The sequence below is a fragment of the Pagrus major genome, chromosome 4 (assembly GCF_040436345.1).
Source record: "Pagrus major chromosome 4, Pma_NU_1.0".
In the NCBI taxonomy this organism is placed as follows: Eukaryota; Metazoa; Chordata; class Actinopteri; order Spariformes; family Sparidae; genus Pagrus; species Pagrus major.
The window spans coordinates 24,616,454-24,677,401 of record NC_133218.1 but is presented as its reverse complement, the minus strand read 5'-3'; the positions used below and the strand labels follow the sequence as shown (position 1 = coordinate 24,677,401).

Here is a 60,948-nt window from a genome sequence, read left to right as displayed (position 1 = left end):
GTGGGTTTCAAAGTCAGAAATCTTCCCCAGGCAAACCAAAGGACAACATTATACAGGCCCTGCTGCCTTTCCTTAAGTATATATTCAAACTTTATTTTGCCTTCTCCATCTGAGGTCTTGTAGCCATGTCTCGTCACAGACCACCACTCATTCCACGCAGGAAACGGAGGCATGCTGTTTAGAGTTTCGAACATCATGCATAACTTGCTTGTTAAGTTGTGCTGCTGGCTTTGTAGTCATTTCTGCACAAATTGTGTGACATTTGTTGACATGCATATTTTCTTTCCCCCCCCTATTCAAGAATGTTGTGAGAGTTGGGACTTTGAATGGGACACCTTGAGCTTTCTGTTGTATAGTTTTATCTCAGTCTCTCATGGCTGGTCAGGAAATGTGCTGGTGAAAATGCTTCAATAATGTTTCTCTTTTCAGTATGTGCTCCTAACACTATTGTCTGCTGGGAATTGTTGGGATATCGACCTAAAAACAAAAAATCTATACTGTCTTTTAATTTTAAGCCTCCAGCATTCTATTTTGTTAATTGTTCAAATAAAGGATTGTGCAAAAAGCAGTTTGCTAATGAAGTGTAGTCAGAAGACTACTTGGCTTTCTTATAATACAGTAAATACTGGAAACATCTGCAGTCTCTACACTCTGGACTGGCCTACAGAACAATGTGCACAATAAACCAAAACAACAAAACGATCCACAGCGTCTTGGTCTACCACACACTGCTAATTGCTCTCTTGTTCCTGTATGTCAACATATACTATGTGTAGTATTTGTAGTATGTTGTATCTCCCCCTCCTGTGGTCGAGCTGGCGGCCTCGGTGCCCGCAGTGCTCTCTTTAGGGCCGAGGCCGAGCTCGCCTCTGTTTGCTTTAATGGGAAGCAGACCCATCATTGAAAAATTTGCCATGTAAGGTTTTTCTGCCCTTTAGTATTCCTTACTATTTATTCCCTCCTTTCTATAGCTCTGCCGTCCACTGAAATGTGGCTTTGCTCTCAAACTTACAATCAAGCGCAGTATTTTCCTTGTTAATGTCAGTGGCAATGGCAACTACAAGAACTTTTATTTTTTACAGCCCCGCAGCCTGAAGGCCAAATTACATGTTTGGACACCCACCAATAGACCACCTCTACTCACAAGTGTCTCCTTCAGCCTGCATGGATAATGGTGTGTGGACATATGTTGCTCCACATGGGCCTTTTTAAGGAGTGGAGTGGTTTGTTGAACATATTTTTCTAACACAAGCCAGTAATTTGGATGGTCGTAGTAATGCAGCGTCCTCTGGGTCGCACAACAAGGAGCAGAGGGATGGGGCGAGTGTACTACGTGTTCCTTTCCTGTAATATGAGCATGTTATTTTGCCATTAGATGATTAAAGTGCCACACATCAAAATAATTGTTCAGAGTGGAGATGAGTAACCAAAACTTGAATACTCTCTTTGGGCAACCAAGCAAAACCACATGCAGCAGCAGCAGCAGAAGAGAACAAGGGGATCTTGTCAGATGTGTATGCCCCATCTTCTTCAACAACATCTTATGGCTGTGTTGAGTCATGCTTCAACAGACAGGCGACCGACATTAAACCCTGCTCTTAACCAAGCAGCAACCACCACAGCTAATGTCTGAGAGAGAGGAGTGGTGGAGCCTTGAGAGCCAGCTCATCTGATGGATAATGGATGCAGAGTTCAAGTCGATTTTAGTATTTTTGGTAGCTTTTTTTCATTATTTTGTTGTTTTAGTGGTAACTTCAAAGTATTCTTGTTGCATTAAAGGTCTACTGTACAGGTTTTTAAAATTAATTTATTAATGTTTAGACCCAAAAGTCATCATTCTTAGTCACCACTAGAAGTCCGTAGCGGTGTCTGTATCTGCAGGGACCCTGCCCTCGACCAGCGTTTTCTTATTTTGCTGTGTCTGGGAAGTTTCTAGGCGTTCTGGTGAGAGATAATTGATTGTTGAGTTGTCAAATGACAACACTTGAGGTTGGTGGTTTGCCAACTCAAAGCATCAGAATGAGACTCAACCAATCAACTTTGAATGGAGTGTTTACAAACGGCAACCTACAAATCCTTCATTGTAGGCCTTTACAGAAGTGGTTGCACTCTGCAGCTCAGGACACCCAAACTGTCATGAGATGATGACGTTGATATAATTTACTTTTCCTATTTTGGGTGCTTCTAATTAAATCATTTATATGTTTATCTGTTCAACAATGTAGGAAGGAGCAAACCACTTCTTGGTGGGACTGAAGATAACTGGTTCCCAAACTCGGAGGTCTGTTTTATTTCAATGTGTAACACGCCTAAAATGGTCAGGGATGGCTGCATTAAGGAGATAAAAGCCCAAACTAGGCGTGTTTCTGGAGGCCTTGACGGCTACAAATTCAGATGCTTGCATTAAATGCAGGACAGGTCACAGAATGGTCTCGGTAGGGGCTGTCACAATGTGTTTTTCTTCCCTATTTTAAATAAATACTAATAAATAATTAAAATAAATTGCACTCAAAATATGAGTGTAGCAGGTGGAGAAAGAGTTTGTAACCATAACAGCAAAGAAGCATACAAAAAGAAAATTACACTCACTCACTAGTGAAAATGCAATGAGATGAACCCCATAAGCAAACGATGCACACAAGCTAAAATCTCCACTGGACTATTCACACGTTATGTGTATTGTCAACACACACTAGTTTGAGTATGAAAATGATTTGAATCATTTCAGTCTAACTGAGCACTTGCAGGAAATTTTGGCTCAGGGTCTCCACTACTGTCAGAACACCAAAAAATGATGGTACTGTATATCTCTTGGACGAAGTTCATTCCTCTAGAAGAACCTTTACAAAGGCATTTTATATTGTTTTTCCTTAAAGGTGCCATATGTAAGAATCGGTCGCCTGTCGAATTCCCACTCCAAATAAACAGGGGGCAGCACCACAGTAACTGCTAAGTTAGGCTTGCTTGAGCTGCCGTTAGCTAGATAGCTGAGTTAACCATGTATCTAGTGGTCCAGACTGGGAGTTAAGAGCACCAGGGGAGTGGAGGCTACGCAATACATGGACATCATAATGTAAAAACTGTCATTTCTTTACACTTTGTTTTCAATTAAATCTGAAGTTTCTCTGTGAACCTACCGGCCTTGAAGCTGGAATGCCTGGCATGTACTTCACTGGTGCCAGTCCTCTATTCAAGATGTCACAAACCATCACAGCTACAGTATATACAGGCCTCTCTATACAGCGCCCTCGTCCTGTGTGCTTACGTTCGACTAATCTGGACTTCCATCACCTCCTTATCCTCGTAGGAGTGATTCTTGTGCATTTCCTTTTCCACTGTAATCCACTGTGATGGTTTGTTTTTATAATCAGCCCCGCACACCATATGGTCTCTTCATTCAGTCTCCCCCAGTTTTTCCCCGACTCGTGCATCTCATTTTCATGCGTCTTGTTTAGACGTCCACCAGCACTCCACAGTTTCTAGGGAAAGTAAACAGTTTGAAGGACCTCCACAAGCCCCTGTCCAAATAAACCAGCGCTCAGTTTGGTGTAAGAAGAAAAGCCCTTCAGTGTGTACATGTGGTTCCTTTTGAGCTGCAACACAAAAAGGAAAACAAGGGTACCACCTGTTCCAGATTATATAACCTCAAAATGTAAACAAATGTTCGAATTGTGTAATCCTCTTGTCTTCAACTGAGGCTAATGCAGAGTTTACAGTTTCCGTTTGGCCTGGTTTGAATTATGTGTCTGGGTTGATACAGAGACATGAGACAACAATTCTGAGAAGAAAAAGCAAAATACAGTCATCGAGCCTGAGTTACATGCTGACTAAAGTTTGTCACGGGACTCCTCGGGACCGGGAAATCCAGACAAACAAAGTCACGGACTGCCTTTCAATACTATGCCATAAAATTGAAACAAGGTTAAGATGAACTCAACATCAGTAAAAGACAGGATGTTATACAGGTAAGTCATTAGGTTGAATGTCAAACACAGCACAGGTAACTGGTGTGTGGCATTCGGAAACGATTTGTTTTGTCAAATCCAGCTTCCAGGTAAATTCAGAGTCACAACCATTGAAGAAAAAGGAGGTGAGAGACTAAATAATCAAGGCACATCTTCACACAGATAGAAACCTGGACTGAACTGATTGAAACCCACTGTCGATGCACAAAAAGAGAACTTTGTGTTCACACTTTTTTTTTTTTTTTTTTGTCGATTTCCCAATCTGGGGTGATTTATGTTTGGATAATTGATCTGTAAAGGTAGCTGAAGCCATTTCAAAAACAGTCAGGATCTCATTGCATGGTGACGTCATCACTGAGGATAATGTCTCCAAGTTAATTCTAAATGACGCACCACAACTCACTTTCATAATATTGTTCTCATACTGTTGGAAGAAAATGTTCCTGTTCTGCTTTTAGTGGATTTTGGGTGGATTGGTAATATGATCCACTAGATCAAAATATCAACATTTATAGAATCTCTGGACTGGTACATCACAACCACTGCTTCTCTGTAATGTAATTGTCCGATATACAACGCAAGGGATGAGCAAAGTGTGGCCTTTTTCAGGACAGAGACTAAAAGAAGAGTATTTCCAGGCACTGTGCGTGATAGAAGGACCCCATGACGTCATCCTGTGCGAGCAGATGCATGATGGGCCAGACTTCCTGTTAAACATGTATTTTGACTGAGTGCAGAGCCCAAACTGGCACAGCCCTTGTGGGAAGAAAGTCTGTCTGAGGGTTCAATCTGCTGACATTCCTTCTGAGTGGCCGTGCTCTTGTAAATATCTGAGATGTTTCAGCTCACGATGGAATAAAATGTGAAATATTTGGGTCACAACGCAGCGAAGCCCTCTGCAGGGTCAGCGAGGAGATACAGTGACGCAACCTTTTTTTAAAAGCAGGAGATCCTTGTTGGTCCGTCTCTTAAAACCTGTGCTATTACTGTGTGAAGTGTTTTAAAGGATAAGTTCACAGAAAAATGAAAATTCATTCCGTCTTCTTCAGTTGTTTAGGAGAACGCTGCAACACTGTTTTTTATTGTGAAGCTCCAGAAATGTTTTGTTGACTACAAAACCTCACCTGATTTTCCATCAGCATGAGGGGTGACGGATCCTTACTGACTATTCATTTTTGTGTGAAATCATCCGTTAATACTGTATTTGCTGATAACCTAAACTCTCAGATGATGTAAATCCAAAGAACTTCATGGAAAGAGTAAAATAAGATGCATTCTGGTTTTATTTTTCACTCATATTTCCCAAATCTGGATGGGCTCATGTGTGGATAATGGATCTGTGACGGTAGCTGCAACCAACTCAAAAATCATCAGGATCTGATTGCATAGTTGTGGAACAAATTACAGGAAGAGCTGCGACTTGAGACAACGCTAACTACTGTTAAATTCAAGCTAAAGACCCTCCTGTTCACCGTTGTGAGTTTGTCTTATTGTTTTTATTCTGCGTGCTTTTGCTGCTTGCTTTTATTGTTTTTATATTTTCTTTCTTGTACTTTTGCCCGTGTAATCTGTAAAGCATTTAGGGCAGCCTTTGGTTTGAAATGTGCTATAGAAATAAATGTGCCTTGCTTTGCCTTGTGCTTGGTTTGAATGAAAGCTGGGATTCGGTCCCCTGTTTGACCTCTGACCCCCCTGGTTGGTTAGGGTCAGTTGAGCAGTGAATATTCAGTGTTGTTATATGTGTTATATTCTAGTTATAAGCATTTCAAAAGAGTAACTTCTTGGTTGCCAGACTGTGGAAACTCGCTTTGACTTTCAGACTCTTTTACCACATATTTACTTACACTTTATAATAACCAACATTAATAAATAGTACATTTATAGTAATTTAAACTTTTGTTAATAGTTATTTTACTCTTAACAAACAATAAAACTCTTTAAAATCCATTTATTAAGATTTTTAAAGGTGTATAAACATCAATTTTGACTTGAACTTCACCGTATTTATTACAAAATATTATAAACATCAATAGCAACTTTACAATAAACAGTTGCTTAAAAAATAGTTCATAAAATATCTCAACCAAATATATTTACCATTTATTAATGATGGTTATTATAAAGTTTTTAGAGAAGAGCTGTGGATGATCTGGAACAACAACAACAACAACACAAAAAACAATATTTGAAAACCCAACATTAACCTCCTCCTACTTAAAGGTGCACTATGTAGTTTTAGAGAAGACATTTTAATCAGAAGAGAAAGACCTTCACTGACCAATGTTTTATGCCTAAACAGGCTAAATAAACAAACTCTTTTCATTTTCATGACTGAATAAACTGAATAAGCAAAACATACCAAGGACAACACTTGCCTGCGGTGTGCAGTTGAGCATAAATCAAAAACACAAGTTAAAAATACAGACCAAGAGTATAACGGATCAAAAATATAGTCCATCCATCCATCCATTGTCTGTAACCACTTATCCTTTTCAGGGTGTGGCTGGAGCCGATCCCAGCTGACATTGGGCGAGCGACAAGGTACACCCTGGATAAGTTGCCAGTTCATCACAGGGCTGACATACAGGGACAAACAACCATTCACGCTCACATTCACACCCACGGACAATTGAGAATACCCGATTAACCAATTAAAAATATTGTTCAGAAATTTAATAAAAAAAAATAAAAACAAAAATGAAACTCAAGTCAAAAACATAAATCAAATATAAGTAAAACATAAATCACAAATTGGAATGTAAGTAAAATAAAAAACATAAAAAAATTAAAGGACGACACAATTTCATTTTGTTTTACTTTGTTTATATGTGGCGGACCCTGCCATCTCTCTAGCTTCATACAGTGTTCTGGGGACCTTATTTTCCTCCGAGAACAGCTTGTTTACTCAGATATAGAGTTTGTATTATTGCCTCATTAATATTGTAGATTTTAAAATTCTGAATTTCTTCTCCGAAACTACATAGCGCTCCTTTAACTACTTAATTATTAATAATAACCCTTAATTAATGACTTAATGACCTTTAAACTGAAAGGCTCATTAAATAGTGAAACTCAGCATTTCAAACTCAGCATTTCTCTCAAATGATGAATTCCAGCCAATGGATTTCCACAACCTGGCAACCCAAACATCATCATGGCTTATGAGTGATCTGTGAAGCATTAGAGCACAACTTCTAGTAGATAACTTAATTAAAGTGATTGTGCTTGTTGTGTTGGTGTCTCCCTGCTCACCGCTGTCTGTTTAGTCTGTGTGTTTGACGCGTGTCTGTATCTTATCGCGAAGATGCATATCTGGTTAGTAAGTGTCATCCCGACGTGATTCACAGATGATGATCTAGCTGCCTGCTGCTGACTCGTCTGACAGCTCGCTGATTTGCAGTATTTGTAGTTTTTTCTCTCTCCTGACATTAGGCGTGCGCACTCCGGCGCGCTCTCTGCCAGGAACACAACCTCCTTCAGTCAGGGAGGCTGGAGAGGTGGAGAGGGTGGGGGGAGTGAGGAGAGACAGTAATTTTTTCCTCTGGTCCTGAGGGGTCTCCTTCTCTATATAAGGCGCTCTGGAGCTGCTGAGGAGTTACACAGCTCCTATTTGCTTCAGGAACACGGCCAACAAGCAGCAGCAGCAGCAGCAGCAGCAGCAGGCTGGTCCTCTCACAAGGGAATAATACAGCTCTCTCTCTCTCCAGCGCGCAGAGGAAGCTATCCAAGCAGCTGGATACTAACTGAGAAAGATAGAGGTGAGTGAGCAAGATGAGACATTACACATGTATATTTTGTAGTGTGTTGAATGCTGTGGTGTATCCTGCAAAAATTAAGACCTTAAACTGTGCACCAGGTGGCAAAGGATACACCTCAGGAGTGATTTAATTGAGTGTAAATGAGCTAAATCTTAAAAAAAATATTTATTTTGTGCAATTAAATGTATGTATGGCAATATGAACTTATGGCACGGACAGCTCTGATAACTCAGCCATGCCAGTGTGAAAGAGGCTGTTGGCAGGACACTGCCATTCATTGTGAGTCTGCAGGGAATGTCAATGGGAGAGAACAGCTACCAATGATGGAAAATACTATAAATATATGTATATTTAATAAAATGAAAAGCCGTATTTCAACCCAAAAACTTTTAGAGTTTAAGGGGCAGATTAGTGTAAAAAAAAAGTATCTTTAAAGGGCTCCCTGGCTTGAAAAACTGAGCTAGCATCTCTCAAAAAATGAATATAAATCAGTCAGTTTATATAGTGATGTGAGCTGTGTTTACATTCAACCTCGTGGTGAGGTGGAGAGGAGGTCAGCCCCTCTTCAGATCAGACACGAGCCCACCTGTGGCACAGAGTTGCTGGATATGTACGTGTCTGTCACTCTGGTATAAAATTCGTGAGAGCCGTGAGAAGGGCCCGGGCAGAGAAGCTGGTAGAGGTTCAGTGTGAAAAGGGGGGCACAAGGAGAGAGAGAGCGAGAGGATAAGGGTGTGGCGCCTGAGCTGCCCGCTGGCTCACAGTGCCCAGAGCTGGCACAGCATGTTGACACAGAGCCGGTGCCAGACCTCAAGCCGCCTTTTCAGCCGAAGGGAGAGAGGTGAAGGGATTCAAGGATAAGAGCAGCCGGTGCAGGCTGGAGGCTGGGGTTTATTTTTTTTCTTCCTCCTTGTCTGATCACACTGGCTGAGAGCTCTTCCCTCTTTGTAAAAGTTTGTGATGTTTGTTTTAGCTCTAATCTTGGAGGACGTCCCTCTTGCTTGGTGCCTGCCAGAGGGAGGTCATTTGCGGGGTCAGTTACTGAGTATTGTCCCTGGACGTGCCAGGAATGCAGTGTTTTGCTCTAAGACGGTTCAGCCGGGGGAAAGCTTGTCAACCTGAACTCAGGTCTGCCTCCTCAGTGTCCCTCCATGCAGCTCAGTTTGGTTAGAAATTAACCAGAGAGATTCAGGAGAAGAGGAGAGGTAGACAGTATTTCTCAGGCAGGAAGGGTTAAATAATCTTCTCCTGATTGAGGAGGAGCAGTTGTTCTGGTATTTGGGTTGATGCAGAAGCTAACTGGTTGGTTAATTGTGGTGCAACTCGTGTTATTTTTTGTGTCAATGGGAAAATAGTTGAAGTTATTTAAAATAAGACAATGGCCTGTGAAATGTTGCACATAATGTAACAAGTCCCTAAACTCGTAGTTTGAGGGCAATTCATTTGCCAAAAAAGAGACAAAACACACAGTTAACAAAGCTAAAGATAGATTTGACTGCTAGTATTTTTCTTTTTCACATTCTAAAGCTATCGCCATAATATCGTTATTGTGAATAGGTTTGGATACGATAACCGGGTAGTGAAAATCTGACAACCCTAGTGACAATATGACGTCACAATATGTTGTATGAATATTAAAAATATGTACGTTTTTTCATGCACAATAAACACAATGTTGCTTTAAAAGTGTTTTGTCCATCCCATTTACATACACGAGGTGGACAGAATATTGGAAACACCTTTCAGTAATCTGTCCACATCTGTGACTCCAAAACAAAACCACCCACACAGAACGTGAAGAGTTAACACCTCAGTGTAAACAATAACTAGGCATCCAAAGCTTATTAGGGGTGGGACATCTCGCAGGGCAGTTGTAATGGATTGCATCAGATTCTGTTCGTGTACTTGACAAACTAGCAGCAGTTTTTATGCAACAGTTGTTCGACAGGAAGCAGAACAACTGAGAGTAAAAAGTCCAAAATTGAGGAATCAAAGAATAAAAAGAATAAAAAATGTAACATTTCCGTATTAATATTTTACCCCAGCTCAGTCAGGATAACAACACAGCAAGGCAGGTGATAGAAAGTGTTGCAGGGCCATTCTTTGTAATGTTCCAGACTTTGTAAAACTGCATGTTTCTACAAGTGTATGTATTTGTTTAGTGAACTGTACGCCCATATTTTGTAACCTGTACTCTGCTTTATTGACTCACACAGTGTGACAAGACCCATTAAACATTTCCTTCCTGCAGGTTGTGTCTGGGACTCTGAGGAGCGACGTTCAAACACAATCGGCTGTCTACTGTAGTCCGAAAGTCCGACCCAGACAGCTCAAGTGTCAGGATGACCTGTGCCGCCATGACCTGGCTCCTTGTCCTCTCCCTCCTGCTGTCGTGCGTCAGGGACTCGTCTTCCCTCTTCCTCCCTGACTCCAAAGAGCTCAGGCAGCTGCTGAGCCGCTACGAGGAGGGAGCAGATGAGAGCGGCACCAGCAACACATCTGGCAATAGGACCCGCCGATCCATCCGCTGGTCGGACCGTGAGGAGATCCTCCAGCTGCACAACAAGCTGAGGGGCGGCGTCTACCCTACTGCCTCGAACATGGAGCACATGGTGAGACATGTCCCATTGCCCCAATGACCTATTTCACTGTTATTATCAATCAACAAAGATAATTATCAACTTTTATCTTTGGCTTTGCATCACAAAGAACTTAATGTGAATGTGTCAGCAGCACCGAGGTCTGAAATGAGGCTGGTGATTAGGGTTTAAGGTTTTATTCCACCCAGAAAAAGTGGTAATAAAAACAAGCTTTTCTCTCTGCTGGAAACATGCAGTAATGATGCTGAGCTATTGCCAACCTGCTGTGCTGCTCTTTTACAAGGAGGATAATAAATGCTGACTCTGTCCTACCTGCAGGCGAGCGAAGGGAGTGCTGGGTCAAAGGAGGACAGAGAGAATAAGGGTTGAAAAAAAAGGGGGGGGAAATTATGGGACAACGTGGCACATCAATGGGTAAAGTGGGAGAGGGATTATTGTCGAGACGCACAGAAGGTTATTATAAACCACAAGTTCCATAAAGCTGAGAGAAGCAGTGGTGGCCTGTGTGTCTCTGGAGTGCGGTTATAGCCGGGGAGGAAAGCGTCTGAAGATTTTCTCTGCCCAGTGCTCTCTCAAATTCCAGCGAACAGGCCGTGTGTGTGTCTGTGTTAGTGTATGGGTGTTTGGGGTTACAGTGGTGTCTGTGTGTGCATGTTTCAGCGACCACCAAAAGGCTGGAAATTTACTGAGGAGATGTGCTTTGAGGGGCCATGCTGTACGCAGTCCTTCCCTACCTTCACAGCGCCCCCTCCACGGCCGGAGTCAGGTGTCTTCTCCTCTTTCCAGCCTCCTCTCCACTGCTGTAAAGAAACCCACTCAGGAAATGTGGATAATTCAGCTGTGATTGCTGGAGATTTGTAGTGGACCAGGGCCAGGCGCCAGCTGCTCTGCTCAAATGTCGCCGTCTAAGGTTAATGTTGTACTTGTATCCAGCTCAGTTTCAGCTCACTGGGAAGGAAGGAAGTGCAGGAGCGGAGGTCTTGAACAGGTTGCGGTCGAGTCAGAACAAGATGTGGTGGTTTTTATTATCGCAGACGCAGCAGGTGGAAGATGTGACGTCGCCCCATCAATGTTTAAGTGAGAATCTTTACTTCATGTGTGCAGGCTTGGGATGACGAGTTGGAGCGGTCTGCCACTCACTGGGCAGAGGAGTGTCAGTGGGACCATGGACCTCAGGACCTACTCATGTCTATTGGACAAAACCTGGCTGTTCACTGGGGAAGGTGAGACACAATAACACACAGAGTTGATACAGGAGAAAATAGTAAGTGAGATTGTAGGAATACCATCAGCAGTGCTAGGGCTGAGAATCATGTGCTGATATGAAAACATCATTATGAGGTATATTTTTGAGGTTTATTAATTGTAGCTTATAACTTTATTCCTGGTTTAGAAATCATTTACTAATACTTAAAGGTCCTATTTGTAAGAAAATTAGATTTTTGAGTGTCAGTTGCTTTGGGATGGTGGCCAACCCAACCTACAATCCCCAACCGTCAGTACTTGACGAGTTGGGATTGAGACTAAAAAAATCTACTTTCTTACAAAGAGCACAGTCCCTTGTACTGGTCCTTGTCCTTCCTATTTGATATGAATGGAGTTATAAATGTTGGAAATCCAATAATAAATGCTAAATAAGATGTTAATTAATAGATTCTGGTCGGGATCCTCTGCAGTCCTTTTGCAGAAAGTGATTTTGTTCAAATGCAAGCAGCAGTACAGAAACCAAATCAAAAAATACTTGATGTAATCATGATTTAGTTAAGGAAACACTGGATTTAAAAGTAGGTCAACAAGACTAGAAATCGGACCAGGCGTTGGATGCCATCATTATTAGCTGAGCTTTGAACTTTTTATGTACTTCTTTTTTTATGTAAGTATTTTCTGAGCTGTCAGTGTTGCAAAAGGGACTCACTTCCTCTTTTTCTGTAAACTGAGCACAAGCATGGGTAAAGCTAGTGAGTGCTAGCATATTGAGCTTGATGCTTGTGTGTGTGCGTCTGAGCAGACAGCAGACACAGTAGGCCTCTGTGTATGACAGTGTATGGCTATCACAGCAGGTGCCCTTCCAGGAATCTGCTCTCATTCTCACAGGCCTTTTCCTCTCTCCCTGTTCCCTTCTTTTCTTCCCGTGCCAGCAAACCCTGATGTTTTCCACTCCCCCTCTACTCTCCATTTATAAGCTCAGCACTTTTCAATACCGTAAAAAGAGATGTTTATAATAAGAGCTAGGAATGATTTGTTAGGCTGTGGAGCAATGTTTAGGTTTGCTTTGATTCTTTTTTTTCAACCTGATTTGATTTCCCCTGTTATGGAGGGGAACAGACTGCTGTTCTGTGTGCCAGGTCAAATTCAGGCTCATCATTCGAGGCCTTAAGGGCGGAGGGAGGGAGGAGGAGCAGGGAGGTTCATGCAGTGTTTCTCAAGTCTAGCCAAAGCACCTGGCAGCTCCCGCAGATATTTCCCTTTTGCCCCTGGTACCTGGATGGCCTGTGACTGAGCCTACTGTTTGTCTGTGTGTGTTTGTGTGTGTGTGCGTGCCCCACAGATACCGCTCTCCTGCCTTCCACGTCCAGGCCTGGTACGACGAGGTGAAAGACTACACCTATCCCTACCCCCATGAGTGCAATCCCTGGTGTCCAGACCGCTGCTCCGGGCCCATGTGCACCCATTACACCCAGGTGAGATGAATAAAAAGAAAAACAGGTGAAAGAGTTCAGGAGAACATTTTTAGACAGACGAAATCTAGGTTACTGGGGAACTCCACTTTTACACATCTGTTTGCAAGTCTTGAGGATCACGGCTGCATATGTGAAAAAACTTTTAATAAAATAAAACCTTTTGTGGCTGCAGACGGAGCAGCGTGAAGTCTGATAAATTGCCCCAAGTGATGTCACTTGACTTGAAGTTAGAAAATGAATAAAATATGGTGAGACGTGAGCTTACCAGACCTCTGCAGCATGCTCATCTCTGCTTGTGTTTAGAAGCTGTAGGCTACATTACACACACCTGAATCTCCCAAGCCCCCAGGAAGTTCTCCGAGCTTTGAAGCCAACTTCACATAATGGCCAAACTATGTCACGACAACTTTTCCCCATTAGTTTACATTGTGAAAGAAGTGGCAGTGAAACGGTGAATACATTTTTTTTTCTTCACAACCCCACAAAATGACTCGTTATGAATTCACCACTTCCTGATTGATCAGCAAGGGACATTGGGCCATATTTCGAGGTAAAACAACATATTTGTTAGCCTCCATTAGACAACAGCTAACATTAGCATTCAGCCACTTCCTAGCTAGCATTTCTGTATCCACGCACATCTAGGACATATTTATTTAAGCCTGGAACTGAAACGGGAAGTAATCAAATGGTAATGTTAGCTAGGAAGTGGTTGAATGCTAATGTTAGCTGTTGTACAATGTTTATCAAATATGTCATTTTACCTTGAAATATGGTCCAGTATGCCTCCAGATTTTCACCGTCCATCATCTTTTCAGTTGCTGATCAAGCAGGAAGAGGTGAAATTATGATAATTTTGGTTGATTTGCATTGTGGACAGTATAGGCACCAGATTTTGACATGTAAGAAGAACGCATGGAGTAAAAACATATCTATAGTTCTGCTACATGCAATGCTAAATTGGTGGCATACCCCTTTAACGAAGCACTTGGCTGTGAGTGACGAGCTCACTCTGAACCTGATCAGTTGTATCAAGAAACTGAAAAGTCTGGCACTGAGATTTTATTATATTTTTCAACTTCCTTTTGAACCATCTGCCATAATTCATGATAACAATCTGTTTAGTATCAGGTCATGTGCCTTCTTTTATCTATGATGTAGGACACGTCACTTGACAGGTGTTGCTGGGCAGTGTAGAAATACAACAGGTGGTGCACACCCTGTATGATATTTCACAGTATTTATGGGCATAGTTGTGGAGGGACTGAGGGATTAAATGACAGGCATGGATAGAGTAACTTGTAGACAGTGAAAACAAGGATGTTTGAAGGATAAATAGAAAATCAGATCCAAGTACTGGAACAGAGTGTGAGGACACAAAGGATGAGAAAATAAAGAAATCAATCAAAAGGAAACACAAATCAGTGAGCAGGCCTCCTCTTCCCCCAGACTTTACTCTGTAGCTGCTGGGATGAGTTTACAGAAACATCCAGACTCCTCCTTCTGCCTTCACCCTGAAACCTGATCACTGCCATCTGGAAGTCATTTCCAGACACAGCAGACACCCCTCGCGGCTTGACCTGGATTCTTTTGAAGATGCTGCAGAGAGGAGACGATGCCAAATCTGAGCATCATCACCTTGTCTCTGCCTTTCATTTGCTGCAGTGCAGCCACTCATACTCCATAGCTACCTGCGCAGAGAAACGCTCGACCCTTCTGGAGGTAGAGAGCACCTTATTGAGCTGAACCACCAGCACTCAGCACACATCAGTCTGTGTGCTGACTCACTGCTTCCAGTGGCCTCCAACTAAAAACCAGGAAAAAAGATGAACATTCCTGAGGAGGGAGAGCGCACATGTTGCATGAGTTTTGGGAGGAAAGTGAGGAGGAGTTATGGAACATGCTGTGTTGTATTTGCCGTCAAATGGCACATCATTCATCTGTAACACCACTGCAGCGGCTTTCCGTTTAATAAGGCGTTTTATTTTACCTTGGACAGTTTTGGGCCTTTGTTGACTTCAGTTAAGATCTTAAAAACTGCCCTTTTTTCCACCTCTGACTGGCAAACTGGGTTCACACGTGATGTGCATCTGACCGGGGCACAAGTCCCAGTGGCCCCATTAATCGTGACTGCCAATCCAGTCCTCTTGAATGACTGATTGAACCATTGGTAGTGAGAAAAGTGAGGCAGGAAATCTGGGCTACAAGCTCAATAGCTTACTCTGCTATGTGTCTGTAGATTCAGCAATTGCTTGTGCTAACTTTGGCCATTCTCTCTTTACAGCTGGTCTGGGCAACCACGAACCGAGTGGGCTGTGCTGTGCACGTGTGTCCGAGGATGAACGTGTGGGGGGAAGTATGGGAGAACGCCATTTACCTCGTCTGCAACTATTCCCCAAAGTAAGATCAACATTCCTCCATGTTTCCCTGTTCATGCACACCTCTGCTCTCTTGACTCTTGTTCACATTCTCCCCCCCTTACAATGCTGACGAATGCTACAGTGTATGTTCCCACTATAGCTGATAGTTGTCCAAGACGTTTGTATGACATATTGGGGCCATTAAAATTCCTCCAGAAGTCAGAAAAGAGAAATAATAATGAAGCACGGGGAAAGAAAAATAAGAGCGGGGCAGGCGCTTGTTTTCCAGACAGCCCACAGGATGTAATTACCTGAGAGACAACGAGGAGGGTTTTTATTAGTTTGTGGGAATAATGACGAATGATAAAGAGTGCTGCAGTAATTACAAGACCATGAGCCCAGTGACGCCTGACTGATGATGAATTTCCACCTTACTCAAGCTGTCCACTGTTCGCTTCTGCAGGGGCAACTGGATCGGCGAGGCTCCATTCCAGCATGGCCGCCCGTGTTCCCAGTGCCCTCCAAGCTACGGAGGAGGATGTAGGAATAACCAGTGCTACAAAGGTGAGCAAACCCTCATGCTTTTCATTCAAAGATGCTAACATGAATTGCCAACCTGAATCCTGTATGTCTGTCTGTCTGTAGACTCTGAGCGCTCAGAGACAGAGGACATGAACGAGGTGGAGAAGCCTCAGGTTCCACTGCCACCTCGCACCACCGCCAAACCTGCCCCCAAACCTAAACCGTCTGCTCCCAAGAAACCAGTGTCCAAGCCCTCCACTCCTAAGCCCACCACACCCAAGACTCCCTCTTCAAAGACTCCCGGCAGCACTTTTCTTGGTAGCTACAGAAATGATCAAAAATACCCTCAAACCTTCATGTTTTGTTGAGTTCATTACTAAATTTTTGTTTTCTTCCTGCAGCTCAGAACATTAAATGTGAGACTAGACTGCGAGATAAGTGTAGAGGCGCAACCTGCAACAGGTCAGGTTATCTTTTTGGATGTTTCTGTCTCATTCATTCTCATCTACCATAAAAATCCTCTCCAACATCAACTCACTCTTGTCTCCTACTTATTTCCTTCCTCTGCAGATATAAATGTCCTGCTAATTGTCTGAATAAGAAAGGGAAAGTTTGGGGAACTCTCTTTTACGATGTGGTGAGTTGGTCCAACATGAAACAAACATCTTGCATCATTTATGCTGAAAATGCATTTTTATAACTGCTTTTTTTTGTCTTATTTCAGCAATCAAGTATTTGCAGAGCTGCTATTCATTTTGGTGCCATTGACAACAACGGAGGAGTGGTCGACATCACGAGGATGGACAAGTTTCCATTCTTTGTCCGAGCCACAAAGAATGGCATCGAGTCCCTCAGGTAGATATTTGTACTCGGCCTAATTTTTCCCGTTAGGTTGAATCACATTTGCTGATGCAACACTTAAGAAACACATTTCCCTCCTTCGGTGATTCACATTTTGTGCAATGATGGGTTTTTCTGAGAACCATTTGCTTTCCTGATTTCTAAACACTGTGATGTCTTTTACAGTAAATATAAAGCCAGTAATGCCTTTGTGGTGGCCAAAGTGGAAGGTAAGTTAAACATGTTCTTAAGCAGAGCCTTGAGTCATGATTGCATGTATATATATGTTGTAAGTGTTTTTCTGTCCTCTCTCTGTGACAGAGATGACTGTTGACTGTTACACCACAGTAGCTGAAATCTGCCCCTTCAAAAAGCCCTCCACAAACTGTCCAAGGTAGCTCCTCACATCCGCCATCTTTTCATTCTCTTTTCTCTTTTTACATATATATTTATTTAACACCCCAGATATCTAAACATGTGGCACCTGTTTAACATTTTTAGGCAGCATATACACATTTAAAGATGCAATATGTAATAAATTTAATTGAAAACATTCAAAAAAGAACAAAATTATCAACAAAGTACGAAGAAACAACTGAGATATCTTCAAAAGGTAGCATGCTAACCAGCTGGCAACATCCTCTTCCAGTCCAGAATTCCAGTCGGGACCACTAGATGCACGGCTAATCAAGCTAACTAGCTAACAGCAACTACATTTAGCAAAAGTTAGCAGTAAGTCTGACGATATGCTGCCCACTGTTTGTTTTAAGTATAAATTCAACAGGTGGCCAATACTTACATATTGCACTTTTAATAAATGGTTAACAACACACCATAATAGAGCTATAAGCAGACATAAGTGTTTATGAATGTAGTTGTAAACAACTGTAACTCATCCCATGAATACCTGTAAGTGGTGGCTGATATATAAGCAGATAATGAATGACAATATAGTAAAACAAAGTTGTAAAATTATAAAATATGTATTCATAGAAGAAGTTATAATTAACCATTTTAATGTTGTTATATGGTGCTTATTCATGCCAAATAGGGGGTGTTAAAGTAAAGTTTAACCAATCCCTGAAAAAACAAACACTTCCCATGTATATGAACCTTATCTGCTGCTGCTAATGTCCAATTTGTTTCTCAGAATCCTCTGTCCATCCAACTGCAAGACTCAGCCGTCCTATTGGTCACCTGTGGTTGGAAACAACATTTACACGGATGTAAGTAACACACTGAACCGCCAGAGATCCAAGCACTCAATGTGTGTTATTTATGAGCTCTTAGTTTAGAAAGAGAGAAAATGACTCTGTATATGGATCTGCAGCACGGTTAAGTCTAAGTCAGAGTGGTTCACAGGCTTTGTGATGCGTGGTAGCTATGGAAAGCGATTGAATCACAGTATGAATATTGCTCATGGAGAATGGGAGTAACGGTGAGGCAAGCCTGAGCCTGCCAGGGATGTATTACCCAGAGTGGGGCCTGACCACTTATCCAGCCATTATCTCAGACTAAGTGTCCGTGTCTCATAGGTAGGAGGCACAGGGAGAAATGGTTTCATGAAGACTGGTTTACATCATCGCTCGATATTCACCTAAATCGTGTTCAGAGTAGATGAGTCATTGTAAAGTACCCTCCTGCAACAACTGATCAATTAGTTGTCAACTATTAAATGAATCGCCAACTATTTTGGTAATCAATTAATCAATTTGTTTAATAGTTTAAGAAAGAAAAAGTGAAAATTCTCTGATTTCCTTTCTCCTCTATAATATTAAACTGAATATTTTTGGGTTGTGGACCAACAAAAACATTTGAGGACGCCATCTTGAGCTTCATGGGTCAATGATTGACATTTTACAGCTTTTCTGACATTTTATAGACAATAGACTTTTATAGGCATCAACTAATGGATTAATCCATAAAATAATCAACAGTGAAAATAATCATTAGATGCGGTCCTGTTCCATACTAAACTTATCAGATATACATTATCATTGTGGCTCTTTTTGGAGCTGCGAAACTGACAGTCACATGAGGTCAATGTGATTTTTTATTGGTGTTTAATGGAGATAAAACTGCCCTCAGATGACGTCCATAAAGATGTTGAACTTTTATGTCTTACGTCAGTCAGTGGAAGTGGAAGCAGCAGAGTGGCTCATAGCAAACGTGCGCTAGAATGTTTTGCAATCTCAGACATCCAAAAATGTTTCTACAGTGGTGAAGAGGCTGGATGTTGGTCAAACGTGAGACATGAACCATCTGGTCAGAAATGCTGGAGGGGTGTGTGGACAGTGTTATCTGTGTTTGGTTTAGAAATGAACGATTCCACTCCAGACTGTTGATAAGAGCATTAGGTCTGTTGTGTTGGCTCAGGCTGTGAAACAAATGCTTGCTTGTGTGTGTGTGTGTGTGTGGTTGTTAACACGTGCGTCTGGGAATAACTGCAATATTTATTTTACTGTATTTGATGATGAAGGAATTACAAAGATTTAAGTGTTGTGAAAAAGCTGTTTCCCCTCTTGTAAAAACCTTTCTCCTCTATGTTTCACTTTCTCGTCACAGAGCTCCAGTATTTGTAAAGCAGCCATCCATGCAGGGGTAATCAGTGCGGACGGTGGTTTAGTGGACGTTCTGCCACTGGACAAGAGAAAGAACTACGTTGGAGTCCTGAAAAATGGCATCCAGTCTGAGAGGTACTACTCTCTCTTTTGTGGTCAGGATTATTGGATAATGACAAAAGGCCCAATGAAAGATGGATCTGGCACCATGTTAAATAGTTGTACCTTATCACAGGAACATTAGAGATAGTCTGAGTTCCAGAAACCTATATTTTTAGATTTGGCTCCCAGCAGTCTAGAGTATTTAGGAGACGCTTTGAGAATGAGAACAACCATTCATGTTCGGACACGGTGTGTGGCAGCTTGCACCAACAAGAAACCGTGTGGCAGCTGTGAAACCGCAGAGGCTCCTCGGTTGCAATGAATCAGTGAAGTATTAAAGCCTGAGGAAGTATGGGAATTTGTTTTCACGAGTAACACATGTACAAGCACTTTACAACTCAAACACAATCTGTGAAAGCCTCCCCATTCCCCATAGGATTCCTGAATAATGTTGTAATATTTTCCCAATCCACCGGCCGCATGGTGTTTGGAGTAAATGTAGCAAGTTCTGTCAACCAGAGGGGATTTAAAGACCCTGCAGATCCTCATGTGTTTTAAATTATTGTGGCTCATTAGAATAATGCTGGGATTTACGCAAAGGTCAGCAAACTGACGGCACTAACAAGCACGAGAAAGACGGACGGTGTCCCACCCTAACAGGTGCAACACAGCTGAAAGCCAATTAAGTCTGCACACAATTACAGTCATAAGCAGAGGTCTAACTAGGCAAGATTGAGAACACCTGTGTTGGTGGGCAGTTAGAGTGCAGGAGCCTCATAATCGGCTGAATTGACACTTTGTTTCATTCAGCATGACACTTTGTTCCTGTTAGCCGAGTTCCTCATTTGTAGATGACAAGGAAGCAATGGTAGAGGTTTCTGCGAGCAGTTAACATTTTTAACATTGATCAAAGAAATATGTTAATTTAAGATTTCTGTCGTGTCATTCTCGTCAATGCTTCTTGCTATTTGTCGGTCATTATTTTTTTTAATAATGTTAAATAGGCATAGAAATACACAGTCGCTGTCGTATTCTGGCTGGTGAAATGCATCTTTGCTGCTTCCATCTTGCTCGGGAGTTATGACCCGTTGAAATAGTAGAAAATGCTACAAAAGACTTTTGTGCTGCATTTGAGAAACTGCAAAACCAAGCAACAGTGAATAATATAACAACATTATTTTTTCATCATTTACAGGCAATTTGAATTTGATCGGTCACAAATTATAGACATGTATTAGGAGGTGCTGCTTCCCTGTACCAATATGGCGGACATGTTGACGCATCGCTCCAATGAGCCGCAGCCAATGCAGTATTTACATATATACATCTATGATAACTAGATAGCTAGCTAGCCATCCTAGCTATGTAGGAAGATGACGTCCCCATTCCTAATCCTGTGTACTAAGCTCTGATTGGTCAGGTGTTTCTCTAACTGGGGTAATCAGCACTGACCCTATTAAAATAGCTGAACAGATCTGAGATGTGGGCAGCAAATCAGAAACGTCTGCTAAGAGATTCTCCCCTACAATTGTTCCGTATTAAAGGTGAATTTTAAAAATAGAATCAATTTAAAGGCATATATGTTGGAGGTTATATAATGTGTAGATCCACAATAATATTTAACTTCCATACATTGCTCAGCTCAGGCTTTAATATTTGACCAATGGGAGTGTGGTAAAGAAAACCTTGAGATACAATTGAAATGAAAACACGCAGCTTGTAGTAAAATCAGACAAGTAAATTTGACAAGAGAATCTAAAATATGCCTGAGAAAAGGTGCTTTTATTCCTTGTACCCTACCTTGATTTATGTCTCCTGTAATACTGCATGTAGTGGGTTCCCTGCGTGCACGCCATGTTTCTCACATCACTCTCATTTCTGTGGCCAGCTCCAGTGGACCAAGCTGAGGCAAGGAAGCCCTTGTGGCCAGTTCTGCTGGCATGTGGGGTTGTAAGAGTAATGGTGTGGTTTGGTGTGTGGATGGGCCACACATGGGATCTTTGCTTACTTTACTCAGGCATTTCAATTGAGTGTGCAAAGTGCTGAATGGCCAAAAATAATCCAAGTCTGACTACTATGAAATCTAATGCAGAACAGTGAAAGCCCCGCTCAGGGCATTGGGATAGGAGGTCAATAAACGGCTGGGGGAGTCCGTGCCATGTGCCAACATCATGGCAGCGTGGGCAGCTTGGACTGGACTCTGCTGCTGGGGAAATAATCACAGCCTATCTGATTACTCGAGGATGGAAATGCTGTCAGCCACTTAGTCAGTGCTTTTCTATGCAACAATTATCTGTGATCTGATACCAATCGCACAGGCCCATCATGGTTATTGATCATGGCGCAGCCTCAAGGTCTCTCCGCTAATGAACTAATTACAAAGTCATCAAGTTTAACACATGCGGTAGCTGGAAAAAGGGCAGACCTATAAACCCGGCAACAATGAGTCATCCTGCCAACGTGACATTTGGTGGAAGTTTTTTTTCCTAAGATGTTGTGAACACCATGATTGTGTACTTTTTAATGGATTTGGCTGCTGGGAGGACTTGGGCAGAACTAAAAAGAACACTTCCAAGTGTGATGATGCACAACCATTATCTATGTGATGGAAAGGGGCACAGGTTTTTCACTGGGAGTACTACAGTACTCAGCCTGTGAACTCAGTTGTATCATGTCTTTGTAGAATCTAGTGGGAGCTTTCTAAAGTCTGATGGTACGTGTCCACAGGGGCGTCCTTTGACGTGAGGGCACGCAACGCTTCCCAACGCTTCCCAGCGCTGCATGCTTGTCGCTCGGCCGTGTGCTCCCTGATTTCAAACTGAACCAACATGGCAGCTCAGGGAAGCTTTCTCTTATATTAAAAAATAGCTCCACGAAATTGGCTTCTGAAGACAATTCAAGCGAGAAATAAGCCATGCAGTTGCAAAATCTGTTTTCGTTTTAGCTCAACAATAGTTTTGCAGGAGTTTCCAGAGGCGTCTCGTCTCATGGGATGCCCTTGTTTTGCATAAAGTCACCAGAAGTTAACTTTATACAAATGAGGAGTGGGTAATTCGACTCCCTCTCTTTGAAGCACAATGCAACAATACCAGAATGCATTGCACGGCTGCTTGCAAAGACAGTGAATGGAAAGCGTGGAGATGACAGATCCTGTGGACACGTACCATGAGACTTTGGATAACCCTGACGATGTTGATCTCAGCATGTGCTTAACTTCTTACAGAAAGCTTGCGTGTGCAGTTAAAAGTAGTGGGAGTTGAGGAGACACAAGGGTCTAATCAAAGATGGTAGATGGAGACTGCTCTTCAGGAGCCTCCTTGGCAAAACATCCCATGATGGTTCTATGCCTAGCCAATCACACATCAATGGATGATCATCCATTGGGAGCAATTAGGGGTTTAGTATCTTGCCCAAGGACATATTGACGTACAGCTGGAGCCAGGGATCAAACCACCACTCTTAACATTAGCGGATGACCCACTCTACCTCCTGAGCCACAGCTGCCCCAAGCAAGCATAGGCTATTGGTTGCATTAAGGAGTTTCTGGCGCTTAGGATTGGCCTGGGCTGCTTTACTTTTGACCGTACTTCTCCAGTCTATTTCTCACAATTCTACCTTATGAAAATAACACACTGAACCGCTGAAGCACCCCTTTGGCATATTTAGTATATTGTGGTTGCATCTGTAGCAGTAAACGTGACATGTGTTCTTTCTTGTCTATTTGCAGCAAGAGCAACACAGAGGGAGCCTCTTTCCGAGTCTTTACCGTGAGGGAGTGAGTCTTCGGTGCAGAAGTGCAAAGACCAACAGAGTCACCTGAGCTGCTCTTGAAGAGCAGGAAGTGCCCACAGGTTGGATCTCCTGGCTTCACCTGTCTCTGTGCCTTCAGTGGAAACAGAACGTCCCAAACAGACTTTTCATTCTTAGTTCATAAACAGTAGCCACCCAGTAAAAGTTACTGTCCAATATCTTGATGGACTTTTATTTTTTCTCAGCTCTTAATTCCAGATAAGGATAATTCTTAGACATACTTAATCTGTGAATATGGAATGTTTTTATATATTATGATGCATTGAACAGCTGGTGCTGAAAGTTTTGAGTTAGTTTTACAGAATGTATCATGTTTACATTGATGTTCTTATTACAAATTTTAAATTGGTTTTCATACACGGGAATGTATACTGATCACACTGTATTTAATCATTGTGTACAGAATATATGATATTTTGTTTGTTCTAAAAATGGAGTACCATATATTAACATGTTTATGTTCATTCTGATATATTTTTATGACCTTCTTCTGCTCCTCTACGCCTTCTGCTCTTAAAGATTTAGACTGTGAAACCAAATCTAAGTCTAAATTGTACTTATAAATTAAATGGTGTGCTCGTTGTGAGTGAGGATGTATTGTTGGCAGAACTTGTCAGGCAGATACAAAGGGAGAGGAAACTGTGAGGTAAATGGAAGTGTATGCAGGCAGCAGGCGCTGCTGGTGATGGATAATGTTTCCCTTGAGGAGGCCAGACATGTGGAGGTGATTTAGTGAAGGTGTTACACTGCTAAGTTTGCTGTGTGGTATAAGATAGCTGGTGCAGATGGGTCCTCAGATCAGCAACAACATTATGGATGTATTAAATAATAATCACAGGCAGTAGATGTGTCTAAAATAACAAGCAGTCATTTGTCATTTTATATTTATTGTTGCTTGGGGCTTTTCTCATTTCTTCATTTCTCTGGTTTCTGTAAGATAAACGAAAATGCTAAATTTGTCCTCCCCACCTAAGACAGATGAATGTGTCACATGTTTCAGGTACAAAGACAGTTTTATGTACAAAGACTAGACCATATTTTTGGGGTGTCTGAATCAAACTGCAATTTATGCACTTTGGAAAAATTTTACACAATGCATTGCATGCAGGATACCGACACCTTTAATACATCACTATACTGTTGCCGTGGTACAGCCCTGATTTGAATGCTTTTCTTACAGAAACGCCTCATTTTATTAAAATTTAGTTTGTAATTTTGATTGCACCTCTCTAAAGCATTTCTGTAATGTTGCTTAAATGCACAGAAAAAAAGTCTTTTATAGCATAGTTAGCATCCCTGATGGAAACTAATGAAACAAATGTAAAGTCCAGTTTGTGCTGCAGGACTGGTGTGTCCAGTTGGCGTCCTATGACACCAGATACATTACAGAACCATTAAGCCTTTTTCCCAGCCAAGAAAAAACGACTCCCTAAAAACTCTTCCTTTCATTTCAACTTTCTCCTTATTCTACCTCAGTCCTATCGCTACGCTAGGCATCTTTTCTATATGCAAATTTGTATGGGAAACGCTAAAGGTTTTTGTAAAGCTAAGGGAACTGTAAATACTTTGTTTTTTTGTTTTTGAATAATCCTTTATGCAGTAAGATATGTTTAAAATGTGTGAATTTGTCTTAATGTTCTTGTTTTTATACAGGTGTAGGATGGGGTCTATATTTTTTGCACAATTTTGAAAATAAAGTATGACTTACAAATTCAACAACACATGTTTCCCTTTCTGTAAACATTGATTTTGTGTGTTTTCCACATGCTGCCCTGGGATCCAACCTGTCATGTTTAGTATAACCAGACAAGTCAACTAACCAGGCTATGCATGTTATGACTTCATGGACCATAAAAAGTCAAGAGTCCTTTTTAAATTGTCATCCAAAGTTACAAAAATACAATTAAAACATCCCCCAAGTGCATATGTGGATTATTGCTAATACTACTGTAATATGGGCCCACAACTTTATTAAATCTTCTTTGACCAGAGTACAGGCTGAAATCTGTGTATCACGCATTATGAATGAAACTTAGACCAAGGCCACCCAGGATTTGTCCGTTATCTTTGGAAGAATTTCACTGACCATGCTCACAACCTGGCTCTGCTTCTTGTGGACACACGCATGCAGAGCGAAGTGGAACAATAAATTAAAGTAATCACTTTTACTCAAGGACAAAGCACGTAATCTGCCAATCGGGCTTTAGCTTATGGTGGAATGATTTCAAAAGAAAGAAAGAAACTCAAGCTGAGATTTCATGACCTTGTAATTCCCCATTTCACACTCCAGGCTGAAGTTCTTAGTTTCCACTTAACAGATGTTTACGACAAGGTCACTGAGGTGATAAGATCACATCATCAACAGTAATGCCTCATTTACCTAAATCCTGAGAAAAGGGAGAGAAGAAAGGAAAATGGCAGAGAGAGAAGTCAAGAGCAAGCTTGTAAGCACTAATAACTCTCCATACCTCTTGGCTTTTTTTAGAGGCAGATGTTCAGTATCATTAAGCCCTGGTTAAACATGGCTTTGGCCACCTCACTGATAAACAGCTGCAATTGGCTTGTGGGATGACTGTTTTACTCCTATTGTCACTGGAGATAAAGATTTGTACTCACCCTGTAAATCTCCAGGCTGCTTGGACAAAAAGCTCTGGGGCTCAGTCCAACTTTAGGGTTCCTTGTCCTTAAATGTGCTTTGCACAACATTTTGTATTGGTTATACAACAGTTGCATCACATATAATGCAAGAGGCTCAGAGGCTAATAGCAGCACATCTTTATTTGTTTGTTGTTATTGTCATAGAAGCCTGTGAAGTATCAAAACTCATCAATGAACTGTATTTTTCTCATTCAGATGGACTCTGGATCACAGTATATCACAACATGTTCTTTTTTTGTCCATAATTCATTTAAAACAACTCGCACAAACATGTCCCTGCACGGATTAAATTAAGTAAATGTGTAATTGTTTCCACATGTGAAATAAATGCAATCACATGTGAACGTATGTAATTCATGTGAAAACGTATGTTTCTTATGTGGACATTTTTATCCATATGTGAAAATGTCCAGTTCACATGTGGCGTTATTTTACTTTCACACGTTAAAATATATATATAGTCCACATGTGAAAATAGTCAATAGCATGTGAAAATGTGGAATTCACATGTAAAAAAAAGCAATTTTTTTTTTGTTTCCACATAAAGAAATGTTAATCTACGCGTGAAAAAAAGCCAATACACTGAGAAAATATTTAGTTCACATGTGACATTATTTTGTTTTCACATGTTTTGACTTTTGTCCAGATAATAGACAATTTGTGATTTTCACATACGAAAAGGCAAATATCATGTGGTAGATTTTCGTAACATTCTCAATATCTACTAAAGCATAAAAGACATGGAAGAAATTGTCTCCAGCGATCCCATGGCTGAGGCTCCAACACATGGCTTTTAGAGAAGAAAATATTCCCTCAGCATTTCTGTTGAGCCATAAAGAGTGCAACACTTCAACTTTACCGACCCAAGTCTTGAGGTCAAAAGGAGGGTTTCTGCAGAAGTTTGGTGAGCAGTGGCTCCCAAACATTTCTACTTTTGACAGAAATGGGCCACATTATCACAACAACTTTATGGATGGATTTGCAAGAATAAACCAGATTAACATGCGGCACTAATGGAAATGATGAGGAAGGAAATGGATTGCCATTATATTTTGCACATCATTCAGAGGATGAACCTACTGACCTTGTTGATCCCCTGACTTTTTCCTGTAGCGTCACCATGACTTTAACATTTTTATTTTTTGGTGAAATATCTCAACAACTACGCAATAGATTGTCATGACATTTGATGAATTCTGACAGTGGTAATCCCTGTACTGTATGTTTCCACATGCAGCGGGCAGACATTTGTGGTTTGTCGGACAGCTTTGACTCACCCTTGCATAAGTTGCTGATCGGCAGGGTAACACAGAAATGAGTCACTTTCACATGAACTCAAAACTCAAAATAATACTTAAAATGAATATGCATGTGTTAATTGAAGAGTAACCTGTAAGTTCGACCCGCAAAGACTCCATGCTCTCATCTGCAATAATACATGGTGCAGAATTTAATATCAGGAATTGTATTACTGGGGTTTTAAAGCGCACAAGACGAGAACTTATTGCAGTATAGTTTATATACTCCAGACAGGACCTCCAGGCAGGATCTCGACCGCTGGACGGAAATAAGAAGTAGATTCACATTTTTATGATTGTGATGGTCGGAGGGGCCACACAGTACAGCACGTGGTTGCAAGACAGCCAGCAGGAACGGGCCAGCTTGTGTGGAAGAATTTTAGATTTAGAACGACTGAAGTTAAAGGCACCGTCTTCCAAAACAGACAAAGCAGAAATGATGCTGTCATGACAGGATTGTGTCTGGCCTACTTGTTCATAATAAAAAGCGATATGATTTGTAGGTACAACATGAGGATAGAGCCATCTATCTAAAGAGAGCAGTTGGAATGAACTTGAAATTGATAGGTAAAAGCGTCTTCTGACATAATTTTACTCCATCCTTTTAGAGTCGGGTTCCTGGCTGCTCATTTTTCACCGTTAAATAGGTACATCCAACCACGGAAGGATTTCAGAAAATGTTTTGCATGACCTTTGCTTCAATTGTTTTGTGAGAATCAGACTGAATACCAGCTGTTGGTGGATTACTGAATGTAAGTGATATTTGAGATATTGTCTGTGTGGAGGTAAATCATGAGAGGAACAAGATGCAAGTAGTGAAATTTAATCTATGTTGCTCATCACTACCTCAAATAGTCGTGTATGGCCCCAGTTATGTCTATATTTGACTGTACTGTGGTTGATTCCACATCATTGATATTCAGACCTTAAATTAACCTTTAAATAAGTCCAGCATTGAATTCTCTATAGCCTTAGTGATCTTACACGTGAGCATATTTTTCAGTCTTTAATTCAGACCTCGACCGATATATTGGTTGATATATCGGTATCAGCATATGAAAACCTTTTTTTTCAGAGGTTATAATGTGCAAAAAGTTGTTTTGTACATTCATTATTTCTTTTCCAGTGAAATCTTGTACAGACAGTGTGGTTCCCAGATGATGAATTCTACTGATTGCTGAGATCATTTTAGTTGGATTGTCATGATATTTATAGAGATATTCATCATCCTCAGGATGAAATTAAATCCCTTTTAAATCCCTTCTACTCATCAGGTCCCAAAATGCTTTGGCTTATGACCAAATATCTTCAGAACTAATGACAGTGCTATCAGCCTGAGCTGTACTTGTGCTGTAATTAATAAATGTTAGCATGTTAACACACTTAACTTAGTTTGATAAACATGGTAAAAATGTCTAAATGTTATAACGCCTGCTGATATTGGAAGTACAGCCTCACAAATGCACCAGCATCGCTGTCGACTCTTAGTCTTGTTCATCATCTCTTTTTTTGTCTGTCATAACCCATACATTAATTATTAGAAATGCACAAAGGTAAGTAGAATCAGTTCATACAGAGCCCTATGTCCTGTATATGGTAATAGGTAATTTTCTTCTGTTGGGTAATGCTGAATGTTCTTCCTTTTTATTACTTTTGCAGAGCCATAAAACAGAATTTTAAGTGACAACATCCTGCGCTGATGCCGCCAAACCACTCAGTGAAATTCATGGATGATGCCTTCCTAAGTAATATATCCCCATTGGTCCGCTTTTTTTTTTCTCGGCATGAGAGCCACCGCAGTGAATCCCTGGCTGCGTTCCCCTGGGACTTGGTGTGAATTTTGTCCCAGAAGGAGGCAAACCCGACTAAGAAAACAAAGGCTGTTTGTCAAAGAGATGATGAGGAATCTGTGGTAATGGTGTGTATTCAACCAATGTGGACTGGAACAGTTACACAAAGCCACGCTGCCCGGTAGATCTCTAATCACACACACACACACACACACACACACACACATACACACACACACACACACACACACACACACACACACACACACACACACACACACACACACACACACACACACACAGTTTTTCTTTCTCCATGGTGAAGCACTTCCCATTCTGGGAATAGTGAAGATTCACAGCCCATTGATCAAACACAAGAGTGTGTGCACACATGCCTCTCAACAGTCAGCACTTTGTGGTTTAACCCAAAATCCACACTGTATTGAAGACAGACTTTTGTCCCTATTCAAGAAGGAATATTTTATCTGGATGATGATTAACAGAGTCATCTCGTTTCCGTCAGTAAGTGATGAGATGATTGTTGTCTCCCTTCAGCTCTTTAAGAAATCAAACTCCCTTCCAACAGAAGGTCCTCATCGAAGAATCTTTGGGCACACATAGTGTTTACTGCAAGTTTTCATAATTAGATCACTGATGCTGGACCCCAATTTCAGGGGGCTATTGAGGTTTTTTTTGCATTTGACATTGGGCAAGACTGATCTTAACCATAAGATTAGAATTTTAACAAGCTAAGATTAATCTGTTCTATCCAATAGTTGTCAAGACATTTCAGTAGAGATGCAAGATACAAGGTAATTTATTCGTCATTATACAATACAGGGTTGTAAACCCCTTCACGCTACACAAATTGCACAACATATATACTGTTATTTCTATATAAATATACATAAACGCATAATGTGTGAGCACCAAGCATCAATGTTATATAAACATGGAGCCCACCTCTCCCAATCCCGCTGTAGTCCTGCGCTCTGTCTGCCTGCAAAGCGGTCCGCCTGTTGAGTGCGACAGCTTGATCCGAGATGTTATAGTGGAGACAGGTCTCTGTGAGGATGTGACACTCTCTGATTTCACATTGTTTGGCCAATAAGTGATGAGATGAAAATTGTAAAACATTGTGCAGCATAGATATTCACATCAAATGCAGTGTTGAGCAGCTGTAGCATTTTCTGAACTTTTGGCTCTTTTCGCTGTAGGCTTTGTGTACTTTTATATATATTGAATAAACTGATGTATATTCATCAAGCTGCCTGTGAGGACGATATTTGGTTATGTACTGTATATGATATAAAAACGCATAAAACTGAAGCCTTTAGAAACTTCTCAGTATTTCTTGGGGACAGAAAAGACACTGGAAGCTGACATTTTTTCCACTGTTGCTAACAGCCCTTAACGATGAGGTCTGGTAAAAGACCTCATTCTCTCCTCCACATGATTTTCCTCAAAGGCTTCCCGTTAGTCCAATACTTGGCTAATGATGGGTGCATGAAGGCCTGTTTCATAAACCTGCTGTCAGTAAAGCAGTCTAAATATAGAGAACCTCGTTATAGACGTTATAACAAACAGCACACTCAAAGCCCAGTTTTGTTTTCCAGCATCACACGCAGGAGCCGACACATAATCACATACTCATTATGGTTGGCTGCTTCTTTTGTACCTCCTCTGCCCGTTATTGCCCTGCTTATTGAACGTATGAATACCATGAGTATCCGAAGAGTTTGTCACCACTTTGTTCTGAGTGGAGCAGTGAGACAAGTGGAAAGTTTAGCTGAAGTAAACACGGCTTGAGGGCCAGTGTTATTGTCTGTTTAAATAGCTTGATCCTCAGAGGGTTTGTGCTAGTGCACGACCAGTGACCCACAGAAGAAGAGGGAATAAGACGATTTGGCAAACCTCTAGTTTTCTTTCAGTGAGCAGCTCGGAGAGTTTGGATGATACTGACCCCGGCCTTCTTTGGGCAGTATGTCCCATCAGTCTGATGTCCTGACAGCAATGATCAAAACAACGCATAAACATTTACCTTCAGGGAATGTGGAAGTGAGGCAGGGCGCAACAAATCTGGTGCATAATCTAAAGGAGATTTAAAGCAAAAATTAATTTTGAGAAAAGTTTAGCATTTGACATTTGACCTGTTATTCTTTTTTATTTTTTTTCTTTAAAATCCATGACTTTGTGACATCACTACATCAACATGTTGCACATTTGCATAATAAATGCCTGCACTGACAGTAGAAGTGAAGCTAACTGGAAGCTGAAAACAGGACAGAGCCAAACGGAGATACAGTGAGCAGGGCTGGCTCAGGCTTGTGTGAGCTGACCAATCAGAGCAGACTGGGTTTTCGGAGGGGGGGCCTTCAAGCCCACGTTGCCCACGGCAATATTCCTTCTCAAACAGAGAAAGGGGGCGTGGTCAATAGCCATACGTATTTATTACCATTGCAACCAGACTGCCGTTCTAGCAAGATCAACATCACTAGCATGGATTAGTGACAGAATCAATATTAGCATGGACAAGAAACAGAAGTTCTTCTTTTGTATTGAGGAGCTGTAGAGTTTATTCATGGTCAAACTGTAACCTGTACTGTACATGTACTCCAACAAGACAACTTCTCACAGACACTCTGCTCTGAACACAGTCACCTTAGCTATCTCTCCTTATCTTGCTCGACCACAGTGCCCTGGTTCTTAAAGGAGCCGCGCTGCTTTTATAACCCCTGTTGGGGGATGACTTATGGCTCCCAGAGTCTACTATAGTCACAAAATTATCACAAAATTAAGTTCTTCCTCAAAAAATATTTGGCCAGCAGTGTGGCTCATCAACATCGCCAGGAAAGAGGAAAAAAATGAAATGTTATCAAAATAGCAAAATACACTGGCTGGGGGCTTGAAAGAGACAGGAGCCAAAACGAGTGTCTCAGATTAGTTTTTTGAGCATTAAAGCATGTAAACCTGATCTAGTAATCACACAAAATTAAATTATAAACCTGAAAGTGAGCATAATATGTCTCCTTTTTCTGTAGGAAAGTGATTGCAGACATATTTTGGAAAGTAGCTTGTTATGCAGAATATTTGGTTTTTGACATTTTCAACACTTTTTATAACTTTTTTTCCAGGTGTTCTTGCAGTATGATGTCAGAGAGTCTGTAGCGTGATCTTGTTTTCTTTACGTTACATAACCGTGCTGCCTCCCTATCCACGTGTCACACACATAGAGTACAATATGTGTTGGATCTCGGACGAGGTCATAAATCGGCCCTCTTGCACCTCTCTTCTCTGTCAGGCTCTTTTCAACAATGGAAGACAAAAACACTTTGAAAATGAAGCGCTACAGTAGCTCCGTCTACATCACAGATGGAAAACTAACCCCAGAGTCTTTTGACCTTTCCCAATTCCAAGAAAAAATCATTCCCTACCTGTAACTGCTAACCCCAATTTAATGCACTGGCCATTAATTACAGGGCATTCAATCGTGCGCTCTGCACAGATGTGATGCATCCATCACACTTGCAGAAGCGAGACTCTGAATGATGGAGTTTGGACAGGCTGTGTAACAGACAGTGTAAGGATGGGCTCTGCATACAGTACAATGGTCCCATCTCTTCTAATGGGTAAATGTTAGGTCCATGTTATTCCTTGAAATCTGGTCATAAATTCAGACCAAGTTTCCACTCCAGATATGGCTTGAACTAGGGTGAAGAGAAATCCACTGCTCTGCCGTATTTTTGCAGAAGTACAGAATAATGGACTCAGTGGATCCGTTGTCTTCAGACTTTCATTAGAAAATCATGCTCACTATACAGGCGACAAATTGCGCCTTCAACTTTTTTATTTGCAGGTTATCATAATGTATTATGCTGTGGACACTCAGACACCATCATGATAAGACTCCTGTGACCTGACACACAGTTATATAGTGTCTGCCAAACCTATTTAAGATGCTCTTCTCAGGATTAAGAAAAGATTAAGATATTATAAAGATATCGAGAATTTTTGGCAAATGTTGTCAGGAACATGCTTGTCTTACTTTTTTATTGCAGGTTTTTGTCACAGACTGTCTCTCTTACTGTGTTTCCACAGAATTGGCTCTGATTCTTAGACGGTTCAATTAAAGATTTTAAAAACCTTGGTGCCATCTTGTGAACCTGTCTGTGTTTTCACCAGTTTTGAGTGGAATCATTGTACTCAAAGATGGGTCCTCATCATAGGGTGTTGCACAATGCACAACGACCAGTAGAAAGTAACACGCATACTTTGGTTTCCAATTCAGGTCAAGGAAAACCTGCTTCTTTAAGTTCCAGCTGGAAACCAACTTTTCAGATTCCGGACCAATTTGTTTTTAATGCTCAGAATTGTCAAAAATTGGGTGAGCGGGTCAATGTTGGTGGATGAGGGGCCACAGTCTGTCCTCTCCAGCCACGTTCCCTGTTCCCTGGGCCCTTTCATTGCCATTTCCATCAGTCCACTAGATATCCCTCCTTTCCACATGACCTGGCTACCTCTCCCATCTACACACCTGCTCCCATTCTCGTTATTTGCCCTGCAATTGCCTTGCCTTCCCCGCCCGCCTCCTCGCCTGCATCTCATTTCCTTGCGGACACTTTATCGACCAATTCCCACTACTCATACTCAGTCGGTCAGTTTGTCCTAGCTGTTATGTTTATTTTTTGCTGTGCTTTTGTGTTTGCGGTTTGGTTTCCTGAATGTTAATACGGACCTGCACCTTCTTCCCTGATACCTGTCTACCTGCCTGGCAGTCTGCCAACACTTTGTGTTGTAGAGTGTCGGGGACATAAGGGCTTTTAAACCATCTTTAGCATATGCAATTTTAGGCAATGCGATGGCGGGATCGATATAAGATCAGAGTAGATCATTTTGACAGAAAAAACTTGCATAACAGCGCATCACTAGGTCATTGTGTGGGAGCTGAAATTGCAAAACGACTTCTTGTAAATGCCCAACATTGAGCGCAAAAGTAACAGTCATCATGCATACTTTTTTATTGTTGGAGAAACAAAGAGTTCACAAGAATTTATGACTCGTTCTAAACACAAGGCCACAGGTTAGCTGCAGCTGTTTGGCAGCCATGTTGGCTGTAACAACACCATCTCCTGATGTGACTGAGGTGAGTAATGAGCATATAATGTGGATGTGACATGCCACATTTGGCACAAATGTCAACCTTGGACGTATCTGTGGTTTGCAGAAATGTTAACTGCTAACGTAATATCCTGGCGACTGGACTGTTACATCCCCAGTGTAAATGAGACCCACATATGTGCCTAAAGTACCTCTACCTGCCTGAAAGCTCTTTTAAGCATCAAACCAGTGTAGTCATTCTGCTGTCTCAACAGTCTGCATTTGGGTCCTTCCCCTGTTGCCGCTCTCCGTCAGCCTTGAGACAATTTTATTGAATTTTAACAACCGAACAACAAAGACAAGGGCACATAAAACACATAACAACAACAACAATCACCACAGGGAGGTAAAAGGCTTTCTCTTTACGCAAATACTCTGCAGTTGCGACATTGTAAATACAGTTCATCGCCTGTCCTGTGTCATTAATTCAGGTTCTCATAGAGCCAAAATGAATCAGCATCTCAATGAATGCCCTGAGGCCACTTTTCCCATGTTGCTGATGTCAGTTGGTTATCTGCACAAACGTTGGCACTGACTGCTCATGCCAAGACAAATGTCAGTCTCCCTGTTCAAGTCCCAGCTTGTGGTCATGAGTTTATTATACCAGACTTTGAAAGTCCCTCGCAAGTTGCCTTGTGCGCAGCAGTACTGTGAGGGCTCTGGGAAAGGTTTGGTTCCCAGACAGAAAAGCCAATGTGGAGTGTGAGACAGGTTTTCTAGACTTGTTGGTGGCTTTTACCCTGGAGACATTGGGACGGCTGACTGGCGGATGCTGAAGAGAAACTACTCTAATTTTTATTTACAATTTATTTAAGAATTCCCACATTTTATCTCCTTTTACATAAACTATGAAAGACTCCAGAGCTTATGAGTACGTGGGCCATTGTCCAATAATTCAGCTGTCAGTTTTGCTGTTTAAGGCTGATGGTGACCTGCATTTAGGTTTACACATGAGGTTCAGACAACTGTGATGAATGGATGTCACTTTTGTTTTTTTTGTGTAATTATGAATGATTTTGTATGAACAGCTTCTTCTCTAAAGGAATGTTTCTTTAGCTGTATCTGGACTTCATTTGACATGCACTGTTTCTTGTTAAGAGCGCCATCCAGTATGTTATCATGGTATAAAACACAAACCAGAACTGTTTATTTTTTCCACTCTGTAATTGATAGTCACTAATCATGATAGCGGGTGGATGCCTGTATTTACAAATGCAGTTATATTTGAAATCAGGCTCAGACGACCAGTCAGACGAGGGAGATTAAAGAAAAAAACACTTGTTTCTTTCTCTCCAGAGCCCATAAATTATGTTTTGGGACTGGTGGTTGGACTTTGACGTCTGAGCTAACCGACTCACTCACTCGTTGTGGTGTTGTCTCTGCAGTGAGTGGTAAGTAGTTACCGGAGATCTGACTGCTGACACCACCGTGAAGCCATCCCGACAGACCTGCTGACGCATGTCAACTTCTGGGGGACCACTGGATGCTGCTTCAGAGGCTTTCCTGGAACTCATTAGTTGTGTCTGACTGACAAAACAGACTTCAAACACTGCTGTCACAGCGAAGGGGGTCCATCCAGAGTTTTTAGTGAGAACAACTTGAGCTTGGTAAGTATGTACCTCCAGACTTTGACCAGAGCTTATAGGCGACAGTATTAACAATGATCGGCTCTTAAACCATTGCAAATAATGGGGGATACACGAAAGAGATGCTTGTCATGAACAAAACATAAAGTAAACTACAGTAAGAGATGAATGATATCAGTAGCATGGGTTTGTGGATATGTGGATTTTGCTGAGGAAAAAATAATAATGTAACCAGACACAGAACATGGAGAGTACCTTCTAAGGGATTTAATGGTGGCTGGGGAGAACCACATGCGCCCACACGCTCTGAATGGACAGTCTCTCCTGCAAATTACCTGCAAAACAGCAAGAACACAAAATAAGGGCACATCCAAGCAGTCGACAATAGTGCGTCCAATAGGACAATAGGAGTCCTCTTTCACTGACCCATGCTTGAATGAAATGGTGTCCCTTTGTAATCGATGGAAGGACAGAAAGTTGCTTCTTAACTGTTAAGTCTATACATGTCCAGAAGCTCCTGTCTCTCCCCTCAACAAGCTCTGGTTCCAGCTGAACAAGCAGGGGAATGAAAGAAACCTGTTGCAAAAGCCCCTTCAATATATTTTCTCTATGGCACTGCTGGTTTTGCTGCCAAGGAGAGTACAGAATCTCCCACAGAGAGGAAATTAAGCGGGTCTTTGGTACTGGCACAGGACCAATGCAGAGGTCGAGCGGTGGGCCAGCATTTTAAAGAAGTCAAACTACAGGATCGAGAACACAGGCGACTCAGGAGGATGATACCAGGGAGGTCCAGAGGCAGAGATCAAATATTTTGGATGATGGGGCAGACTTTAGGAGTTATTATGGGTGATACAATGACCTAAGACCAAAGGAAGCTCGGGGAAAAAAAACATGTAAGTGAATCTTGTCACATCTGGGAGGTCATGAACCTGCACTGTTTCCAGAGAGACACAATTCATCGTTTTTCATCATTTGGTCATTTGTACAAACACTAAATGAAGAGGAGAGAAATCTTTAAATTCTTTGAAACGCAGAAATCTAAAATGGCAGGCAGCTAGCTACACTTTGTTTGATGCACACGGAATGAACAAATTTTTCTGCTCATGTCATTCCGTCATGTCTCTGTTTTTCAATGTCTGTCATGGTCTTCCTGCATTTGTCTTTCCACTGCTCTGCAGCTGTAAGTCCTTCCCAAGAAAAAGAACATAACTTTTATTTAACGCTGACAGCTCCAGCACTTTTGTGGATTTTGCTGTCCTGGATGTGCTCCATCACAGTACCATCCATCATTATCCTCCCGTTCAGAATTGATGAGTCTCTGAAGTGATTATGTAACACAGGACCGACGGCAGTAAACAATTCAGCATGACTTTGCTCCGTCCAGATAACACGTTGCTTCGTTTCTCCCAAAATTTGCGTTTTATCTGATTTCCAGGAATAAATGTGATGCTTCAGGTCGTGTGCTACTACTGTTCCAGATATGTCTGCCACTACTGGTGCGACTGCCTCCTCACAGACGTTTATGACCAGTTAAAACAATAATAAAAAAAAAGAAGTCAAAGCACGATCAGAAACAAAGTAAAAAGGCTGACATGAATTCAAAACAAAATTAAAAGAGTGAAAATAAATCCAACTCAAATACAGAAGTCATAAAACAAAAATGGTTTGACCGCATTAAAAACATGACTATAAAATCTGTTTGAAGATGAGGCTGTGAAGATGACTCATTCTGACAGCCTAAGCTCCTGGATGGTCCCGAGCTCTGAGGCCCACGTGGAAAAATATCTGATTGACAATTAAGATCAGGCTCTGTGGAAACTTTTGTTCCACACTGAAGACAAAATGTCAAGTCAAGTTCTGTGAGAGACGGCTCGAGAAAAGACAGATGATTCACAGAACAGCGTTTTCCTCATCTGCAATTCAATCTTTACCAAATTGTTAAATCCTACAAAATTACCCCTTTCACTGAAGTAGCATCACCAGCCTTATCTGAGCATGAGTAGACATCCCTTGAACGTGGAATATGATGCTTTGTTGTATTATTCATTTGATTAGAAAACTCTCTCTCCGCATAAGGTCAGACACATGTTTCCAGATTTTGGCCAGACTATCGCAGATAGTATTAAGCGAAAGTGTGCTGTAGCCAATAAATTCATGGTTTTCTTCTATTTTCCTTGTTAAGTGTCCAAGAATCATGGGGAACGATCTGACGCTGGCATTGGTAAGTGTTGAAAAGAGGCAGATCGTCACATCAGGCTTGTACACTGTGTATGTTTGTTTAAGGACAGAGTTATCAGAGCCAGATCCAAAGGTGCTGCAGGTCATGTTATTTGCTGAGGCAGAGAAAAGTTTATTGAAACTCTGACACGGCCAAATGTGTAATCGGAAATCATTTAAATTAAGTTTTGGCTTAACAACTGTTTTTTAACAAGGATTACAAATTTTGTGTGTGCTATCACTTATTCTCAGCAGGATTTCGAGAATATGGAAGCAGCAACAGTTAAATATTAGATATTTATACGTAAATGACATGTGAAGCTCTCTCTGTCCTCCCTTAGGACTACTTTACTTGGTAATTCTGAGGGAATCGGTTTCCTGGCGTTTTTAAAGTAAATTGATAGGAGTGATATTTCAATGCCCTAAAAGCATCATTTTGTGGACATGTTGTGCAATTTGGCGCCCCCCACAGTTCCTGATTGCAACACCACTGTCGTAAATACAAATCCCAGGTCTGTAACAATTGCTAACTACAAACAAAACTCATTACATCATCACAATGTTATTTGTTGAAAACTTGTGTATTGACGTAAACATGTATGTAACGCTGTGATCTTAGACAGAGACACCATTAACCCTATTACAAGACACTGTGCCATCAATATGAAACCCTTTTTTAAAGGTAAAAAAGTTACATAATGTTGCTTTACAGGACGACTATCAGGAAGCCATTTCATATTTTGTTTATCTTTCCATAGACTTTATAATCTTCAGTTTCAGTGCGATGACAAGGCCAACAAGTCCACTGTTTGTTCAACTCCACGTCTGTTCTCCAGCTGTATCCTTGATGAGCCCGGACCACAACACTTTTAATACCCACTCTGTCATATCTGTGACTGCCAGAAACCAGATTGGAAGCCCTCTTAAACCGTGATATAAATTTTCATGACGTGTTGATTTGGGGAAACTAATGCATATACTGGAAGACGTTGCACAGCAAACCTCTCATGAAGAAAAGATGATCTGTGCTGTCTTTAATTGCTCCATTAATGTGCAGAAACAGTGTTTTTCACAGTATGCTTCTCCTGCAGTGGAAAAACCCAGTCTGCGAGGGGTTGTTTTGAGGTTTTGTCCCACTGGAGTGTCTCTATGTAAGCAGGTGCTCTACTGCGTCACGGTGGCCAACAACCCCAAAAGTCTGCTGCCTCTCATCCAACCTTCACTTAATAAACTGCATCATGCAGCCAGTGCTTTCTCCCCGTGTGTGTTTTTGTGTGGACTGACATGCCTTGCATTGTGGAGTTGTTGGAGAGAATACAGGGAAGAAAACTCAACAAGGATCTCTGCCTGTGTCCTGCAAACACAGCTGTTCCTGCGTCCCTGCGTCACCCCTCTCCATCTGAACTCTTTCGCCCAGAATTCCCTTGGCCAAACAAACCATCCTGGTCAACACAGCAGTGGCCAGTTTATGCTGAACTGTGCTAAACAATTATTAGTTTAGAGCTCAAAGGCTGCTCTGGTGAGCACTGCCCTCTGTAAGCTCTGTACCCGATATGCTTTTGTCAGGGATATCAGTATCAGATCATAAAATCCACTGCACATAAACACAATTTGCATCCAATCACAACTTAATTAAATCAGATGTATCACGTTTCAACTTTTGTATATGCACTTTAAGATGAAATGAGGTCAGAGTGAATTATTTCCCTCTTTTGAGTGTAATGGTTTACATGTGTGGTTGTTTATGACTCTGTTTATTCATGCTTATTTTTAAGTTGTTTTCATAAATGGAGCTTCAAAAGGCTGTAAAGACTTTTATTGTATTATTATGGACGAGGAGGAAAAAGTCCAAGGACCTGAAGGAGACCGGCCCCATTGCCAGGATAATATAATGGCAGTTAACATTTCGTGGAAAACACTTATTCGTTCACATTTGTACTTGTTCATACCATATTAACATTTCTACAATACGTGTCATATCAAATTCACATAACATGTTTAAGACCTGACTTTTATATTGGTCGTGGCGTTGCAGGAGAGAAGACTGCCAAGCCAGTGACTGCAGTTCAAGACTGTGTTTCAACATTTGTAAGTGTGACATCACTGGATATTTTTAAGGAGACTTGAGACAATTTCCATCTGAGTTTGTGGCTACAAAAAAATTACATTTTTGACGAGAGGTCGGGACATCTCCAGCTGTGTTTGTAGCCTAGAGCAGGTATCAAATGACAAAACGTGATCTTTTTCTAACCCTAACCAAGTATTTTTTGTACCTAATACTAACCAAATCATAAGTATGGTATTGTCACAAGATAGAAATGAGAACTGAACCTAGAGAAATGTAAAGTTGCAACATAGAGAAAGATACACAGATATAATTAAAGCTGCTGTAGGCAATGCTGTCTTTTTAGCTAACTTCCCGTCTGCTTTGTATTAGATGTCCCCTCCCTCCTCTCTACGTCACTGCATGAAGACGCACCTCTTTATGGAGTTCTCTGTCCTGATTGGATAAAGTGGGCAGGGATACCAGAAAATGTAATTTCTCTTCTACTGCATGAGAGGAGAGACATGAGCTATTTACCAAACACTCCATGACAGACACACTTATTTTAAGAATATAACGCTTTTAACGCTGGTTGTAGCAGAAAGGTAGCTGAAAATGACATGTAGCCCGTATCGTATTGAATCCACAGCCGATATCCACAGTGAGGACAGTTGGAACAAATATAAGAGCTGTTGTCTCATTTCAGAAAATGACTTACATAAACTGAAAAATAACAACATCTGTTTCAAAGTCAATTCTTAATGTTCAGTGAACAGGATAATCTGCTTCTCTACATATGTAGAACGTGTGTAATGAGCTACAGCTGCACAAAGGTGCTGTGACAATCTAGAAAATTGTATTGGACTCTAACTGGAAAGTGAAATGATCAACAACATGTCATCACCTTCCTTTCCGGCGCCGTCTGATTCATGTCTGACCAAATGCTCCACCAAACACTTCTTTTCGTGATTTAACTGCAGAGACCTTTGGTTTAACACCGGCATTCGTACATACTGTAGAGACGAGTGATTTTCTCACTGAGAAGCTCAAGACCATGAGTTTTGTCCTTGGGAGTCAATCTAGAGGGTCAGGGTCAGGGGCGTAAAGATCACATCAGGACCTTTGCTGTCAGTGGTTATCTAAATGACCTTAGCTCATCTGTTGGGTCATCACAGCAACATAAATCATAACTCTTGTAACACATGATGTTACTCTACACAACTACGAAAAGGAATAATAGCACAAATTTGGGTCATCAATACAAAAATATTGTGTTTTCACCAGAACATAAAAACTATATTTCTTAGTTTGCTTTGTTGAGTTGTTGATTCTTGTGAGACTTTATACACCTAAAGCAGAGACCTGGACGTTCCATAAAAGGTTGTTTAAAAGGTTGCGGAGTAGAATCTTGTATTTTGAAGATAAGGGGTCTTTGAGGCAATCTTATAAATTGGACCACAGAGCACTTGTGCAGCTTTAGTAACGATCACTTTATAGTTGCACTTTATAGTTCACTGAGTGGAGTACTGTTTGAAGCCTGAATGTAAACTGGCATCCATGTTTTTGTCTGTCTCCACCACTGAAGTGGTACAAAATTTATTGGACAGTACAGTGCACTTAAGTTTCCAAGAGTATAAGAGGCAGACATTCCTTTATTTCTTGTCTTGGTTAAGTCTACAAGTCTGCAAACAATAAGGATTGATTCCAGGGTCGAATGCACCTTTCGTTTTGTTTGGCTTCACCTTGAAGACTGAAGGGTAAAAATGACCATGTTTTCTCTTCAAAAGGATGAATTGTGGGGGCAGATCTTATCTTGCCCAATTTTCCTTTCACAGCAAATAGGCCTACTTGTAGCAACTTCTGTTTTCAGGAGTTTTGCAACTAATTTGCCTACGGTTGAACATTTCAAGTTCAAACTTGATGTGCCACCTCTCCTTTCAGGATACCTGCTTGAAATTCAGACCGAGGTGAAAGCAGCTCTCTGCACAGCTATATTTAGGTGGAGCGGTTTCCAGTCATAAATCCATAACACAAAGAAGACTGCTGTCTGTCTGCGCTACCTGAGCGGGCAGTGAAAACATCTGGATGGCGGACTTCACCGGCAGAAAGACGCACACTGCCTTTCCTCTCAAGGAGACAGCAATGTTTATTATAGTATGGATATTTATGACCATCAGCGATACTAACTTCCTCACCTATCATAAGATGTTATCGTTGGTTATAACTGTTTAAGGGTTCACGTAATTTCTTGCTGTCTTGTCTTGTCTGAATTTTTTTTTCTCACTTCTCGGTCTGCTTGTCCCTCATTATAAGGCTGTAGCAGGATAGTAATTGAGCCTTTTCTCCAATATTTATCACTTTAACCTGTTCTTATTCCTGGAAATGTATGTAAAATTATACTAAAACGCCTATCCCAGTCTAGCCCAGAGTAAATCCAAAGCGGTTGTTGAACCATTTGGAGTACATGGACATGGTTTTAGGATCTTTTGAAAGGTTATTAACAGAATTCTTTCCCCAAGCTGTCATAAGCTCTGTAACTGCCTCTGGCATTAATCCATAAGAGTTTGAACACACTGAATTATTTATTAAATAATCTCTGCAAAATAATTTAATGCAAAAATAAGCCTGTAAATGACCTGTAACTGCCCCATGTTGGAAAACACAATGGGTCCACATCAAATAGTTTTAAATGGCCCAAGTTAAAATCAGATAACAAGATCACTGAAAAGGACCACCAACCTTTTCTTTTTTTTTCTGAGGAAATATCCAGGCACCTGGCAAAAGAAATGCTATTTTATGACGTTAAAATACCCCTTCCTGAGAGTAACAGGGGCAGAAACTCATTATAGTTCTTTATTTTCTGATTTAAACTAGCAATCAAACAGCTGCCATCTTTGGATCTGCAGCGTAGAGGTATAATAGCATCTGCTGTAAAATGACAGGCGTTTTTTGGCAGATGAAAGCATGAAAAAGCATCCGCGATCACAGTTTTTGCCCTTTTGTCAAAATGTTATCATGGAATATTGTGTTTTGGATTAAATATGTTACTGAAATGGATCTAGTTGACATTTGGGAATAAGGGACGACATTTTTTGTTGGAGTTTGATGCACTACTGAAACAGCCAGACACTACTGCTGAGTTGGCAAAACTTTGTACATGCTAGTTTGTTAGCTTGTTTGTTAGCTTGTTTGTTTGTGGATTGTACCTCGCTGTTGTGATTTAATTTTGAAATGGTTTGCTTGAATAGAATCACTAGAATCTAAACTATCTATCTATGTGTGACATGACTGTACACTTAAATTGCCTATTTGCTTAGCTGTGTTTGTAAAGTTTGGTGAACTAGCGGGTGACTTTTAACAGGTCTAAAACTACAGTATATCTTTTTAGTAAAAACAAACAACAAAACAACATTTTTCAAAGTAGAAATTTGCCCTTGCTGTGAAGTCCGGTAGTAACTTCAGTCCCCTTTGAAATTGAACAAAAACGAATGCAAGTAATGTTTCAATGTAATAAATACTGACCCATTTCTCCAGGTCATGTGATTTTCAGTAATATCACTCTGAAAGAGAGAAAATAAGCCCTAAGGTGGAAGCTTTAGAGCCTCACCTTGTAAAGTTGAATCCTAGAAAATAGCAAGAAAGTGTCCTCGACTGCTGTCTGTGAAATATTTTCCATTGTTATTGTGTGCTGTGGGAGTGTGTCTGCACAGTACTGCTTTGAAAATGTGAGCAACCACAATATTCTTTTATTTCATTCTCAGTATGTTTACAAAGATAGTTTTCAAAGAATCTACACTGTTTACCATTCACTTGTTTCATGTGGCACCCATCGTCAAGGTTCAGAAGTTCTCCTTGCTCTAATGTAAGATTTCAAAACTTGGACTGATGCAAATTTGATTTTAATAACCTCTGATTTGATGATGACGTTTCTCCCCGCTCTTACCTCAGTGAATTTCCAGACAAGCATAATCCAGTAATACTGTAGCAGAGCTAAACCCTTCATGCCCTTCAGCAGGGAGAATCAAGCAGGTCTGCGGCCAGCATTTGGAGATTGCGCAATGTTTTCACTCAAGCAGATATCCAAGGAGCTCTGAGATGTTTGGCAGTCGCCTGGTTCTAATATAAAGAGTTTACATATTGTTGAGGAAAAGAAGAACGTCAGTAGCCTCTGGACTCGTTCCACCCAGGAGGTAGGGGTGACATTGACAGCTGGGAGCAAGTGTTCAGCATTTAATCTGAGCATCTCTGTGCTCTCTGCTGAGCTTGACAGATCAATAGACTGCCGGCACAGCAGGCCTTTGGGAAGGAAACCAACATCACAGCAGTGTCACTGTTGAACCTCTTAACAGGGAAACCTGAGTATGACAAGGAGCCCATGTTCAGCTCTCTCATGTTCCTGTTTAATAGTCTAATTAACTGTTTGAGTGGATGTGACATTGAGTAGTGGGTTGCTCTGTGATCTGAGGTGCGTTTAGGAAGCGAGAAATCAATGACTTCGATGATTTGATGCCTATAGTCACCTCTGTTCAAAACCAAACTGTTAGCCCATCCAAGGCTAATTATTTGACAGTTCAAATATATATATGATCGTGCAGGTACAGTCCCCTAACAAGGCACTTTCAAACTAATAACACTGACACTCTGAGACACTGAAGGGTTCACCCACGTAATATCTACACTGTTAGTCCTGTTTGTAATCTTTTTTTCAAAGGAAATCTGGCCTTGCTTGTTACATCATGCTGTGCTGTGACAAAGTGAGAGGGATCTGATGGAGCATAATTTTGTTTACAGAATAAATACCCATCATGCACATGCTTCCAGTCATGTTTTTGTTTCCAAGTTTCCTTGCACAGGATGAAATAGTAAAGAGATTTTACCTCCTTCCTCCTAATCCTTCCGATCCGAGTTAAACTCAGATCAGTTTTCATTCCTAAATTTTCATCCAAGAAAGTGACAGCAACGACCGGTTGTAGCACATGGGCAAATGTAACAGGAAGGTTATGTCAGTTGAGAGCAACAAGTAGAGGAGGATGCAGCTCTACAGCTTTCCCTCTGATGCGGTTGATGATATGAGTAGTTGATGCATACCATCCATGATGGAAATTTCGGCTTTTTGTTCAGGCTTGTGACAGCATGGAGAGTATATCAGCAGGGAAGTGCCTGCTGTATGCAAGATCAAAGGTCAATCACAAGGCCAACACAGACAGATGGACATTCTTACACATGGATGGATTATAAGACTACATGAGGGCACAGACACTAAAACGTCCCCCGCCTGAGCAATATTTGAAGGTTAGCCTTTAGTGTTGCTGCTTTAAAGCTCAGTATTTTGTTCATGCTGCAGATGAAAGGAGGCAGTCAAACTCCTTTCCTGCCATATTAGGTCTATACTGACACTCCTCTACCAGGATAGTGTACTTTTCTGCATGAATTATGCTGAAAGTTTAAGTTTCTTTAGGTGCAGCGTCCATTTTTCAGTTTCAACTTATAGAGAGAGAGAGTTCATCATTATTTGGTTTACCTGGTTCCGTTGCCACAAACATGACTGGACATTGTGCGGACATGTCGTCAAAAAAACTTGGTTCTTGGCTGCAAAATATCAAGAAATCTCATTAAAAATATCCTGTGTTTTTTTTGCTATATCAAATGCCAAGCTGTCACTAGACCGCCCGCCCCTCCTCCTCCTGACATGAGTCAGCTCATATACATGCAATCGAAACATTATATGACGCATGTCCCAGAGATGTTGATATGATACGTATGAAATGTACAAATTTACAACATTTTATTCTGGCGACTGGGCAAATAAATCCTCTGAGACAGGTTCAATTTTCAATGTGGATTCAAGTTCTTTGACTCTCCAAGGAGAAATAATAATAATGTAATCACACATGTTTCAAATTCACATAAAGTGCATGTCTTTGGATTGTAGAAATAAACCAGAGAGCACCCAGAGAAAGACAAACAAATACAGAGGTAAAACATTCAAACTATTTATGTAAAAGCTGAAAATACATCTAACTTCTTTACATTTTCCTTGCGATAAATGGGGCTTCCTTTAAATATGTTCATAGATGTTCTGTCGTCAAAAATGTCCCGTCGCTACAGCAGTTGAGAGGAATCCGGCTCGTCTATATGAAGTAATACGCTGTATGCGGCTGACAAGAGTGCAAGCCAAGCACATACTGTATATGTCAGTCAGTGAAATGTAAACTCTTCAACTCTCATTACATTGAGCCACTGAGCTTTATGGGATTATATAATGTTATATAACTTCTTTACACATCACAGATCCGTCCTCTGTTTGGGTTCGGGCTTCATGTCACAGACCTGATACTGTCTCAAGTGGAAAGAGAACATGTCACTATTTAGGTAACCTCATTTCTGTGATGCATGAGTATTTTTTAAGAAAGCACGAATGCTCAATCTTCAGAACAGTGGAAATAACAACCAATATGTTGTTTAGATTATACCCACTGTTGTGGATATGGTTGCCATCAGCTTCAGGGGCGACTACAAGATGGATTTCTTTCACTGTTTGTGTAGCAATTCAGTCATAAAGATATGAAAACAAACTAATTAGCTAGAAAGAGAAAGGATTTCATTTTGACGAACACATTTTTGTCATCAGTTATATTGAGTCATTGCAGCCACTCTGAGCTCCTGTGCTGTGCTGCTGCACCCTCATCCCTCATCACATCTCTGTGACTACATGCTCAACAACTTCCTGCTCATCAAGGTGAACTCTCTATAAACAAACAATGCTCTTTATATCAAGGTTGCCCTATTAAGATGGACAGCTCATGTTTACTTCTGATTGATGGCACTTAGTTTTCTTTATATCAAAATGGTTGATATTTGGTTTAATATTTAATTTAAATCCTCACTATATTAAGCAGAGCCTTTTCTCCATTCAGGTTAACATGACAAATATTTGACCACAAAAACACAAGTGATGGTTTTTATTTGCAAAGAAAAACTTGCCTCTCAGGAGCCAACAAATGGATCTCTTAGCAGGCATTGTGCGCCCTCTGCTGACAATCTCAGCACCTTTCAGCTCAACGTATGAGTCAAACACACCGTCACCTTTGAAAATCAGCGCATTTGTTCACGCTTGCCTATTTTCACTTTTCTTTTTTCTGTGTATTTCCATGTTTTGTGTTATGTCTCCATATACAGTATGTTTTGCATTATTGGCTCTCAAATGCGCAATATACTGCCTCTGCTCTTGAAAGGAGCTATATTAATACACTTACTTACTTACTTACTGTAGGTATGGTTTAGGGCTGTTATTTTTACAATTAATAAATTAATTCTTTAGTCTATAAAATGTCAAAAAAAAAAAAAGGTGACAACAGTCCCCAACTCAAAGACCCTTTAAGACTTTATTTACTATCTGAAGTGACAAAGAACGGCAGCAAATCCTTACATTTTGGAATCTGGAACCAGCAAATGTTTGATATCTTTGCTTGAAAAATTTGTGAAACAATGAATTGATTGAACAATGAATTTTTTTTTTCGAAACAAAGGTATTGATTGATTGACTGATCGTTGCAGCTCTACTATAGTTCAATGCAATGTTAAACTAACTGCACGTCAGTAGTTTTATTTTGCACATTTTACAGATGTGCCTTTAACTTTTTATTTGTCACTGTGCCTTTGCAACATGCTGAATGTTATCAATTCATTGTGTCAGGTGTTCATGTATAAAATACATTTCAAATGTTATTTATGTCCCATCTCAGACAAATGCACACTACTGATTACAAAGATGCATTATTTAATACATAATAATTAAAGCATCACTTTCGTGGGTCCAAGTTTTTTTTTCCAACTTCACTTGTATATGTGTGTACAGTATGTATGCAGATGTTTGTGTGTGTATCTGTTTGTGTTCTGCCTGAAGCTAATAACACCCCTCCCCTCCTTGTTGTTGCATCCTGAGGTGTTTCTCGGTATGGATAGGTGCCTCTGGTATGCTGTGGGCACATTGGCATCATCGCCATGTCTGTACACCTCAGTGCCAGTCTGTGGGGGCAGCAGGCAAGCTGCTTGAAAGAGCTGTGAAACAGATGGACATCAGCAAAGGCATTTAGCACATGAGGGCTCACTGTCAATCAACACATTTCAATCTCATGTAAGGTGACGCCCACTAAATACTGAGGTGAATATTTGTTATTTTAATAGTGGAACACTGTTGGAATTAATGCTGATTGAATTGTATGTTTTTCTATGGCCAGGTGCACGTTTTAAACTGTTGTGATTGGTTGATTTGTGTGAGCTCACATGAACTGTGAGAGATGACGGAGGTAAAGTTTGAAGGTGAAGCTTTTGGCTCATTTTGCTGGTCTTGAGTCAGGTCATCGCTTGAGGGAAGAGCAGAAACTGGAACAGAAAACATAATTACATCTCAATTATGACCCTAGTATATACAGTTTAAAGGTTAATATACATGCTGTATTAGTATGTAATATTGTAGCAGTGTCTCCTACCCTGTCCTGCTTTGGCTCCCTCCCCTAGCAGCATCTCCTGCAGCAGGTTGTCCATTTGGGCCTCACCCAGCAGCTGTGCAAAGTGGAGAGTCTCCACCATCTGCCAGGCCACACTCTGCAGGGGAGGCAGGATCAGCAGGAGCTCCCCAAACCTTCCCCGCCGCTCACAGGTTGCTTCTTCGAGCAGCAGCTGGGCCTGGAAACGCAGATGTCGAACCACCTGAGGACTCTTCAAACCTGGACATTCTGTGAGGCAAAGGTAAGAAGACATATACTGAAGAGGAGAGGGTACTCTGTTTCATCAGGGAGAAGTTAACATTAAGGTAATTTTAGTTTTACTTCCGAAGAGTTAAATTACAGGAGATAAATATCCATCGATATTTGGAGTACAGACAATGCAGAAGTATCAATCTTTGTTTTACTCTCTTAGCCAATAGAAGATCTGTCGAAATCAAATGTACAATCAATGCAGGATTGTTCTTTTGTAAGACTTTTTTAAATTGGGTTTCCTTGCAACATGCCAGCATTCCTTTTAACCAACCACTGCTTCTGTCCTTAGAGCCCCTTCTAAAAACTGACCATACATAATCAATATTTTGTTTATTTCAAGGATTCAGTGATTAATACAAATGAGAAATAAACCCAAAATAAGAGCACAGTAAGGACATTCTCTAAAAAATCGAATGTCATCCTCATATGTTCTCATTATCATTAAGGAAAAGATTCATTACTATTTATGAAAATCTGAACGGAGCTTTCCCGTCTCCCTGTTTAGGTCACCATCTCTCTATAGGTCGTGAATGAATATATGGAATAAGTTGTCTGGTATGTTGCACCATGCATCTGACAGATATGATTATTTATTTAAAGACTTTGAAAGAAAGTCTTTGTATATCAAGGAGTTACAGAACAGCAAGATATAATTGGTAGGGATATACCAATTATCAGAGCCACAATTCAGTATTTTTACAATTGCCAATAAAATAAATGATAAAAATGATCATTAAAACAGGATTTGCACTCACCACACTATCTGACTGGTGATATGTCACAATTTACAGTCTATAAACACTGGATAATCTAAATCGCCTAAAATGTTAGTTAGTTACTTTCCATCACTGATTATTATAAGATTTTCACTTTAACTTCAAATGTATATCAGTTACAAATATCAGTTATCAGTTGTCTTATTGATTACTAATAACTGTATCACTCTCAGTTCATTAAAAAAAAAAAAGTATTTCGATCCTTAATGATGGGCAAAATATAAAATAATAAAGTTGTGTTGTTTACAGCAAGATTTTAGTGAAAACAAAAAACTTTTTGTGGGGATGATTGAAAAGATGTTTTAATAAAAGTGACTGATAATCGCAAATCTAGGTTATGGTGACTATCTTTTCTGGGCTTTGGGGAGAGTTGAATCAGAAGTCAGTCCTGCCTCTGCTGCTCCTGCCTCAGGTAAATGGGCCATAAAGCTCAGCGGGCTGCCCCGACTGCTGACTGCCAAAGACTCCACCACATCCTGATATTATGAGAGAAACTCCACACTAAAGCCAGACCACTCAGACTAAACTACAGATGCAAAGGGCCACGAAAATAAACTGATCCAACCGAGAACATCAAAGAGAGTTATTCTTTGTCTGGTGCAATGGATGAGGTCAAGTGGCAGAGGAGAAACTACAACCCAGAGTCCCCCTCTAACAGACTGACCCGGGGCAAAGAAGACAATGGTTCTGAGGCAAGCAAACTCCTTGTCTGTGATGTCCAGCTCTCGGAGAGGTTTGACCAGCTCCTCTTGGATTCTGAAAGCCAGTCTGGAAACCTCAATGTCTGCACCTCTCAGGGGGATCACAGAGTCGTTACCTGCTCAAGAAACATAAACAAATCCATTCATGTGCAAGATGCTTTAGCTTGAAGATTACATGCATACATCAGTCGGATAAAGTGGTCTAAAAATGGTTATCATGACAGACCTACTGCACATAGCCGAATGATGAAACATGAAAGCGCAATCAGTAGAAGGTTTTATCTGTCCTACCTAGAAGGATGAGATTGTGATAGGGTAAAGAGCGTCTTGCTGCCCCCAGGATAAGATGTTCTGCAGAGTGGGTTTGTAACAGGGTTATCTGCACACAGACATACACAGGCTTCATATCACATGCAGCTGAAACATGCAAATGGATCAACCAAAGCATCAATGTGGAAAGACAAATGCAAAAGCAACATATGAAACAAAGTACAAAGTAAGCTGTTAGAATCCTCTTCATACCCTGTCTTCTACGGGGAGGCTACAAAACTCTGGGATGTGTTTCGCCCACTTCACCAGCAGGAGGAGTTGCTGCTTCATGGACTCGAACATGACTCCCACGCTGGCTGTCTTCTTGGTGTTGATGTCATGACTCCTAGGTGAGACCAGAGCTGGCAACTGAGAGCGGCAAAGCATAATGTGAGTTCACAGTTGGCTCAGGTGATACTGCAATGTGGGAATGAACCTCAGATAAGGTGTGTGATTCTGTATGCGGGGAGGTACATCAATTGGGGATGAGGAAGGTGATGATGTTGTTAGGTGTATGAGGTGCTTTGGCACTTGGAGAGCTGTGAAGGTTTGATCAAGACGATGCAGGCTCCTGGATGAATAATGCTGGATGGACACCACATGATGGCCATTTTGAAAAAAAGGAACATACGCCTGAAGTAGCTCATTTGCCAGTCATCTCAATTTTTTCTGTGCGTTCCTTTTCACATACAAACGCATATATCTGGTTGTTATTATGCATTTGAAGGTAATTGAACATCGGCGCACAATCCCAGACCAAGTGGTGCAATTAAATGGGCTATGATTAGATGGGGTCCCTCGGCAATTTTGTCATTTCTAAGGCGTAACTGAATCCAGCCCAGAATTTAATGCCTGCCTGTCTAAAATGTAACCTATATCCTCTCTGTCTCTGGCCTCCATCTACATGATTTCCAGAAATGGGAAAGGGAACCGTTTCTGTCACAGAACTTTGTATGAGATGTTAAGCAGCGGCTTGTTACCTGTTGCACACTGGCCTCTGCTCGCAGCAGCACACTGATGGACAGAGTGCCCACTGTCTGTCCCTTGGCTCTGTGGCTGTTGATGCAGTCTCTCTCATTCTGCACAGCTGGAGATTAAAGAGAAGAAAGAACCATTAGAGAAGTTTCTTGGCTTCTCCACACCAGACCTCTGCTCTCTGCTCACCTCAGCTGCAAACAGACAGACCTACTATACTCTTTGCCTCGACAAGGTGCCTCTATCCTCTGTGACACTAAAGTTGCAGTCCATGCAAAAAATTAGCCGTGCCAAACGTTGCCTATTTTTGCACATGTTGCAGAAATGAGACAAAAATCACATTTCTCTCAAGAGTCTCCTGAAGTCTGCTTCTGTTTTAAGATTCAAGTGTATTTGTTTCAGGATGTAAAGTAATAATTTTGCACTTGATGCGGTTTGATATAATGGGATAGAAAGGTGCATCTTGGATGTTGTCTTGAAATGTTAAAGCAACAAAGAAACCTACATTTTAATTTACATTTTGGTCATACAAATACTTTGACTATAGAGTAAAAAGTAGAGACCAGAAATGTTATTGATAACTCTCATGGAAAGAATCTGTAACCTTATTTCTCCCTTTCCTCCCTTCTATGACTTATCTACTTGTAGTTTCTCCCTGATAAGAAAAACGCAGAAGTGAAGACAGAGATAAGGACACAAATATGGATAAAACCCTTTCTGAAACACCCTTTAATGTATGAAGTACACGGAAACAAAGTTGTAGAAGGTAAAGTTTCGCTCCTATTGTGTAGACCTATCTTGATTTGAAATTCGAATGTTGACACTAGCTTTTTATATTTGCTGCTGACAATAAGAAAAAGGGGGCGTGGATGCTTGATGGTGGATTATGTTTAGCAGAGGAGATGTCATCACATGTTGATGACCCCTCTGTGAGAGTCATTAGAAACAGAGCAATCTGGACGGCCTCAGACTGATTCCAATATGGCTCTACAAAGTCAGACAACAGAAGCGAGTGTCAGAGTAATCAGTCATCAGAGCTGTCCTCTCAGCAACCAATCAGGAGCGTATTAATCAAACTAGAGGAGGAGAAGGAGCGGGAAGCTCCCCCTGTGCTTCGCTGACATGGACCTGCATAACAATGTCCAAAATGGATCTTCTGTGGAACATCAGTAAGTGTGCTCAGAGGAAACGTCTAAAAGGAATCTTGTTTTTACTTAGGTGTCTCTGCCCTGTTTTTTAAAAATGTTTTATTTTTTTATTCAGCATTTTATGCAAACCGTGCAAATTAGTGACATAAACATTTAAATTAGTGGCCCTTGCCTTCACTACAGGGGGTTGTGAGCAACATCGTTCCAGAAAACTGCACAGCAAATATTTGCCTATGCTCAGCCATGTTAATTATTTATGTGTGGAGACTATTCATGGCTCCTCCGATCTCATCTCTCACCACATCTCTTCTCCCTGCTTATCAGTGAAAGATAAGGCTAAATGTAAACAGATTGCACATAAACATAAACATGATTGCACTGCTCACTCACTGTTCCCTTGTTTTTCCACAGAAATATGACATGATGTTTTAATGCAAACTGTTAACTGCAAAATTAAAAGTTTTGAAAATACAGTATCTTAACTCTACATGCGTAGAGTTAAGATGCGTGTTCTTTCCATTTTGAAAATTGAAACACTGAAGGTGCACTGTTTTAAACTGATTACTTGAGAATATAGGAACATTTCCTCTGACCTTCTTTTCTCATTCCAGCCTTGAAGCACTTTTGTAGTCTGCAGTAACGACACTGGTTCCTTTTGTCTCTGTCCACAATACATTGTCTGCTGAACCTGAAAAAGATGTGCAAACATTTAAACACAGATTCTCATCCGCACATAGGCTACATAAATACATACACACTTCTAATACAGCTGTGAGACTATGGTGAAATAGTTTTGAACTAATTATGTTTTGCACTATAGCATTGCCTGAGTCAAAATGGATGCAGTATGGAGGACTGAAACTGACCAAATTAAAAATAACTGAATAAATAACTCAATAAATTGTATATTAAATACATCAAATAAATTACTTAAAGTAAACGTAGGCAGAAAGGAATTTTTAAAATGTGACATAAGTTGATTTTTTAAAATTTGCTTCTGTATTTATTTACATTTGTATTTATCAATTTCCCATTGTATTTATTTATGAATCCATATTTAAGTTTATTATTTATGTATTTATTTCTTCATTTATTTTGATATGCTTTTTTGCATTTTGCAAGATAATACCTACATAAATACATTAATACATTAATTAAACACAAAGGGGTAAATTAATAAATAAATTAATTAATTAATTAATTAATAATAGGTGAATAAAATCAAAGGTAAATAAATACAAATGAAAATTAAATTAATTAGTATCTCCATTTTTTGTATAATTTTTGATGCATTTAATGACATACTTCAGCCACTTATGTATTTCTTTTTTTAATTTTTTTTATTTTGGCAGTTTCAGCCCTCCATAAAGAAGCAGAAATAAGCATAATCTTTTAAAATTTCCAACGCATTCTTCTTCCTTCCATCCCAAAACCGGGTGCACATTACCCACAATGCAACTGTCAACAGTTCAGTTTAAGGTTCAGGTGTGTTATGCTAGTAATGGTTAAAGTAGCCTTGAACTGCTAGCTTCAAGCATAAGGAGCGGGCTACAATGACTTCTTTCTTTCTTCACACCCCCAGATAGATTTTATTTTAATTTTCACACTTGGAGTCTTCACACCCAGATGTTGTGACTCAAGTGACATCATTTGAGCAATTTATTAGACTTCCTCTGGAGCAACAATAGGCTTACACAACTGTTTTTCTCATATACAATACCAAAGACCTGTGAACGGACTTTCACTATGTTAAATCAGTGGAGCTCCAAGGTAGACACACTTTATGAGGCAAGCTTAAACATGTCTGCAAAGCGTAGCTCAATCAACTGCTCACAACAGAAAGTAAGACCCTACACCTATATTTCACATTAACCTCTGTCACTATATACATGTTATTGCCTCCATGCCTGGACTGGTCTACTGCTTGGTGAGGTTTCTTCTATGATAGATTTTACACTTCTGTACAATGGGTGATAACTCAAACACCACAGAATAATTTCTCACTTCCACTTGAATAAAGATTTAAAAAAACAAAAAAAACAAAAAACGTAACCTCATTGTTATTGCTCCTGTTGTGCATTGCCTCCTACAAAGAGTCTGTTGGACATTAAGATGTACAATAAATACAATGCTGTTTAATAACGACATGTTGTAGTGAGGAGGATCTACTCACCTACAGTTGTAAGTGTGGTTGTTGCGAATGCTCCTCCTGAAAAAGCCCTTGCAGCCGTCACAACTGGATGCACCATAATGTTTACCTGTGGCTCTGTCTGCACATATGGAGCACTGAGGCCTATCTCCATCAGGCTGTGACCTCAATGATGTAGGTGCTGACACTCGTGAGCCTGTCAATTATAAGATAATCAACACCCTGTTACTCTCAAGCAGGAGTATTTTGAGGTCACAAACTGGCATTTCTTGTCAGGCACCTGCATATTTCCTTAGAAAATCATGTGTTAAGTGTCCATTTTCAGTGATATTGTAAGCTAATAAGTAAGATTATACAATGTGGACCAATTGTGTTTTCCAGCCAATAGAGTCAGTTACAGTTCATCTGTGGGCTTATTTGTGCATTACAAAATTTAGGCAAAAAAAACAAACAAATAAATGATTCACATTCCTATAGATTAATGCCAGAAGGATTTACAGAGCTTCTGGCAGCTTAGGAAAAAAAAATCATCTTATAACCTTTCCAATGAGCCCCAAACCATGCCTGCACTAAAAATGGTTCAGCTTTGAATTTACTTTGGGCTAAACTGGAGCCCCTTTCACATATGAAGTCCGGACAATATCCAGAGAATCAGATCAGGATATACAGTATTACAATATAGAGTGAAAATACGTGGGGGAAGGTATGAATAGGAGACAAGTGATAGACATTTACATCTTAGAGGAGTAGTATTCTCTATGTCCTTTAGGAACATAAACCCCTTTTATTTGCTTGCTAATGAATAAGTAAATGTCTCTGAGTCTAAACTAATAAGCCCCACATGTATCTGAGATAGATCACATAGCTTTGTTGAGAGCAGACGGGCACCTTGAGAGAGACGATCATTCACGATCCTTTTCATCAACGAAGGCACATAATGAATCTTATTCTACCTCTGTGAACAGACATAACCTTGTACATGGACAGAACTTTGCAGCGAGGTGTTCATTGTGAACTTATGGCCCCTTAGGAATCACCTAGGCACTGTTTCATAGGTTTGACAAGAGCAGTGCTGATAATAAAAGCAGGGTTATAGGTAGAGATATCACAGCTCTATTTGACTGCCAGTGCCATAGGCCTCGGAGGAGCACTGCTAGTTATTACTCAAGAGGAAGAGGAAACTCCCCATTTAATTAAAGCAGTTAGAGGTCAGTGGCAAGCCAAAGTCCACTACTCTCCTCTGGCTAATTTTACATGGGCGCTCTGTTTAAATTCAGTCTCCATCCATGTTGCTCCAAATTGCATCCTGCCAGTGTTTGATTGCTGCAGGACTGCCTCTCTTAAAAGCACTGACAACTGCACGTTCATGGCGCAGTGTGCTCCTGCACTGATGCTCCTCGCACTGTGCAGACCGCAGGCTATAATGTATGTAAATTGCATATTTAGTTTAGGGAGATGAAGCAGCTAGGGATTACAATTTAACAAGGAAAATGCTTTCTGTGGTCAAAGATCAGTTAGATTGAATTAAGAGATTAGAATACATTTGCCTCGCAGTTATCTGGATTTGAGGAGAGGCCTGTTGGTAAAGCTTCTCCATTTAAAGTGGCAAGGAAAGGGCCGGATTCAACTCAGCAGAGCTCTAATCATAATGATGACAGAGGATAAGATTATGAAGGAAATTAGATCAGAATGTAAACTTATGTGGAATGCTGAAACGATTAGTCCGGTTAGGACAGGGAATAAATCAATGATTTATCGTGTAAATCATTTTTCAAGCACAAATGTCAAACATTATCTGTTTCCTGATCTCCATAGTAATGATTTGCTGCTTTCTCTATTTTATGTCATTTATGATATGATATATTTCTGCAATTACCTATACCTTTGTTGTATATTTTGTTAATTTGTGTACTGACATTATCCTAAATGTTTCCAACAATGAGAAATGCGTCATTTTATTCAGTCTAACAATGTGGTTCGTTTGCTCCCCTGTAGCTATAACTTTAAAATGTTACCTCATCCTTGAACATTTGTTTCTGAGTCACATAGATCGATTTCTATCAGTAATGGTTGTTGTTTAACAATGACGACATAAACTCTGTCCATAATGAAAATGATCATTGGTTGCAGCCCTAATCTAGTGTATTTTGAACATAATTGCTATAATTGGAGAGTTTTGTGCAGTGACAGCTGATGTGACTGCTTGTGGACAAGAGTGATTTATCTCATTTTATTTATCTTACTTCTTAAAAGAAGTATAGTAAGATCTGAAAGAAAAAAATGTATAGATCCTGGGTTTATTCATCTCCCCGACAATCAGAAACTGCTTTATCTATTCTATTATATGTTATTATCATATACCAAGGGTGGAAGTAGCTAATTGTATGTAATCAAATAACTGAGTGACTAATTTTTTAAGTCTGTAATTTACTCGTACTTAACAATGCATTACACCATGTAATCTATTCAGTTACATTTAAAATCATAACTGAGTAAGTATAATTTGAATGAATATCCAAAACTTTAGGCTACCAAAGGCTATCTGATCACAAACCGATGAACCCTGACATACGGACAAAAAAACTAAACTGTGCAGGAGGCCCAGGTTTGGAGAGGTGACCATGGCCTCTGGGCAGAAGAGAGCAGGAGCTGGGAGAAATTTAGACCGAAGATTTGGAGAAACAGAAACCCAGTTGATTGAATGTCTGTCAGTGTATGTTTTATCTTTTGATCATCTATTGAGTTTTCTTGTGTAAAACGTCATCATTCAATAAAATGCAATTTTGCTTTGGCAATAATGTAACTTAAACATTACTGCCAATAAAACTTATTTGAATTGGATTATTAGGTAAATTTGTTATCCTCATACCTGTTGCATTGGTTTGCAGTGGTATCACCATCATGTTGTTTAATTGTTCAGCGTCTGTGCTGCCATGAGTGTACTCCAATTTAATAACAGTCCCAGGAAGTTTCATGGTTCTGATGAGTTTTGAGTTTGGTTGATATTTAAAACTCCACCTCCAGATGATGCATTCAGCTCAGCCTCTCTTCGTCACAGGTGTGTACGCAGTACCTTTTCTTCTTCGCTCTTCTTGTCAGCTTTTGTTTTTGTCTTCTTGATCCACTTACTAAGTGTTGAGTTTCTTCAAAATGTCACTTTCGTGGTGAGTTAAAAGGCTTCTCCTTGATGGTCCACTCCAGTGACAACTGCTGAAATTTGGCCCACTGTCTTGTTTCTTATCGGTAAAGCATATCAAGGGGAGAGGTCAGAGACAGATAAAAAAAAAAAACTCACTGTGAGGACCATGACAGATAAGACCTGTGGGAAAGGCATGTGACTTACATGACCGAATGTATTCATGGCTGGTTCATTTTATGAGGAAGATAAATGTCATCAAAAAAGTCAATAAAGTCAAAGACAAGTCCAAAGGCTGCACGCTGGGATGTCTTTTATCAAATTTTAGCTAAAAAATTTACAATCAATATGGCACAGAGGAGTGATGCAGTCCAAATAAACAAAGTGGGAGAAGCTGATAAGAGAACGGACAGTGCCTCAGTAACCTTTGCTTTTAGTTTTGAGTAAGTGATATTGTACAACACCATGCCTCATAGTAGGGGGTGACATTTGCTTCAGTGTGGAGCTGTCTCCATAGTTTTGAGAGAGTATTTTACTTTCATGATAGGAGAGACAACACTCTATTGTTCACCTTTGCCCAAAAGTAGCATGCCATCATATCTATGGTGTTATTGATCAGCACTGGAGTCCTACTACATGTTTAAGAATGAAGCTAATCTTTACTTCTTTGATTCAGATAACGCAAGTATGCAAGACAAGTCTGGCTGTCTGTTCAATCACCAGTGAGACTTCAGAGACGTCATTATGGCTTTGCAAAACTATTTGCTCTGCATTGTTACAATGCCCTGTTAAAGATGCACTATGTAGTTTTAGAAAAGAAATTCAGAAACTCAGAAAGGTAATATCCACAAGATTAATGAGGTAATAATACAAACTTGTGTTGTCATTTAAGGTCATTTTTTAAATTCAGTTTATTCAGTCATGAAAACAAAGACAGTTTGGTTACATAGTTTGTTTAAGCATGAACATTCCCTCTCAAAATCTACAAACTGCACATTTAAATTTGTAAAATGTCATTGATAAATCACCACAGTGCATTCATTACTCATTTAACTGGATTCATTTCTTTATTTTCTTTGTGGTAAAGAAAGTAAACTACAAAAGTTATGGTCAGGTTTAGGGAGTCAAAAATATGTTACGGTTAATTTTTTAAATATAAGTGATGTTGACGTTTTGTGTAACAATCTAGTGTTGTACAATCTTAAAATTGGCAATGAACTTGGTATCATTTTAGTATCTAAATGATCATAACCCAAGACACACTGTATGTATTGCATGCATTGTGTTTTAGATTTCAGTCATATGAGTTCGTGTGTCTGTAGGGGGACAGTTTTGAAAAAGTGAAAGACAGGAATAAAGGTGAACGTGGTCATACCATTTTTATTTTTTTCATTACAGATTATAACAAATTATATGTCAGACCACATATGAGCTTTTCCCAGTACTGATATCCATCATACTTTGGTGTAATGGGATTTCCTGGGTGAGTAGCACTCCTTCCTTGAATGTCACGCCAGGCCGCAGGTCAGACCTCCCCTGGCAGTGGCTCGCACGCTCAAGCTTTGTTTAGGTGATTGATAGATCGTCAAAACCTCAAAGTCGGAAGATGAATGCAGAGTGGGCTGTGAGATCCCATCATGGAGAGGGTTAAAAATGACTAATGAATATTTACTGTCGAGCTTGTGAATCTAAAAACCTCACCTTAAAATAAAACATATATGATACACTGTGATGCTATAACTAAACAATTCTGCTTTCAAAGACTTAACAATGTGTTAACTGAATATAATATCAATCAGTTACAACAAAATAAATGTTAGCTTTAATTCTCTCTCTCTATATTAATCGATTAATCCCTGTAGATGAGGAAATCAATCACACAGAGATGAACATCATTCAGGACAAGTGGCATGACAGGATTTTCTCCGTCCACTAGGGGGAGAGAAAGTACACCATATCTGACCAAACCTGCCTCGTTTCAGTCTGTGCTGGAACCAAAGATGACTAAAGCACTGCATCATCAAGGCAGTTTAAAAACAGTTTTAAGCTATAATTTACTTGATATTTATGTGTGTGTTCCTTTTTTTTAATCTTTAAATAAATGTAAGTATTCTTCAGGTATTATTATTGATGCATTATTGAATTAATTAAACATAATAATTATATGTTTGGGTAAAATCTCTCCAGAAACCCCTCTTTTATTTGTTTGACTCAGTGATGCAGACCTCTTACTTGTCTTTTTTTGTCTTCTTTCTTTCTTTCTTTTTACACACATGTTAGATATAAAGGATGTCTCCTTCCATGCAATTCCAATTTCTACACATGCAAAATGGAAATGGAAGTCATACAGTCTGCCTGCCAATATCTAGGCTCCGACCAACTCCAAATGTGACCCTCGTTCACATAAATAATTTATGTTTTTATAGAATTCACTATAGAAATAAAAGACAGGAGTGCTGTGTACCAGATACATCAAATAAATGAAAATAAGTATTCTGGAGATATTTGGTCTTTAGATAACAGCGTTTTCTGGGGAGCATTTCTCCAAACCAAACAAGGTTTGACACGTTTGTCTCAGTGAATTTGATTAATAAAGCTAGAGCTCAGATCTCCACCCGAATACCAATACAATGATAAACCCTCGAAGATCAATATGATGTAAAGAACAGTACGCAAAAATGAAACCACTGCAAATGGAGTTTCATTCAAAAATGGGGGGGAGTAAAACAAAGCAGCAAAAATTGGTCATAAAAGCATGGTAAGCGCATGATTTAGTGGGGCGATAAAGAGTGGAAAGGTGGCCATTCATCATGGAGGCTAGCTCACCAGGAGAGGGCCTGTCACAGACACCACCAGGTCTGGGAGGCATTTCAAGAGAGAGAGAGAGAGAGAGAGAGAAGACAGAGAGCCTCCAGTTGCCCCTACAACCTGTTTGTTCCAATGTCTTTTCCAGATGGACACATACAGACCATAGATGAGTGACGAGTGCTTTGTCTTTGCCGCTCTGCAACTCCATTGTCACAGCAGTGTTGAGGGATGGATG

General features: G+C 40.4%; 2 protein-coding genes across 3 annotated transcripts; one reads left to right on the top strand and one right to left on the bottom strand.

The window, feature by feature from the left end:
* The first annotated feature begins 7,562 nt into the window (after window positions 1–7,562).
* Window positions 7,563–24,912, top strand: crispld2 (cysteine-rich secretory protein LCCL domain containing 2). The gene is made up of 15 exons (XM_073464261.1): window positions 7,563–7,723; window positions 9,975–10,335; window positions 11,428–11,546; window positions 12,872–13,004; window positions 15,289–15,404; window positions 15,828–15,928; window positions 16,010–16,204; window positions 16,288–16,348; window positions 16,457–16,523; window positions 16,611–16,741; window positions 16,913–16,956; window positions 17,048–17,120; window positions 17,877–17,952; window positions 19,292–19,422; window positions 23,117–24,912. The coding sequence occupies exons 2-15, from the start codon at window positions 10,066–10,068 to the stop codon at window positions 23,166–23,168; spliced, it is 1,569 nt and encodes a 522-aa protein (XP_073320362.1). The 5' UTR covers window positions 7,563–7,723; window positions 9,975–10,065; the 3' UTR covers window positions 23,169–24,912.
* A 22,403-nt stretch (window positions 24,913–47,315) lies between these two features.
* On the bottom strand, window positions 47,316–57,834 carry hnf4b (hepatic nuclear factor 4, beta). Of its 2 annotated transcripts, XM_073464014.1 has the most exons (10): window positions 57,639–57,834; window positions 54,794–54,965; window positions 53,214–53,308; window positions 51,478–51,584; window positions 50,711–50,866; window positions 50,480–50,567; window positions 50,152–50,304; window positions 48,442–48,687; window positions 48,236–48,334; window positions 47,316–48,010 (listed from the first exon to the last, which is right to left on the bottom strand). In XM_073464014.1, the coding sequence occupies exons 1-10, from the start codon at window positions 57,742–57,744 to the stop codon at window positions 47,967–47,969; spliced, it is 1,266 nt and encodes a 421-aa protein (XP_073320115.1). In that variant the 5' UTR covers window positions 57,745–57,834; the 3' UTR covers window positions 47,316–47,966. The 2 variants fall into 2 exon arrangements, with proteins under 2 accessions (XP_073320115.1, XP_073320114.1); XM_073464013.1 differs by lacking the exon at window positions 47,316–48,010 and having other exon boundaries at window positions 48,092–48,334.
* Window positions 57,835–60,948: the final 3,114 nt, after the last annotated feature.

What these genes read in the sequence shown, in the direction of transcription:
- crispld2 (XM_073464261.1), top strand. Translation starts at nt 10,066, where the DNA reads ATGACCTGTGCCGCCATGACCTGGCTCCTTGTCCTCTCCCTCCTGCTG. An exon ending in CTGGCTGTTCACTGGGGAAG is followed by an intron (nt 11,547 to 12,871) that starts GTGAGACACAAT and finishes CGTGCCCCACAG; the next exon opens with ATACCGCTCTCCTGCCTTCC. An exon ending in AATGGCATCGAGTCCCTCAG is followed by an intron (nt 16,742 to 16,912) that starts GTAGATATTTGT and finishes TGTCTTTTACAG; the next exon opens with TAAATATAAAGCCAGTAATG.
- hnf4b (XM_073464013.1), bottom strand. Translation starts at nt 57,744, where the DNA reads ATGAAACTTCCTGGGACTGTTATTAAATTGGAGTACACTCATGGCAGC. An exon ending in ACTGCAAACCAATGCAACAG is followed by an intron (nt 54,966 to 57,638) that starts GTATGAGGATAA and finishes TATAATTGACAG; the next exon opens with GCTCACGAGTGTCAGCACCT. An exon ending in CATTGTCTTCTTTGCCCCGG is followed by an intron (nt 48,688 to 50,151) that starts GTCAGTCTGTTA and finishes TTTGCCTCACAG; the next exon opens with AATGTCCAGGTTTGAAGAGT.